The sequence below is a fragment of the Peromyscus eremicus genome, chromosome X, assembly GCF_949786415.1.
Source record: "Peromyscus eremicus chromosome X, PerEre_H2_v1, whole genome shotgun sequence".
NCBI lineage: Eukaryota > Metazoa > Chordata > Mammalia > Rodentia > Cricetidae > Peromyscus > Peromyscus eremicus.
In genome coordinates, this window is record NC_081439.1 from 79,461,371 (window position 1) to 79,533,459 (window position 72,089).

The following is a 72,089-nucleotide window of genomic DNA, read 5'->3' on the forward strand; positions in this document are numbered from 1 at the left end:
TGTGTGTTTGCTTGGGTCCAAGTGGCTGAGGGACTGGCGGGTGAGAGAGATTTGTCCTGACCATGGGCCAGGCAGGACCAGGAAAACTTCAGGTGCACATGATAGATACTATCATAAAATAAAATTTAAATGACAAAATAATGTCACACCTATTTAAAGATATTCTGTCTTAACTCTATAAATATTTGTTTACAGAAATAACAAACTTTACAGTGCTCCTTTATTGCAGCTGTTATTCTTTTTTCTTTTTTTATTCATTTTACATACCAATCAAAAATCCCCCTCTTCCCTCCTCCTGTCCCTCTACCCTCCCCGAGTAACCTACCCTCCATTTGTCCTACAAGAAGGTAAGGCCTCCCATGGGGAGTCAGCAGAGCCTGCCTCTACTAAATTATTTTTAATAATTATGTTATTATTTTTAAATATTTAAATATTTGAAACCTGCAATCTACTTTCCAATATATTCTTTCATTGGAAAACTGTGGTATTTGTTGTGTTTATGGTCCCATTTTTTTAGCTAAGAAAGCAGAGGTCTATGCAATTTAATTCTGTTACTTCAAGGAGGAGTTTAATGTAATCAGAATAGAGATGCTTATCCCTTAGGACCAAAGTCCCACTCCTCTGCTGGTGTCCACCACACCCCTTCGAATCACCTTGGAATCATTAACCTGTTCTTGGAAGTACTCTAAATGACATACCCAATCTGGACAAGGCAAATCAATTTTGATGAAACAAATTTGGAAACATGTTTCAACTTGGTGGCACAGTTTTCTATGTGAAGTTTCCTTTTGCTAATGAGTCTTCCCAGACATCAGCTAAATTCACATGTGAATTTCCATTTGTGGATGTCTTTTTCCCAGATTTTGACAGCAGAGGAGAGAAAAGTTCCTAGAACCTCTAGTTCATGACTTTAAATGAATTTGAAAAAGACCCTGGCTATGGAGAGAGTAAAGTGACACTGACAAATAGGCCCAGGTGACAATGGGAGACTTTTATGGCCTCAGGTTATCCAAAAGTTCTATGGAGCCTTTACCACTGTAGACAGACATAAAGCTGATGGTGTGTTTGTCTCTGTAATCCCGAAGTCTCAAGTTAATCTTCTGACAGAAGGCTTTCTGCCAGTTCTAAGGAAAAAATGAAAATGTAACAGAAGGAAATTAAAATGTAAGTAGTACCACATCCTGAAATCAAGACCAAAAGCTAACAGTGGATACAGGCATGAAACAGAACTGTCTGAAAACATTCACAGTGTGTGCCTTATTATAAAAAACCAGTATCATTTACTCATAATGAATCAAATGATTTAGTTAAATTATTGTTGTTGAAATGCTAATGAGTATCTAGGTAGGGGACAACTTCTCCAACCATTCATTTTAAGTTATTTTGTATCTCAAATTTATACAAATTTCTCTCTGTCATTAGCCTACTCCCATTAGTATATATTATATTACATAATATAACATATATATATATATATATATATATATATATATATATATATATTCAATTGGGACAAGGACAAGCATTAAATATTTGTAAATGTCTATTTTGTAAACTGATACATCTTTGGTGCTAAACACTTGCTTAGAACATAGTAAACACTCAGCAAATACCTGCTGAATAATTTTGAGAAATTTCCCAAAATATATTTTTCTATCATGATTTTTCATTGAAGGTCTCAAAGACTGATATGGAAGATCAATTCAGGAGACTTGTGAAGTTAACACTATCGTCATTGTAATCCTAAAATAATGTTCTTCCTTATTGTGTTTGACCTTCCAATAGGTGTGATAAAAAGCAATGAAGGGTAAAATTCTGAATCTCTGACATGATTAGTTATTGTGTTCTTCACTGCCATACACTTGTGGTTATTTTAAAAAAAGAAAATTGCATTTAAGAAAGTCCTCTATCAAGCAGTAAAAAATAATTATGTTAAAGCTTGACATCTGTATACATGTCCTATTAACAGTCTCTTTAATGAAATGGAAGAACATAAAATGCTTCTGCAGAGTGAAGTATGATGACTGTCTCAAGGAAAAGCACTTGTGCATTCAGTTGTGCTATGAGCTCAACAGGCCATTTTTTTCATGGAACATCATCTTTACTTGAAAGGATGATTGATGAATAAACTATTATTATTCGACTTGGATACTTGGCAGATACTTTCTCAAAAATTAATGAAGTGAGATTGTTACTTCAAGAATAATAACTGACAATCCTTGTTGCCATTAATAATGATATTTGAGATTTCAAGCAAGTATTAGAATTTTGGAAATCTTGTTAATTAAACTATCATGAACTTGATGGCTTCCAAATACTTGAAGAATTTTGTGATGTGATTAGTGGTAAGAATAATGAAGATGACTTTTTAATATTACAAAATTAAGTATGTCAATATTTAGGAGATCTATATAACTTAGTAAATGAGTATTTTCAAAATCATCATTATTTGATGGTAGAAAATCATGGTTGGGTAAAATTCATTGAAAGCAAAAGACACATCAATACTTTAAGTAATACAGTGCACAGTTTGCTATTTAGTTTTAAGATGTCACATCATAACCTAAGTATAAGAAATTACTACCTGTCATGTTTTGGTGGAACATGCTGTTAGACAATGGGTAGTTTTTAACCAGATTGCTAAGAAGAGAAAGCAAGATGGAGGAACTAAACAGAAGCTCAGGACTGTGGGAAATCCAAATGTAATCGAGAAATTATAGCAGCTGTGTGTTTCAGGAAGTCAAATGAACAGGAGGAGATGGAGAAGAATCAGATCAGTTAAGATCCTGTAAGAAATGATGACTTAGATATTATCCTTCAGTTAATTTCTATATTTTATAATGGAAATAGCAACAATTCTAGAAAGCAACATTGTTGGCTATGACATGAGTAAAGGGAAAAACAAATAAAAACAAAAACCCCTCCCCTTTGCATTTTACCTAAAATGAGACAATGGTATTGAATAACAAAAAGTTGAGGAATATTAAGAGAGTATTTCATTAGAGACTAAACATTGGTAATGAGAAAGAAGCAACAGTTCAGACTGATGCCCTGCTTTCACTCCTAGTGGCTAAGAGGAATTATAGAGTCATTGCCTCCCTACCCATGAGTTGCAGAAACGTTTAATCACAGTATTAGTCCTTTAAAGTTACTGAGCTATACATGTTGTGTGTTTGTTTTATTGAGTTCTCGTATGCATTTCAATGTCTGTATTTTTTATTTCATATAAATTATAGATATTCTTCTCATAAAGTTGTTCAGCTTGTTCCATTATTCTCTTAGTATTTGTAGAGACTCTGGGGTAAAGTCACTGCTCTTATTCCTGATAGTGATACCTCATGTGTTCTCTCATATTTCCCTCTCTTTCCCTCAAAAACTCTGATTACACATATTTTTTGTCACTTAAAGTAATCTCCTACCTCACTGTGTCCCTTACATCTTTCTTTCTTCATTCTTCCATTTTTCTTTCATCTCTTTTCTTATTTTCTTCCCTCCCCATTTCCAAGTAATAATAGACATAATTTATTGAATCAGTACAGTGTAATAGGGATTGTTTTAAGTCCAATAATATACAATAACTCATTTAGTGCTTGATCTAGCTTCATTTCTGTTATGATAAAATGTTCTTAGAGAAATAAAGTGAAGAAAGAATAGGTTTAATTTGCTAACAAATATTTTGATACAGTCTATCATTGCAAGAAGTTACAGAGGCAAGAATTTGAAAGAGCTGGTAATAACACATTCACAGTGAAGAGTAAAGAGAATGTATACATCCTTGCTTGTTTCCTCTAAGCTGTTTTCTTCTGTTTTCTAATATTAAGTACCCTCTGCCTAGGGAACGGTACTGTCTACACTGTACTGAGTCTTCCTATATCAATTAACAACAAGACAACCCCACATAGGTATGTCCAAAGAATACAGCTTGATCTAGAATCTAGATAAATCTTGATCTAGGTCTAGACTCGAGATGATTCTTCATTTAGACACTCTTCCCAGGTGATTGTAGGCTGTATCAAATTACAGTCAAATCTAAAGAGCACAGTATTCAAACAGGAGTTTAATTATTGCTATTATTCCTATTTTACAGAGATGAACATTAAGGTAATTTGCTCAACATCATCAAGCTAGAAACATATGAATTGAAATCCAGCTAATGTACCTCCACAGTGCTCTGCTGGCGGATGTCTTTCTGTATAGTGTGAATGTGTTGCTCTGATTAATAAATAAAATGCTGATTGTCCAGTAGCCAGGCAGGAAGTATAGTATAGGTAGGACAAGCAGAGAGGAGAATTTTGGGAAGTGGGAGGTTGAGTCAGGAGACCCTGCCAGCCACTGCCGCCATTAGAAGCAAGATGTAAGGATACCAGTAAGCCACGAGCCACGTGGCAAGGTATAGATATATAGAAATGGGTTAATTTAAGATATAAGAACAGTTAGCAAGAAGCCTGCCATGGCCATACAGTTTGTAAGCAATATAAGTCTCTGTGTGTTTACTTGGGTCTGAGCAGCTGCAGGTCCTAGCGGCATTGGAGAAAACTCCAACTACAGTGCTTTTTTATAGATGGTTGCTATTTTGTGCATTGTTTCAGAATTTCTTTTGCAATATAGCTATTTTGTAAATTATGTATAAATGTTTGCGATCTTTGTCCTATGTGGAATGTAGGTTTTACTTGCCATTAATATGGCCTTTTTTTGGGAAAGATTATAACACCTAAGTTATTCTTACATATTTTATTCTAAGACTTCTAGTATTATTTATTTTTTAAATTTTGTGGAGCCATGTAGCTTTGTCAAAAAATCATGTTGAAACATACTCATAAATGGACATTTCCCCATATTAATATATTTTATCAGTAGTTCACAGCTTCTGATAGTGTCACAGATCTCACTCCTGAAATATTTTTAATAATACTTTCTAAATGTCTTCCTATGGACATCTGCTACAGTTATCTTTTTAATTTATTAATTGTACCTCTCCACTCCTTCCTCACGGGGAAACATTTGCTCCAAGTATTTGAAAAGCAGGTCTTTAAATTGCTTGTCCTTACCTGTTAATTCATACACTCCAAAACCATATACTGAGCCATTTAGTTTGTACCACTCTTCTAAGTACTTTGCAAAATATGAATGTCACAGTCCCTTGCTTTAAAAAGGAGCTCACAGAATCTGGACTGACAGCCAGGGATCCTGGAAGGGACCGACCTAGGCACTCTACATATGTGTGACAATTGTATAGCTTGTTCTACTTGTGTGACTCCTAACAGTGGAAGCAGGGGCTGTCCCTAACACTTTGGATGGTTCTTGGGAACCTATTCCTCATATTGGGTTACATTGTCCAGCCTTAATGCAAGGGGAGGTGCTTAGTCCCACCTCAATTTGATAAGCCATGCTTTGTTGATATGCATCAGAGGCCTGCCCCTTTCTGAACAGAAACAGAGGAAGAGTGGATTCAGGGGCAGGGCATGGGAAGGGAGGTGAGAGGAGAGAATGGAAGGAGAAGTGGGAGGGAAACCAGTCTGGATGTAAAATAAATGAATAAATTTAAGTAAGAAAGGAAAAGAAAAAATATTATTTGCATGCCTATAAATAAATTATCTCTCCAGTCTTAAAAAATAAAGAGTGTACTTTAGTGAGGAAGAAGGTCAATGAGCAAATAATATATAATTATTACTTCAAAATATATACAAGGTAGAGGAATAACCAAAATGTTATAAATAATATATCTTAAGCTGATGGTTGCCATTTTTGTATTTTGTTCATGTTTTATTTTGTAGTATAGATATTTTGTAAATTATGTAATCAGGTTTATGATCCTTGTCCTATGTAGGTTGTTGGTTTTACTTGCCGGTACTATGAACATTTTTTTTGCAGAAAGATTCTAACACCTAAGTTACTCTTATGTATTTTATTCTAATATTCTTAGTTTTATTTATTTTCTAAATTTTATTATCTGCTTAAATATTTGCTATTTTGAATTTTAGTTGACATATAGTATTTGTGCATATTTTTAGTTTAAAATATGTATGCAGAATTCATTGATCAGATTAGAGTAATTAACATTTCCATCTCTGCATATACTTAGACTATGTATAGAATTACCTTTTCTTCTACTTTTCAAATTGTGTTGAAATATAATGTAAGTTATTATAGACTATAGTAATCATATTTTGCTATAAAGTACTACATCTTGGATCAAGAGGAAACAAAATCTAAACAATTTAACATTGAACAACCAAGCCAGAATTAGTAATTAAGACATCTATCAAAGAAAACACAGGACCTGACGCCATTACTATTGAATTCTATAAAAGATTTAAAGAAGAATTAAGTTCAATTCTCAAAGTCTTCCAAAAACTTGGAAAGGACAAACTGCCAAAGTTATTCTGAGATCTCATCACAGTACTAATACCAAAATCACACACACACACACACACACACACACACACACACACACACACACGATGTGTGTGTGGTAGCTGTAAACAAATATGCTTAATGAATATAAATTCAAATATTTTCAACAAACTATAGCAAATCCAATTGCACAAGCAAAAGATTGCACAGCATAAACAAGTGGGATTTGCACTCTGCATATAAGAAATATTGAACATACAAAAAATCATAATATATTTTCAAGAGAGAAGTAAATTTTATGTATTTACAGTGCACAACCTGATGTTTTGCATGTATTTAACTTAAAGACCTCTTGAAAAATCGCCGAAATTTGTGTCACATGTTATCTTTTACCCTCAGAGCAGAAAAGAAACTACTGCAGGTGGATGAGTACCAGGGAGAGACTAGGGGTTGGGGAAAGAGTGGGAGGCATTATGAAGAGTTTGCTTGAAAAATACCATGATGACATCTACATCTAATTCTTTGTAAGAAAACAATATTTTAAGAAAGAATTGAAGAGATGAAAAAATTCCTTCAATTCAATTAAGATAGTGGTTCAATTTTTGAAGTAAATCTACATGATAATCTAGAGAAAATTACATTTTAAAAGTAATACTTTATTTCCCTGAAGAGCATGTTTCTATACATTTATGCAGACATTTTTCATGTTTGTCAGCAATCTTTTATTATTTATTATCTTTTTATAGGTTCTGTATCTTTTTTTTTTTTTTTTTTTTTTTTTTTTTTTTTTTTTTTTTTTTTGGTTTTTCGAGACAGGGTTTCTCTGTGTAGCTTTGCGCCTTTCCTGGGACTCACTTGGTAGCCCAGGCTGGCCTCGAACTCACAGAGATCCACCTGGCTCTGCCTCCCGAGTGCTGGGATTAAAGGCGTGCGCCACCACCGCCCGGCAGGTTCTGTATCTTATGTTTATTCTTACTTTCTATTTCTATGGGACATGACATTTTTTACTGTTTGTGAAAACATTGCCTATGTTTCTTATATAAAAACTCCAGTGATTCGTGTATATTGATCTTTCTATAGAGGTACTTTGTTAAACTCAAATTAGTTCTAATGATTTTTATTCTTATTCTATTATATATTATAGCTAGACTAAAAGACATGAATTGTAATAATTGTCTTCCCAATATTTATATATATATTTACTTATTTGTGCTGTATAATTACATTTGCCAGGAATTCTGGATCATTGTTGACAAATAGATCTAATAGCTGGAATTTTTCTACTTTTCCTGACTTGACTTGGGCAGTCTTCAGTGTTTCATTTGAAAATATACTCTTCTCTTTATTTTGGGTAGTTGACAACTAAATTAAGAACATCTATTTTACAATACCACTTCTTTCTTTTTCTTCCCCCAAGATCCTCATGGTTTTCCAGATGTGTGACATTGGGAAAGTTACACAGCTTCTATGGCTTCCAACTCTTCTAATTGTTTTCTCTCTGAAGTCTGTAGTAAATTTCAGTGTATTGGTGAATATGGAATTAACTGCTTTTAAAATCCCCCCACACACATTATTGAACTATTAGTATTTATTTTCCTCTATTGAATGATTGTTTTAATTTATAATTTTATAGAACATGGATATTATCACTAAAATTTATTAACATATTGATAAACTTAACAAGTGCCTTAGAAATAATTTCTCTTTGCTATAATTCTTCTTAAGTATCTTTATTTCTTTATTATCTTCAAATGTGTATACATTTTATAATGATTTCTAAACGTGAGGCTAAGTGTTTAGTGTTTTGATTTTTCTTATGTTTATAATTTATCAATTATATCTTATATCTCTGTCATATCAATGTATTTGATTTTTATTTTTTTCTTGTATAAAATGAATTTGAAATGAACATAATTCAATTTCTTTTTTTAAATTGATATAGTTAAGATTATACATATTCCTGTAACATCTATTTTATTTCTGTAACTAAGACATTAAGATATAATAGTTTAATTGTCTAATACCTAAATTTTATCTATGACAATTTTGGTTTATCCTAAAAACAGTACATTAAGCTGTAGGCATATTTTGTATTCAAATTGTAATAAAATCTATCTTAAACTTTACGTGTAGAGTATTGTTTAGAATTTATGTATTGGCATCGGATGTATACAAGTTTGCAGATGTCTTCTTTATCAATTTATCCCTTGATATTTTATTGATCTTTAACTATAACCTTTTTTCTTAAAATGTATCTATTCCCCCTTTGAAATATAATTTCCCATTCTATCTGTGTGTGTCTTTTTATATGGGTTTCTTACAGGCAGCATATTGTTTGGTTTTGTTCACGCTGTTTTTTAACTAGATAAATTTGTACATCAAAAGTTATTGAAATGTAGAGATTTGCACATAAATTTTTGTTGATTTTTCTTCTAATTGTTTTGGATTTTCTCTTTGTTTCTTTCTGTAATATTCATTTTCATATTTTGATAATTTACTATATTGGTATTGCTCAATTCTTCTCTACTATTTTGTATATCTACTTGTGGTTTGAATGTGAAATGTCCCATATAGTCTCATGTGCTGGAATACTTTTAGCTCTGTTTGGAAATATTATAGAATCTTTAGGAGGTGGAGCCTTGCTACACAAAGAATATCATCAATTTTGAAGTTTTTTTAAGTTTCATATTGATTAATTGATTGATTGCTCATGTGTACGTGTGTACGTGTGTGCGTGTGTGTGTGTGTGTGTGTGTGTGTGTGTGTGTGTGTATACCATGAAGAATTTAGGAAGGTCAGAGGAGAAACTTGAAATCTGTCCTCTCCTTACACCACCTGGGTCCTCGGGACTGACTGCATATTGAAAGTCTAGGTGGCGGGTGCCTTCACTCACTGAAACATCTTGCCAGTCTGCTTGGAGGATTTTTAAAGTGGCCCTGTCTTTTGTTCTCTCTTTGCTCTCTGAATGTGTATGCACCATTACAGGCCAGTTTCATGCTCCTGCAGCTATACTTTTCCTGTCATAATTAATTGCACTTTTTTTCTTGACTCTGAAAGTCAAAATAAACCTTTCTCCCCTTATCTTGATTTTGTTATGGTATCTTTTCACATCAACAGAAACAAAAGCATGATTTTATTGTTCTAATAGAATTTATACTCTGACATGCTGTCATCGTGGTAGTCACTTTTTACAGTCTGTTCTTCATTTATGACTGTGAACTCCACTATGCAAATAATTGATTTGGTGGTCATGAATGTTATTGGCTTTTGTTTATCATGAAATGATTTTATTTCTCCTTTTCCCCTTAACTATACCCTTGCTGAGTACAATAATCTTGTTTGGCAGTTATTTTCTTTCAGGACCTGAAATTTTTTGGTCAATACTCTACTAGCTATAGATTTTCTTTTGAGAAATCTGCTGTTAATCTAATATGATTTTCTTCAAACAAATTTTGTGCTTTCCTTTTGAATATTTTATAATTCCTTCTTTATCTTGTACTTGTAACAGTTTGATTATAATATGCTGTGAAGAAGGTTTTTTTTTTCTGGCCATGTTTATTTCATTGATGCTCATATGTTTCCCAAGATTAGGTTACTTATCTGCTATAATTTTAGTGAATTGGTCCTCTATGTTTTAAATCTCATTTAGTTACTTACCAATGGGCCAACTATATAGATATTTGATCACTTTATGCTTTCTAGAAGATCTAAGACTGGGGACATTGAGAGTATGGTAAAAATAGAGACTAGAAAAGCATAGTTTAAATGAAGCAACAGGCTACCAGAAAGTCCTTCCTGATTTGTTATTCTTTGGTTAGCCCTTTCACCACTTTATTTAGACCTTCATTATTACTAAGCCAACATGCCCACGGGCCATCATTTGTAAAGGATAGCTATATTGAAAACAGAAGTTTGGTTGATAGTTTTACATTTTTACACATAATTTTTCCAGTCGTTGTTGATTTCTGCTGAGAATTCTTGAATATATTCAAATCAAATTGTATTCATGGACCTTGAATGTATTGTTGGTTTCATCTTTAAATACATGTTTTATTTTATTTTACAAGTATTAAGCATTTTGTCTGAATGTATGTCTATGCACCTTGTGTGTACCTGGTGATCTTGGAGGTTGGAAGAGGGCATTGGATCCTCTGGAACTGGAGTTACAGATGGTTGTGAGCCATCATGTTTGTGCTGGGAATCATGCCACTGTCCTGGTTACTTTTTGCTGATCTATGCATATCTGTCTGCAAGACCTGAGATATGAGGACCTGAAAAAATGGGCAGAGTACATTCTAGTGTTGTAGACAACCTTACTTCAGTTTCATTGTACTTTTATACATAAACATAACAAAGAAACCAATGATCCAAGGAAGATTGTTTGAGTTCAGAAAAACATGATCAGAAAATAAATAAAGGCCAGTAAGCACATACTAAATATTAACCGAGCAGCCCTTTCCAGAACTTTCTCAGGACCAACCGATTTAAACACAGTTTCCTGGCATGTCCTACAGATCATATCTGGGAAACCACAAAATGCAGAAGGCCATATCCAGATTCCGGGAAGAGAGCACTCAGCATATCCTTTCACCAGATTGGATTCTATAGCTAAGTTCTGACATCCAACAAGAATCAACAAGTCTTATAAATTCAATGTAAGTGTTTGTCACAGGAGGCACAAAATCACATCCAGGAACAATCCAGTGAACAAAATGTACCCGAGGTGAAAGGTCCTTTTGTCTTTGAGCCTCTCTCACAGTTCCCCAAGGTGTTGTTCACCATGAATCATTCTTTTGACCATGGTCCAGCACTGTCCTCTGGAAGAGCATCCAGTACTGTTAGCTGTTGAGCCATCTCTCTAGCCCCTCTACTATCAGTTTCTAAAGCTGTCTTATCGTATTTCATTTTATTCACTTTCTAAAATATGGCATTCCAATCAAAGCCTTGGTAATATAATCTTCACTTTCCATTGCGTCCCTATTACAAAGAGAATATATTTTCAACAACATGATGTAAATAACTAAATTTCCATAAAAATAATACTCCTGGATAGTTTCTATGCCACAGATATAACATATCTGGCTTCTTTATAGACACTGGTAAGCTTATTCTCCAGTTCACATGCAGGTAAAGTAGTGAAAGAATAATGTAATATTTAAAGTAATATATAGTGTGACACTTGTCTCAGAATAACTATATAGGTTAATGTAATAGAACTGAAAGTCCAGAAGTCAGCTGATATAGTCCTGGTCAATTGATTTTCAACAAAAGAAGTCAGCTGTTTGTCTTATTGAGATTCCTTTGTAAGTACTAAGCCAATTTTCTCTTTATTGTTTTAAAGAATCCTCTCTTTGTCTTTCTGTTTTGCTCTGATGTATCTGCTTGTAGATCTATATTTATTTGTCCTTCTTGCCATTTGTTTAGAGCTTTGGATATTATGAAGGTTAATCATTACTGTCAGTACAGCAGGATTTAGAATAATCTAGAAACTCTATGTATGATATGTATGATACATATAATTGTGTTGTGTAGTTACTGATTGTTATTTTAGTTACTCAGTCATTCTCATCCTCTCTCATTATTCAGCTACAGGATAAACTGTTGTACAAACTAGACCAATCAAAATTTTAGCTCCTTTGAATAGATAGGTTCTGAGGGCAGTGCTTGAGGATTTTGCTATTGTTATTCATCTGATCCCAAGAGACATCTCTTCACTGTCTTTTCCTCTCCTGCCAACTAGGTGGACCTACATACTAGCTTTCATGTCGAATCTCATTTTGATTACCCAATAGCTTATATATTTAATGAGCATAAATTGAGGTAGATAAAAATTGTGGTTCTTCTCACACTCCCTTTACTACCTGGAAACCACAACTCCAAGAAATAAAATTTATGATCGAGACTCCAGCACTCTCAGTGTGCTTTGCTCAAAGTCCAGCCTATGTGCCATGAGTGAAGGCTGCTTGAAAGATGAGAGTCTCACAACTGTTCTTTGTAGCTAGAGTTTTCCTGCCTGGCCCACAGTCAGGACAAATCTCTATCACCTGCCAGTCCCACAGCCTCAGACCCAACCAAGTAAACAAACAGACTTATATTGGTTACAAACTGTATGGCCGTGGCAGGCTTCTTGCTAACTGTTCTTACAGTTTAAATTAATTCATTCCCATAAATCTATCCCTTGCCACATGGCTCGTGGCTTACCAGGATCTTCACATGCAGCTTGTCATGGTGGCGGCTGGCAGTGTCTCTCTGACTCAGCCTTCCACTTCCCAGCTTTATTCTCCTCCTTGCCCTGCCTACACTTCCTGCCTAGCCAATGGCCAATCAGTGTTTTATTGATTAATCAGCAACACATTTGCCATACATCCCACAGCAGTTCTTGCTTAGAGATGAGCTTTACTGATGAGGAATTGAGAGTGTGGTAAAATGTGGTGGTGCTGTTATCCTCTCCAGAAGATATGATGCCAGATGGAAACTGGTGAGAGAATAGCTTTAGTTCTTGCATAAAGCATTTTGACAATCAATTCCCTGTCATGTTGAGTTGGAACACAGAAGAGAGAACAGTGAGATAGATGAGAAATAGTCTCCTCTTCATTTTCACTTCAGGTCATTTCAGCTACTTATGACTAATAGCAATCTAAAAACAATAACTAGGAAGCTCCATAAGTAAATTATTTATGATTTAAGTTGCACACTGCTTGAAGCGGTATGACATCTCATGCCATCCCACTCTATGATTGAATATGAATCATCTCTTGGTCCAAAATATTGACACTGTATACACTACCCAATTGCTAGCTACTTAGTAGTCATTTAAGCTGTCATATCAACTGTCTCATATTATCATGGACTTGTGTTGAACTGACATCTATGTTATTTAACAGTGACCCACAAAGCACAAGAGTAATGATACAGAGGAAGCTCTATATATATGATCTGAAATGACAGTTTAACCATGTGATGATATTACAAACCATAAAGATTACACATGGAAGACTCAGTACTAACTGAAGTTTCAGGAATCTACTGGGAGTCTTGGAACATATGCCCTGCAAATAAAGGGCCTACTCTAGTGGTCTAGGTTCAAATTGACTTTTTTCATTTTCTGTACACTAAAGCAGCATTTCCAGAAGCTTACAATAGTTTGCTCTCACTCTTGAATGGTTTTCAATAGTTTTAGTGAAGTTAATCTCTTCTTTGTGTTATCAATGAGGAATATTTCATAGCTGAGTATTAGGTCCTCTTCACAAAAAGAATTGTCTAATATTTCTGAAGCTCAGTCCAAAACCGTAAAATGAGAAGATTCATATAAATTAAGTCTTTATTTCACTTAAAATTTATGTAGCATTCCATTTGAATACTGCAGTGTACAAGGTGAAACATCTGAGCTTAAGTCACAAATTCAATGAAGGAAAAATTGCAGAAATAATTTTGGTTGATGTCAACACAATACAGAATGACTAGCAATTTTGAATTGCCTATTGATTCTTCCAACCAACTTCTTTTATCACAGGAGGTATATTCAGATACATATAGTCCCATGGTTGCTCAAGTGAAGAAAGAAAGCACAAGCTCTTTGGGGGCATTTCATGGTGAACTTCATTTGTAGTAAGTGAATAGTGCAGCATTTCACATTCTATAACATATTGATTCTTTTCTCGAGCTTTAGCAATCAGCAATATTGTTTTCCTTAAATCTAGTTTAAATTAATTTTATTCTCTAAGTTTTTTGCTTAAAATATCCTCTTCCTGTTGTTATCAAAAGGATGGGAAGCATGTTTAGCAAGAGAGGTTAATGAGGGCAAAATTTACCCTACTGATTAAAACATGTGCCTAAGATTGGATAGCAGTGTTCCCTAAAATAATTCACTGTGTAAAATTGAGTCACATGATAGCACTGTAAAGAAAAAATATGTTTAAATATTATTATATTTGGAATATAAGAGCATTAGCTATCTATAATTGGCATTAGTTCCACAACAATGATAACCTTGAAAATAGATAATTTTACTTATCATGAAACAATAAAATTATGAAATGCTATAAAATATTTTATCTGGTATTGTTAGATACTAATAACAGTGTATCTCATTGAATATGTTTCTATTGGAGCTAGACTTATTTGTAGGCTATTTGAATATGTTTTGTAATTTACATTTATTAAAAAATAAGTAATTTGAAAATTTTTTCCTAAGGAGGACTTTCAGCTTTTTCTCTTACATATGAAGAACTTGAAAGTCATTACTTTTCTCCATATAATAAGGAAAGCAAGAGAGACACTATTCTATTGTTCACACTGTAGGGCTTAAATATCAAAATTTGAAGAGAGAGCTGATACTAGTGTCAGAGCCAAGATCTGTTCACGTCAAAAGTTTTCTACAACCATATGAAACACTCCATCCATTAATACAATACATACTGTTCCCAAACTGCCGTATAATGTTCTCCAAGATAAATCCATTTGAGATCATAGAATATATATTAACAAACATAAAAAGATGAAGGGAAATTATTTTATATCCAACTACAATGGAATCAAACTAGAAAGCAGAAATATAGCTAACAGAAATATAGCTGAAAATATTCAAATATTTGGAAGCCAAACAACATACTTCTGTACTACACATAAATCAAAAAGGAAGTCTCAAGACATATTACTAAAAATTTAAGTAAAAACAGTGATGTAATATAATTTGAAGGCTTCAGAAAAGTCAGTATTATCAGGAGAACATTGCATAAAATATGTATGTCTTAGAAAAACTATCGAAAATAAATTATCTTAACTTTTACCTTAGAAATGTAAAGAAATTGTATCTAAATTAATTTAAATTTAAACCTAATTCAATAATAATAATAATAATAATAATACAATAGTAACAGTAATAGAAACAAAAATCAAAGATCTTGTAGATTGGAAATGTATAGAGACAATCATTGAACCACTCAATTCTTTAAAGATCAATAAAATTAATGAACCTCTAGCCAGGCTAACCAAGAGAAAAAAATACAGAAGACTTGATTATCAGTAACATAATCACAATCTTAAAGACATGATATATATATGTATATATATGTATATATATATACACATATATATACTGGGTAATATCATAAATGTGACATATATTCATACATAGATTACTTAAATAAAATAAATCACTTACTCAAAGACATAAACTAAAATTCATGTAAAAATGTTGAAAAAGGTCTTCATCTATTTTTTAAATAAATTAAATTAATCATTATCTAAAAATTAATAACCAAGTTTGTATTTCTACAGTGATGAATTTTATAAAATAGGTAATGCAGAAATTACAGCTCAAATTTAGTTCACAATATAGAAGCAAAAGGAATATTTTTGAACTCAAACTATAAAATTATCATTATCCTTACATCAAACACAAATAAACACATTACAGGAAGTGGAGAATGCAGAGCAATGCTTTCCATCCATGGAGAAAAAATAATCCTCAAAAAATATGAGCAAATGTAATTTAACTATGTATGAAAATAACTTTATACTCTGATGATATGGGGTTTACACATGTAGCAGAGTTGAATTTCATGTTTGATATTTACCTGGTGAAATCATTTAGCCCCATCCCTTCAGAAGCATGTGAGTCTTCATCTTCATGACAAAACCAAGTTCCTTTTGTTCTATTCTTCAAAAAAAGGGGAACCTGGAGTATTTGATGTTAACTCACAAGTTACTTTTCTAGTGCTCTCTTATCCTGTCTCTACCTTACGTGAAAATGATTTTGAAATTATCAGTGACCTTTTTCACTTCATTTCTGCTTATTTTTGATCATTGTCTATGAAATCAACTTCTTCTGCTCAGATTATGTTTTAAATAAAAATTTATACTCTATTTTATGGAATAGTTTATTGACTCTAGAGTTGCAAGATAAATTCAAATATTTCAAAAAGATAGTTTCCTTTTCATTTTCCGTGTAACTTACATATGGATAGACTAATCAAAAAAGTAAAGTGTTTCTTTCTTTGGGGCCAGTAGAAAGGTCAAACCATGCCTTTCTGTCTCCATTCATTGCTGGCTTAAAACATGTTAACATGAATCTTTTAATTTTGTTCTTCAGTGATGTATTGGCCATTCTTTTTCTGTACACATTATTATCAGTTTGTCAATAGCCATGAAATAGCTTCCTGAGATGCCTATTAAGATAGGACTGAATCTATAAAATTTTGAGCAATGATATATACAAATATTGAATCATTAAGATATGAACACAGAATACTTTCCTTTTTCTGTAAGCCATGATTCATGATCCTTTCTATAAATGCCTCATGATGCTCTCTACAGATATCTTTCTTGTTTAATTAAAAATATAATTTTCATAATCTGGTATGTGTATGGAATACGAGTTGTAGTCACAATGTCTGAAGTAACTTTGGTCTATAGTCTATTATTACCTGCAAGATAATCACAAAACACAAACCAGTCTCAACTTTCAGACATCAATCAGTCAATGCAATCTGCCTTATGGACAGACTAAAGAAAAATTTATTTCATAATAACAACTTATACAGAAATTTATTTTGGAAAATTTAACATCCAATTATGATTAAAATCTCTTAGCAAACTAGAAAATGAATGAGGAACATCTATAAAAATAAACACAAAACATTATAAGGGTGAGAAACTGCATATTTTATTGTAGGCATGGAAACATGGCAAAAGTATTTCTCTAACTAGTGTTAATTAAGAACAAAATTATGTTTAATATTTACCTGGTGAAATCATTTAGCCCCATCCCTTCAGAAGCATGTGAGTCTTCATCTTCATGACAAAACCAAGTTCCTTTTGTTCTATTCTTCAAAAAAAGAGGAACCTGGAGAATTTGAAAATGGAAGTCTTAGTTAGCAAAGTATGATATGAAAAGAAGAAAAAATGTATAAGGACTTGGAATTAAGAAATACAGCTAGTCATAGATGATGTGTATAAACAATCATCTACAACAGTTACTTGAGCTTAAGAGGCATGAGTAAAATTTTAAGGTTAATTCCAAGATTCATTTTCATTCTACATTCTAGTAATAAAGAATTGGAATCTAACTTTAAGAAAATATGTTTATAATTGTAGTCCATGTCACAATAAAATACAAAGAAATTAAACACTATGTCTATAGGATTTATACTGAAAATGATAAGACATTTCTGCATTCTTTCAAAATCTAACTATGTAGGAAGGTATTCTGTGTTTATATCTTAATGATTCAATATTTGTATATATCAATTGCTCCAAATTTTATAGATTCAGTCCTATCTTAATAGGCATCCCGGGAAGCTATTTTATGCCTATTGACAAACTGATAATAATGTGTTCAGAAAAAGAATGGCCAATACATCACTGAAGAACAAAGTTAAAGGATTCATGTTAACATGTTTTAAGACTTATTAGAAGACTACATTAAGCAAGGTGTAATGATATTGGTAAGGGAATAATCACATAGATCAATGTAACAGGATAGATAGCCCATGAAAGGAGCATACATAAAGACAGCTAATCTGACAAAAAAACAAAAGTAACTATATGAAAAGATGACAGCCTTTTCAAGACATTTTGCTAAAACAAGTTGGCATCTATATGCAAACAAATGTGCATAGACAAATACCTCATAAATTTCCCCCAAATTAGTTTAGAATTTATCATAAAGTTAGCTATAAAAAAACTACATAATTTTTGAGGGAAACATAGGTTAAAATCTACAGTTGTTCCTACATTTTAAAAGTCAACACAAATATCACAATCCAGGAACAAAAGGTTGAATGTTATTACAGTTAAGATCTGCTGTTAAAGGCAGTGCCAGTGAAGGAAATATTAATCTAACATTGATCTGATAAAGGATTTATATACAAAATATGCAAAAAAATTCATAGCGGTAAGAAATCAACCGACTCAATTAGAAATTGGGCAAGAGTGGAGCCTTACATGGTTCCGAGGTGGGACAGAAAGACAAAGAAAATTACAGGGACATAGGAAGCAAGAAGAGCCTCTGACTCAGTCATCTGATTGAAGCCAGCTGAGAGGCAAGAATTCCAGCACAATTAACCTTTGTTATGAAGGCTGTAGATGCAGAGACGATATTCCTTTAGCTACTAATAGAAATTGTCAGTCATATACATTAAACTTACATACATTTTCTTTTAAGATATTAATGACCTAGGCTTAAGGACTGCTTATATATGACCTCAAGTACAATGTCCATTCCTCCTGTAGACAGTCTCCTGTATCATGTGATCTGCACATTTGCTTCATCAGCTGAAATACTGTTAGGTATTCCTTAAGAACCACCCTGTGATATCATTGGATTTCTCAGACACCATTTGAACATAATAGTTCAAACTCACCAAAATCCTATATATTGCTGTCATAAAGAAAGTGAAACATCCTTCTGTTTTAGCCCTCATGCTTAAGTGTATATTAATATACTTTCGTTAAATCCCAATTCTGCTTCATACTGGATAGTCCTGAAATTCATTCTATGTCAAAGGCATGGATTCCATTTGGAGCTGAGTTGATGTCACTAAAAGATTAGAGAAAGTCCGCAGGCCGTTATGGACAACAGAGTTGAATTGTGTGTCCTGTCTCTGTCTTCTCTACTGTAGAGAGATCCACATGCTGATAACCCCAGCACTCTGAAGGCTGAGGCAGGGGCATCTTGTGCTTCAGAGAGCCTGTAGTACATGGGATAACCTGTCTAGAAACAAACCAAAACAAAACTGAAATGAGAGAGATAAAAATATTAAAAAGATACTCAATATTGTTAATCATTAAGGAATTGGAGATTAAAACATTAACAAGCTATTACATAGTTGTCAGAATTATAAAAATCCAAAACACAACAAAATCAACTAATGGCAAGGTTTGGTGACAACAGGAATTATTCTTTACTGGTAGTGAGCAGGTACAGCTAATTGAGAAAGCAGTATGATGGTCGTTTCCAGAACTATGTATAAAGCTTACTACTTACCCAGGAGTCAGGTTCCTTGGTATTTATCAAGTTTGTTTCAGAATTTAAGTTCATAAAAATATGCATACCAATGTGTCCAGTAATTTTGCCTGCAATCATCCAAACTTATACCCAAGAAAGCTTTCAACGGCTAAGTGAACAGCAAACTGCTTCATCAATACACTTTTTTTTTTCAACAATACAAAGCAATGATTTACCAAGCCCCAATTAAATACAGGTGAATCTTATATGTATTTTGCTAAGAGAAAGAAACTAGTCTAAAAAGGCTACATACTGTTTGATGGCAATTTTACGACCTTCTAGAAAAGACAAAACTATAGGATGGTAAACAAATCTCTGGTTACTCATGATTTGGAGGTGAAAATTGATTAGGTGACTCACAAGGGGATTTCTAAGGCAGGGAAACTATTTTGTTTAGTACTTCAAGAGTGAATACAAGATTTTAAGTATCTATCAAAACCAATAGAACTTTACAGCACACAGCATAATGTTAATGTATTCATTCAAGGATTGAATGATGAATGTGCATCACAAACTTATTTAAAATTCCACTTAAGGGAGTTTAAGAAACAAACTGCTGAACTAAGTAAATTTGGAAGTGTATAGAATCTGTAAGACTAAGAGCAAAGAAACTCTACATAAGAAAGCCTAGTTAATAAGCCAGTTTCCCACCACAGTATGGATAATCAATTCTGATACTACAATGCACATGTAGTAGAATTGAATAATTAAATAAATAGGTGACGGTGAACAGGATTCAGGTTTTCAGTGTTAGAGTAGAAATTTGCAGAAAAGCAAGAGATAGCTCTAAAATATTCCAAGTGGCAGTGAAGTATAGTTAAAGAATGCACTTTATTAACATGGGTGGATATATCTACAAATATTTAAAGATACATATATGATTTGTAATTTAGTTAATATATACACACTTGAGTTTCCTTTTTTTGAAAGACCTATAAATAACAACACTACAATATGAATAGATATATACAAATTTTTATTTTTTGTTTTGTAAATGGGGAGAAAGAAGGGGAAAAGAAAGAGGAGAGAGAACAGAAGATGATGAAAGATGAGGAAGAGAGGAAGGGAAGGAGAGAAAAAGAAAAAAAGAAATAAGAGAATGAAAAAGATGGCAATTATGTCAAAAGGTTATATAAAATAACTGAAATAATTCATAATAAGTTGAGGTCAAAGATTCTGCAACAAAATGAAATAAATACTTTTTTATTCTGCATCATCATATAAAGTAAAAGTCCATATGAATGAAAATACACTATATTAATAAATCATTAAAGAAATAAATACATAATGAGAAGAAGCAAATCTACAGTGAAGAATTTCAAATGGTTTTTTAACTATTCTGTCTTTAAGGACTAAAATATGGCTTATGACAGTGACTGACTTACACAATACACCATGGAAGAGGACAAAAAACCAGGTAACCTTCCAGTGGCAAAATCTGAGAAGATGTAACATCAGGTGATGAACTGGGCATCATCAGTGATAGGACACTATGGTTCTTTGTTTGTTTGTTTATTCTTTGTGTCTTTCACATCATGAATCTCCATCTTCTTCATTTCCCCATCCCTTTGTATCCACCTTCTGCCCTTGCAACCTTCCCGCAAAATAAAATTTAAGAGAAGAAAGAGAAGAGAATGAAAAAAATCAATCTCACCATGGAAGCTGTAGTGTGACATAGTGAGTCATGCAGTAAACCCTTTTAACCATGCATCTTTACTTACAAGTGTTCATTGCAGAGAGTCGTTCGTCTAGTTCGAAGCCTCTGGTTTCTGCTACACTATCAATGCTGGGCCCTCACTGGAGTTCCTCTTGGTTATCTTGCTGTTACCCTGTATTGTGAAAATTCTAGAGCTTTGGATCTGCAGCATGGGTCCCTTCACATGTTCCAGCACATCACAGATGGGGTAGACGTTGGGGCGGGCCAACACAACTCTGGTTCTGGGCCTGGGTGGTTGCAGGGTTGGTCAGCCTGCCAGCTCTCCCTTGTCCTCACCACCAGGGTGAGCTCTCCTGAATTGTCCTGGAGAGTTGACCCCTTGCAGCAATGAGCAAGAGGCTGGACCAGTTCTCCTGTTTTTGTGTCCTCAGTGTCAGACCTCCTTCACCCACACCTTACAGGTCAGCTCTACTGTGTTGTTCAGGTGCGGTGTAGGGGCTACTGTCCAGAGTGTTGTAGCTGATGAGGTCACAGGCCCACTTCTCCTGTGCTTATGACCTCAGGGCCAGCTCTCTCACTTGCCCTAGGTGTGGACGGATGTGGGAAACACATCTCTCCCCTGCTAATGTCACCACATGACAGATGAGTAATGGTGACAGCTCTCTCATGCTCACAACTTATGGGCTGGGTCATCCACACCTCAGACAACAGGATGGGCTCTATTGTGCTGCCCAGGTGAGGTACAGGGTCTGCCCTCCCAAATGTTTATGCTGGCTAGTTTTATGTCAACTTGATACAAGCTAAGGTCATTAGAGAGGAGGGAGACTCAATTTAGAAAATGCTTGTGTAAAATTTGCTTTCAGGCAAGCCTGTAGGGCACTTTCTTAATTAGTGATTGATGTGAGAGAGCCCAGCCCATTGTGGATGAGGCCATCCCTGGGCTGGTGGTCCTGGGTTCTATAAGAAAGCAGACTGAGCAAGCCATGAGGAGCAAACCAGTAAGCAGCAATCCTCCATGGTCTCTGCATCAGCTATTATCTCTAGGTTCCTTCCCTGTTTGAATTTCTGCCACAGTTTCCCTCAATGGACTATGATATGTAAGCAAAATAAACCCTTTCCTCCCCAAGTTGCTTTGCTCATGGTGTTTTATCACAGTAGTAAAAATCCTAAATAAGGCAGACACATTTCTAACATGTGCAATATGGCAATCATGATCATGGTACTTCCTAACAAAACATGTATTATGTTTAATCATGTTTTTAATTATTTTTATTTTTATTTTTTATTTATGCATATGTGTAGACAAGGAGGCATTGTGAATGTGAGTGTGTGTGTGTGCCCACAGAAGGCCAGAAGAGGGCTCCAGATGCCCTGGAGATAAAGTTATAAGTGGTTGTAAGCAAAATGACATGGGTGCTGTGAATCAAATGTCAGTTCTGTGGAAGAGCAGCAAATGCTCTTAACCACTGAGAAACCTCTCCAATATCTTAACCATGCTTCTGTGGCTTTCCGAATCCCATCAACTATGGTGGGACACCTTGCACAGCCTTGATGCAGGAGGGAGGGGCTTGGTGATTTTTTTTTTTAGCGGTGCTCTTGCCTCCAAAGAAAAGTCACGAAACACGGCAGAATCCACTAACAAGAGTTTTATCAAGACAAAGAGAAAGGGATAGATGTGATCAGGCCTGTGGAAGGATACATGCAAGAAAGAGAGGGGGGGGACGGGACATGGGGCCCGTCTTATAAAGGCCAGGATGCACCTGCGCACACAGACCCACGTGCCTATTCCACGCATGTGCACAGATCATGTGGTCACGTCCGTGTGATTACGTGACCACGTAGCCATGGGGCATGGGTTATATAGTAGGACATATGACCTGGAAATGACTAGGCAGATATGACTAAGTGTCCCTCTGGGCATACACGACCATGGGGGCATGGTTGGAATTCCTATCACTTGGTCCTGCCTCAACTGAATGTGCCAGGCTTATCCGACCCCCATGGAAGAACTTACTCTGTTGGAGGAGAAGATGAGGCGTGGGGATGGGGGAAAGGTGGGGGGGAGTGGGAGGGGGGATGAGAGGGGAATCTGTGGTTGGTATGCACAGTGAATAAAAAAAGAAGTATTAAAATAATCACAATTTTAAAAATTTTGAGAACATTGGTTTATTGTAAATGAATCTCAAAGAGTAACATGCCAGAAATCTATAAATACTGAGAACCTTACTGTTTGTCACTCAATGTGACAGTTCTAAAATGTATCATTCCTGATGAATAAATATATTTTGTTCTAAAATTTACAAAAAAGAATGACATGATATTAACAGGAAAATGGATGTAATAGTTGATTTTTGTGTTAAAGGTAATAAGCCATAGCCAGAAAGGCAATAATAAATAAGTAAACAAACAAATGAACAAATAAATAAATGTAAGAAACAAATCAGATAAATTCTAATGGATCAAGATGCTACAAACTATGTGACAAGTACATCTCCAAACTCCGTTATAAAAATTAAGAAATATCTCAGACATTGTCGCAGCCAAGAGAAGACAAAGGGTACTTGAGAACTAAATGAAATGGAATGTTCTGAAGGAGATTCTTGAACAACAAAAAAAAGATTACTAGATGAGAACTAAGGAAACCTGATTTATGGTGAATTTCAGTTAACAAAAACGCTCAGTATCAGTTCATTAATGATGACCAATGTATTGTAAGATGTGAAAAATAGGAAATCACAAGTGTGAGGCATATGGGAACTTCATACTATCTTTGTCATGATTCTAAGATTATTCTACAATAGCTTATTAAAAAAATATTCCTAGGAGTTGAACATGGAATCTTGGAATCTCTAAGGATAGAGCAATAGCAGAATTCACAAACTCAAAATGACAACAATCAAGTGACTAACTGAATTTTATACTGGGTTACCATGGCATTAGGAAGTTCAGACTACATGCCTTAGGACAGGAAGTATCAATCACAGATGTTCATAAAGGTGTCAATATTTCTCCAACTCACTAACAACTATTGGCAGGTGCTGAAATAATCTGGCAGCTGCCAACACCAGAAGGTACCATCTCCCATGAGTAAAAGTAATGAGGCCCTTATTCCCTAACAAATAAAACTAGATCATCCTCATTAAACGACTTGGTAATTCACTTTACATTGGGAGCAGTACATAATATTACACGTAAAGTGATTGTTTTGTTTCTTCTTTTCTTGGTCTGGAATCCCCACTAAATAATGCAAATCTTCCTGAATCGGGAATAAGAGTAGGCATTTAGTTATAGCATTATCTTTATAACTATTTTCTTGTTTTATACAGTGTTCTTTGGGACATTTCTGTCAGGTATCTGTGGCTAAAAGGCTAAGGAATCTGCTTCTGCCTGATGTGTATTCTTTGCTATATAAAGAGGTTGCAGATAAAAACTCAAGGCCAAAAAAAGATCTGAGAAAAATTTTGAAAGTCAACCTTAATTTTTCTACCCTTTTAAATCAAAATTAATAATTATTTATGAGGAGTCAGGCTGATAATATTTGATGGTATTGCAATCGTCCAGGTTCACTACTCCTGAAACAGTCTCAAACAGTGGCTTGTCTACTTAGGATGGGTTGACACCTCAGGGAATCCACTATAAGTTGAAAATACAGTGAAACAAAAATACATTTAATGTGCCTAACATACACATAGCTTAGCCTAGCCTGAGTTAAATGCATGCATAACACTTGCATTATGTGCTAGTTAGGGAAGTAATCTAACACAACAATGACTTTATGAGGAAGTATTGAATATTTCATGTCATTTGTGGAACACAGTACACTAAAATTGATCAGTTGTTTCCAGTAGTGATTACTTAGCTAACTAGGAGCTATAACTAGCTGCTGCAGTCCAGCATATTGCAGGAATATCATATGGCTAGCTCAAATTAAGATCAAAATTTCAGATTCAGTTTCTGCCAAATACTGTCACTTTTTTAAAACAATCATACAGTAAAAAAAAAAAAAATTAAGTTGAACCATAATTGGGTAAAGATGGTGGCTTTCAGTGTTATACAGACATTGTCTTCTACAAAGCATTGGACTTTCCTCTTGTATTTAGAGTTTAAGTGTACGATTGTTAGGTCTATGACAACCTGTTACTAAATATTATTGTATATTGAAAGCCAATGTAGCCTTGCCATTTTACATATATTTCAAAAACATTAATGTGGTTGATATATTATGCACCCCAATAAACTTATCTGGGGGTCAGAGAACAGAACAGCCATAATATTAAACATAGAGGTTAGGCAGTGGTAGCACACATCTTTAATCCTAGCATTTCAGAGGCAGAGATCTGTCGGGATCTCTGTGAGTTCGAAGCCACACTGGAAACAGCCAGGCATGGTGACTCACGCCTTTAATACCAGGAAGTAATGGCAGAAAGCAGAAAGGTATATAAGGCGTGAGTACCAGGAACTAGAGTTGGTTAAGCTTTTAGACTTTTGAGTAGCAGTTCAGCTGAGATTCATTCTGGATGGGGACTCAGAGGCTTCTGAGACAGAGTCTGAGGAGACACAATCAGCTGAGGAATTGGTGAGGTGAGGCTGTGGCTTGTTCTGCTTCTCTGATCTTCCAGCTTTAACCCAATACCTGGCCCCGGGTTTGATTTTATTAATAAGACCTTCTAACAGTTTGTGCTACAAATAAATTCTCAGCGTATTTTCCTTAAAAAATTCGGCACTTTTCACAAATAAGCTTTCTAACAGGGCATTTTATTTATGTTTTTATTTTTGTGAGACAGGGTCTCATTCTGCATCCTAGGCTGTCCTTTATTTACTATATGGAATCCCTCCTGTCTCAGTCCCCTAAATCTGGGATTATAGGTGTGAGCCACTGTGTCTGGCTTCCATATTTTAAAATTCATAATTAAACAATGTTTTGAAAAATTCATACTGTAAACAAATATTAATGCTTCATTATCAGTCATGTGTTATGTTTTCATTATGAAGAACTAGAAAAACATACAGTGGTAATAAGGGCAAGGTGAGTTTTCAGCTGATATCTCACTAAATGGAAATTTGCTTATTGCCTATTGTCTCTACTTGCTTCAATTACAATGATTATGGTTAATACTTGACATTAATTTTTAAAATGTTAAAATAGAACAAAATACTCAAAATACTTGGAACAAAGTTTTAAATAAAATTTTTATCAACTGAACTAAAGCAAATGGTTGACATTATGATAGTTTTAAACATTTACAGTAGTAGTACTTTGATCATGTTCATGGCCACATTATACTGTCTTATACTTCCCTCCCTACAATGACTCCTCTGTCTCCTTTCATGTCTCTTAAAAAAACTGAACATCTAGATTTTGTATGGGAGAGAAAAATGGGATTATTATCTTTATAAGCCTGGCTTGTTTCACTTAACATGAAGAGAGGCTTATAGCCAAGCAGAGAAATCTCAGCTATAGACTTCAGCTACTGGTAGCATCCTTAACCCTTTGATTGTTAGAGAATGGGGGTTTGTTATGTTAATACAGCCCAAAAAGTTTTTATCTGTTAGTCGTAGGACATTGGACTTCTTTTTTCTATTAGTCACAGGATGTTTGCTTGAGGTGAAGGTGAGCAAAGAATGGCTATTTAGGAGACGAAAGACGGCCCAGGATAAATTGTAATTAGTTTGTGGACCTGATATATTCCAACCTATCCACAGCACTGAAGTTCTATTTAGTCAATCAGCCTTTGAAGGCACAATGTCTTTTCAGAATTCTTGTTCACATGTGTGTATATTTGGATGGATGCAATTTATCTAGGTAAAGGGAGTTGGAACCTTTCTGAGTGGCCATCGAAGGAAACAACAGTGCTTACCACAAGTCATAAAAATATTACCATTACTTTTGTTTCATATACAAGCATTTCTAACACAATTTTTAAATGAGTTTGAATGAAAATTTTCAGGGAAATTCTATCACCCACTTTGGGAGTCACACTTCTGAAAGGAGTGGAGGTATGAAAGATGCCCAAAGCATGAATTTGTGGTGTGAGTATGTACAAAGTATACATTGCTGAATTGTTTCATGGCTGGGAAACTAATATTGATGCGACTTTCTCCCATATAATCAGAAACTATAATTTCCTTCCCAGCTCCTCAGCATATCCTCATTTACAAAAAAAAAAAAAATGTGTTCTAGTATCCTATGAGAACTCAATGTAAGTCCACTTCTTCTTGTCAGACAAGTGTGAATATTTTCATACTTTTATCATAATGTACAATTTCCAGAGGTTATCATTGCAATTTTCAAATAGGTCCAATCTGTGTAAAATGCAAATATAAAAATTCCTTCACTTGCATGAATCTATATGCTATTTATAAAATTCTTGGTTCCTGCTTGGCTTTGGAATGTGTTTTTCTCTCATCAATGAGGAATTCATCTAATCTCTAATATTTTTGTATTAGAATTTAGATTCTTTTCAAATTCTGATAGTGCAATGCAGTCACTTCTCCAAGGGAAGTAAGTGGAGAAATGTTGACTTCATTATTTGTAATTATGCAGAAAAAAACAAATACCTAGTTAGCTGATGTCCTTATTTTCAACACATGGTTTTAGTATCATACAAAAATGAATTAACATGTGGAAGTGTTTCCTTTGTCATACATATCATTGGGATTGCTGTTGTCATTACACTCCTTCCTAATTTGCCTATAACACTGTTGTCAGTGTGTTCTTCTCTGAGCCATAGTATAGACTTTCAGAAAATATTGAATGGCTGTTCTGCGTTATGTAGATCTATTTTCTCTTAAGATGTTAAGTTAGCAGAGAATGCTGACATATGCCCGTTATTTCAGTACTTGGAAGGCTGAAGAGGGAGGATCATGAGTTTGAAAACAGTGGGTATTCCGTAGGGAAACCAAAATGAAAATCAAAATGTCCAGGTTAACACAGGAAAGTATAAATAATAGTAAGGTTCAGAATACTTAGGTTAAAAACATTAAATTAATGGGAGTGTACTAGGCAGTCTGGCCTAGAGTTTGAAGTGAAAAAACGATACCATCATTTTATTATGGAGAGGAACTAATGGGCACCTGTGGGGAATATATGTTATCAAGTAGCTTTACCTTAGAGTAACAAAAGACCAATTGGTTTAATGTATGTGACCTGAGGACATATAAGTGACATATGAAAGACAGTGGCGAGTTAGATGTCAAGTATGTAAGGTCTGGCAATTCTTTTCAATCACCTTTCAAATTAGTTATTTTTCTCTTTCATGGATGAGACCCTAACTAATTACCCACTATTTCACCCAACTATCTTGCTTTAACATTGTCTATTAATATTAAAAACATCTTCTAACATTATCTATTAATTAACAGCTATCTTCCACCTAGCATTAGTATTAGGGTTTAGCAATGGAAGAGTACCTTGTTGGAGTGGGGTCAAGGAATGCTGCAAAAATTACACCATGCAACAGATCTCACGCAAGGGTTGTATTGTGGGGGATCAAAAAGCTGCCTGTGAGTGGGGACAAGAGAGACAGAGAGACCAAAAGACAGAGACAGAGAGAAGAAGAGAGACAGAGGCTGTGAGGGTGAGGACTTTATAAAGAGTGCATGCTGCATTTGGTGGCTAGTGATGATGTGGCTCCTGGCTCTGAGTCACTGAAGGCTGGCTTGGGGAGCACCTGGTTCCTAACAATTACTAAATTGCTATGAACAGTTTCTTTCTTTCTTTCTTTCTTTCTTTCTTTCTTTCTTTCTTTCTTTCTTTCTTTCTATCTTTCTTTCTTTTCTTTCTTTCTTTTTTTTACCAGAGAGATGTTATATTATTATAAGACAGGAACATGATTCAGTGTCTGGGCCATCTCCCTTCTCCTTGTGTGCAGAGTTCATTTAATATGGTATGTGATATAACAAAGTATAATAAAAGCAATGTGTACTCACATAAAAATAAATTTTGTTTTATTTGAAAGTGAGGTTAATGGATTTCAAGAAACACATAGTCTGAAATATTTAGTCATTCTGGTCCAGTGAGGTTTGGATTATTTTTATCAGATTGACTAATGATTGTTGGTACTTGCCCTTTTCTTATCATAATAATTTATAGTAAATGGAAACACAGGAGACATTTCCCATTAGCTGAGAAATAGCAGGTTGACCAGTGGCTTGTATGTGCTTGACCTGTTCTTCCACAACTTATTTTAAAACAAAATTAAGGGGCTCTGAAAGATAGTTCTGATCTGAAAAAGCCAAGTTTGATTAGGAAGTAATCAAACTTGATTTGACAAGTAACTGTGTACAAAGTCTATTCTAAATTAGCTTTGGGTATATGAAATTGTTTTATAAATTATGAGAATACTGAAAAGCAGTTTTTTTCATATTTTTTTCATTTATTCTTCTCTCATACATTACATCCTGACCTCAGCTTCCCCTTCCTCCACTCCAAACTCCTCCACTTCCTCTCTTTCCCAGATCCACTGTTCTCTGTTTGCCTTCAAAAAAGAGCAAGCCTTCCAAGAATATCAACCAAATGTGACATAACACGATGCAATATGACTAGGCACATACCCTCATATTAAGACTGGACAAGGCAACCCAGTAAGAGGGAAAGAGGCCCAAGAGCAGGTAGACAATCCAAGACAACCTCCATCCCTACTGTTAGGAGTCCCACAGGAACACTGAGCTACACAACCATAACATATATACAGAGGTTTTAGCTCAGACCTATATAGGTTCCCTGATTGTCACTTCAGTTTCAGTCTCTATGAGCCCCTATGAGCCCTAGTTAGTAAATTCTGTGGTGTAGCTGAATTTATAAATGGTCTTATTAAATAAAAAAAAAACATGAAGCCAAATACAGGGGTGAAAGCCTTAGAGATCAGGGAAGTAGGAAAAAGGCACCAGCCAACCTTACCTCACCAACTCTGTAGCTTTCAAATGCAAGCTACTTCTTGTCTACCCATACCTTTATACGCCTTGCTTTCCTGCCCTCTCGTTGGCTCTTAGCCCAGCTACCTCACTTCCTTGTTACTGTCTGTCTGTACAGACATCCAGGCACCTATGGTTGGTACTGGGATTAAAGGTGTGTGTCACTATGCTTGGCTGTGTTCCCTAGTATGGCCTTGAACACACAGAGACCCTGCCTGCTAAATGATTGGGTTAAGCGCATGTGCTGCCTGACTTTGTTTACTTAAAATTGATATCCAGGAAAGCTTTATTTATCAAAGCACAAATAAAATATCACCACACTATGGGCCATGTTTTTGTGGTGTTTTTGATCCCTCTGGCCCTTATAACCCTCCCTCCCCATCTTCCACAGGATTCCCTGAGCTCTGCCCAATGTTTGGCTGTGGGTATCTGCATCTGCTTCTATCAGTTCTATACGAAGCCTCTCTGATGTCCCTTATGCTACGCTCCAGTCAACCTGTATAGCAGAATATCACTAGTAATCACTAGAGTGATTTTTTTTGCTAGTTGTGTTTGGTTCTATTCTAGGTCTCTGGGCTATTCAGGCTCTGGTTCTTGGTCATTCAGGCAATGTCAGGTATGGGCTGCCTCTCGTGGTATGGGCCTCAATATGCACCAGTCATTGGTTGGCCATTACCACAAGTTCTGTGCCACCATTACTCCTGCACACCTTGCAGACAGGAAAAATAGTAGGTTAAAGGTTTTGTGACTGGGTTAATGTCCCAATCCCTTCACAGTTCAGGCTCCATATCCCCCATTACTAGGAGTCTTCAATGGGGTTATGTTTGCAGATTTCAGTTAGTTTCCATTGCACTGGATTTCCACATTACCCCTGAAATTCCCTTCCCTGATTCCAGTTATTTCTTTCAGTACTCTCTCCCTCCGTTCTTCCATCCCTCCCCACACCTGATACATCCTGTTCCCACTCCCACCTGCCCCCAGTCACCCAAAAAATCCATTATATTTTTCTGTCCCAGGGAGATCCATGTGTCCCTCCTAAAGCCCTCCTTGCTACTTAACATCTCTGGGTCTGTGAATTGTAGCATTATTGGCTTTTACTTTAGAGCTAATATCCACATATAAGTTAGTACATACCATGTCTTTCTGGGTCTGGGATACCTCACTTGGGATGATTTTTTTCTGCCTCTATTCATTTGACTGCAAATTTCATGATGTCATTGTTTTTAATAGCTGAGTAATACTCCATTGTGTAAATGTACCACATTTTCTTTATCCATTCTTCTGTTGAGGGACATATAGGTTGCTTCTAGTTTCTGGATATTATGAATAAAGCTGCTATAAACATAATTGAGTGTCCTTGTGGTAGGATGGAGTATCCTTTGGGTACATGCCCAGGAGTGGTATAGCTGGGTCTTGAGATATATTGATTCCCAATTTTCTGAGGGAATACCATATTGATTCCCAAAGTGGCTGTATAAGTTTTCATGCCCACCAGCAATGGAGGAGTGTTCCTCCTGCTTCACATTCTCACTAGCAGGAGCTGTCACATCTGATTTTGATCTTAGCCATTCTGACAGGTGTAATATGGAATCTCAAAATCTTTTGATTTGCATTTACCTAATGACTAAGTATGCTGAACATTTCTTCAAGTGTTTTCAGCCATTTGAGATTCCTCTGTTGAGAATTCTCTGTTTAGTTATGTACTCATTTTTAATTGGATTATTTGTTTGCTTGTTTTTTTCATGTCTAGTTTCTTGTGTTCTTTATGTATTTTGGACATAGGCCCTCTGTCAGATATGGAGTTGGTGAAAATCTTTTCCCATTCTATAGGCTGCGATTTTGTCCTTTTGATGGTGTCCTTTGTTTCACAGAAGCTTTTCAGTTTCAAGGGGTCCCATTTATTGTCAGTCTTAGTGCCTGTGCTATTGGTGTTCTTTTCAGGTACTTGTCTCCTGTGCCAATGCTTTCAAGGGTATTCCTCACTTTCTCTTCTATCAGCTTCAGTGCATCTGGTTTTATGTTGAGGTCTTTGATCCACTTGGACTTGAGTTTTGTGAAGGGTGATAGATGTGGAGTTATTTGCATTCTTCTACATGCAGACATTCAATTAGACCAGCACCATTTGTTGAAGATGCTTTCTTTTTTCCATTGTATATTTCTGGCTTCTTTATAAAAAATAAGACGACCATCAGTGTGTAGGTTTATATCTGGATCTTTCATTGAATCGCATTGATCAACATGTCTGTTTTTTGAAAGCCCTGGGGAAGATAATCTTAAGAAATTTTAACGTGTCAATACCTGGCATTACCATATTGTACAATGAAATTTGCAGTCTCAGATAAGCAAAGCATTATTTAAAAAGGTAACAAGTAAAATTTTAAACAAATATATCCCCCAAAGAGGTTAAGGATGAAACTCCAAGCTATACTACCAGCAGATTTTAAAAGGATCTTTCTTAAATAAACAACCCCCGCTTGGAATTATAGGCTACATAGTTCCCAGCTTCACCTCTTTTCTATGATTTAGTATCTCTCTTTCGTTTGAGGTCACACAACACTTGTTTATGTCTACTAAGTCTTTCTATTCTCTCATCTTCCTCCACCAACATAGAAGCTGTTTTAGGGAACTTACTAGTTCACATTTGTATCCTCAACAGGTCCTTGTATGTAGGAAGGGTTGCACAGATGAGGACTGAACAGATGATGATGCATTCATAAAATCTCAGAATCACAAGAGGTAGCCTCTGAAATAATGGAACGTTTTTTAAGAGAAACTAAAGTAAACACTACTGTAAAGTTAGCAATGTCAATTGTAATATTTTAATAAATTATTAAAACATAAAAAATAAAACTATGTTTTACATTTTCCGTTCAGCACATTCTTAGTTGAGTCTTTGCAATAGACCTCTGTGTTGTTTCATTTCTGTTGCTGTGATCAAATACTCTGATAAAAGCACCTTAAGAAAGAACAGGTTTATTTTGGCTTACAGTTCCAGAGGAATAGAATCTGCCATGGTTGGAAGACATGGCGGCAGGAGTGAGAGGTCCTCTCCTTACATTGCATCAGTTGTCAAAAGGGTTCCATATTCTTCAGAAACAGCACCACCAACTGGGGACCAAGTGTCAAAAGACATGACCTTCTGACAGACACTTCCTATTTAAACAACAATCACTCTGCTACTTGCACATATTATAGAGATGTGTAAGAGCACTGAGAATGCTGAGACAAGAGTTTCAGGCTAGCATGGAGTACATGGTGAGGCCCTGTCATGAAAGGAAAACCTAGAATTAGTTATGGTCTCTTTCCTAAAGGAGCATGAATATACTAATTCTATGAAAAATTGATTCATTTGTTTATTATTTATTTGTTATTTTTGATTGATTGAGACAGAGTCTCACTTTGGAGCCCTGGCTGGTCATGAATCCATGATGATTCTACTGTCTCTGTCTTACAAATTCTGAGATTGCAGTCATAAACTGCCATGCTTATCTTGAAACTACACTTTTAAAATGAGTTTGAAATCCACAAAAGTCTAGTAAGAAAAAAAAAAGGCTACTTCTGATTATAGTGTTAGGGTGAAAAAGAATAGTCCCTTCTTCAGTTCTGCCTACAGTCTAGAGATTTTATATAAGAAGACTAATATGAATTAAGGCTTTTATTAATGAACAAGGGAGCTGGAGACATGGTTCTCTTAGCAAAGTGTATGCCACATAATCAGCACCCATATAAACACAGGGTTTGGAAGCATGTATCTGTGACTCTAGCACTGGTAAGTGGCCAAGACAGGTGGATCTCTGGAGATCATTGGCCAGCCAGCCTAGTCGGTCAGTGAGTTTCAGGTTTAGTGAGAAGTGCTATCTCAAAAATAATGAGCAAAGTGAAAGAGGAAGACATCTGAAGTCAACCTCTGGCTTCCACACATGTGCACCCTCACAATGAACACATATAGACAACATACACACAGCATGTACTTCTACAGAATGAGCCATAGAGGGGGAACTCTAGCTATCCCAAGCATATCCCTACAGTGCTGTCTCAAATGATTACATTCAGACCTGGCCATTTTCCAAGTGCCTACTCTGTCTGAAGGTTTGATTTACATACTGTGAGAATTCAACTTAGGAGTGACACTATTTTCATTACTATATAACTTGCTTGTTAGGAATTATCTCAGCTTCAGCAAGTATCAAAAAGCTAACAGGATCAATAAAATTTCAACATACAAAAAGAATCACAAAAAATTCATATTGTGCCTATAGCATGAACATACATAAATCTGAATATCCAAAAGCTGAAATGCTCCCCAGTCTGAAACTTTCTGAACACCAATATGTTGCCACAAATACAATATTTAATGGGCTTGTGTCATAATAATAAAAATATTGTATATGACTCATCTTCAGGCTATGTATTTAAGGAATATTTGAAACCTAGACAAATTTTCTATTTATACTTGAGTCCCATGCCCATAATACCTCATTATTTATATGCAACTATGTCAATACAGTAAAAAAAAACATGGAATCATAAATACTTTGGATTCAAAGCATTTCAGTTAAGGAATATTTAAATTTTATATGTAAGCATATAATATTTTTATAAACTCCTTAATTTCTGGAGTGTGCATGTGGTTGTTAGGTACTACGAAGATGCGTTAGTGTTTAAGAGCATTCTCTGCCCTTTAGAAGGACCTAGCGTTAGATTCCCAGCACCCAAATGGCAGTTCACAGCTGCCTATAACTCCTGTTCCAGGGAATCTGACACCCTCTTCAAACATGGACATGATAAAATACATAGATGCTAGCAAAAAACACATACACAAAATATAAAATAATCTTAAAAGTTGAGTAATAAAACAGTAACTATGTGTGATGTGTGCCTTAAAAATTTGGTCTCTCAATAAATGCCACATTTTACATTTGAATTCTTGGAGAGATGAAATTTATGCAGAATATTCAACAGCAGACATCTGGTGAGTTTATTTTCCTGAGTGAAGAAACATGGGAGTTCATAAGAAGAATCCCCACATTACCTTTTCCTTTCATCACTTGTGAATATTTTATCAACTAGACTCCTGGAGATTTTGGAAAGTCTTTCTAATGTTCTTCAAAACAGGCGTTAGGTGACTTTTTGTCTTCCTCTTGTCCCCTCACATTTGATGAAACCTCAAATCAAGATGAGTTTAAAAGTCTTTTCACCTAACATATATGTATTCAGTAACACCTTGGGAAATACTAAGAAATGAGAAGGATTTTTAGCGGGAATTCTTCCCTAAGTTGCCAGAGATTTTATCTTCCAACACTAGAGTCTCCAAATGACTCGTGCTATGACACTGTGAAGAGAGTTGTCACTGATAACAATAACAAGCTATAACAATATCATTTATACAGCTTCTTCATCTCGAATATTCTGAAAATATCCTATAAAGGTATCATTTCTGATGTGTAACCGACTCAGGGGAAAACTTGGAAGCTATTTAACAGCTGGCCATCACTTAGAGACAGGAAGTGAGGAACATGTTTCTCAGCAGAAACTGCAGAGTATACAATGTAATTAACTAATTTAAAATTAGTTTAGGACATTGGAGCTAATTAATGTCCACATCCTTGACGAAGTGGCATAGGATAATTAGTGAGTACAAACTAGTGAGGACTTCAATTGCACATTTTATCTAAAAGACAAAACTAGGGATCACAGTGACTCCTCGAATGCTGATTCAGTGCTGTCTAAACATTAAGTCACAGCGAGAAGCAATCAAGAGATGTGATAATTTCTCATCTCAGCATACAAAGGCCACAAACAAACACAGACAAAGGACTATAAAAATCCATAGAATTATTGGGCAGATTTGCAAATTCAGTGATGTGTCCTTGCACCAAATACTGACCATGAATTTTATTCTGTATCTTTCCAGCTTCAGGATTCAACAACACAGGTGTGCTCTATTACACAGGGATTCAGCAACCAGAAATCCACCATCACCAAAAAGTAGGGAACCAATTCAATATGTGCTTCCAGAATCTGCACATGAACAGAAATGTGCCAGGAGACACACTGTTTCCAAGAGCACATACAAAATGAGTTCTCCAGTTGTCTGTACCTTGCCACAGAAACAGCAGGATGTGACCAGCTGCTACTCATATCTCCCACAGCCTGATCTTGGATGTGCCATTAAATCTAGGCTGTGGCAGTGGGGGATGAGAAGCTGCCTGCGTGATGCAAACATTTGAAACTAAAGCAAGGTGGAAAGAGCAGGGCTTCCTGCATCCCATGACTGAATTGAGCCATGGCTTCAGGCAGGTGGCAGATGTTCTGAGTAAAGGGAGTAACTGTACCTCTCTTGTGCTATAATCACCTTGAGGCAGGGATAGAAAAAAAGTAAAACAAAAATCTCACTCATATCACCTACATTATCATAAAGATCAATGAAAAAATAAATTTGTCATATACAAATTTGCTTTCTAAACTAGTTTTTCTCAGTGAAATCAAGAAATGCCTAATTTGGTGATATCTGCTGTTAATCAAGTAGTGAAAAGGATACAATAATAAAGATAAGCACTTAGTAAAATATACATTTGGTACATAGTCCTCATGCCCTTAGTGTTGGGGGTATTCTTAGGAAAATATCAGAGCAGGAGTGTATTTCTATCACAGCCTCTACTCAGTCATAATACTTCTAATAATTGTGAAGCCTTTCTTCAGGAAGTTTAGTTAAACTAATTTCATAGAATCAACTAATATTGCTAATTTTACCTAGCCAGGTAAAATAATAGCTAAGAGTATATGTAATATTGGGTCAAGAAAAGGAAAACTTATCTTCATGGAGAAACTTTACATATGATTCCTCATGTAACTTGTGGCACTATTGTTGTCATTTTACAATTGAATTATGTTTGAATTTTTCTTCTACTATGAATAAAAGATTCTCCTTAAAGAGTTATTTTCATGACCTACGCACACACATACAGGCATATACACACTGTAGAAGAGAGAAAACATGCATTAATTGTTCTGAGTCTCATTTATTTCACCAAACATTATGTCCAATTCCATCCGTTTCCAACCAACATGCAAATATCATGGTGCAATTTTTCTTTTAAATAGTTAATTATAACAGTATTGTGTTGGGGGAATTGTGAATACCACAGCTTATGTGGGGTCTCAGAGGACAACATTTTGAACTTGGTTCTCTCCTTCCATCTTTATATGGATCCCGGGGATCAAACTCTGGGTGCCAGCCTTATATAGTGTATTGCTTTATCTAACCAGACAAAGTGGCAAACACTTTTAATCCCAGCATCCAGGAGGCAGAGGCAGGTAGATCTGTATGAGTTCAAGGCCAGCCTGGTCTTTATAGAGAGTTGCAGGCCAGCCAGGATGACATAGTGAAACTGTTTCAAAGCAACAGTAGCAACAGCAAAAAAAATGCAAATATCAAAGTGCTTTACCCACTGAGCTATCTCTCTTGCCAATTTAATTTTTTCTTTACAACTGAGCAAAATTATATTGTATACATGTACCACATTTCTTTATCCATTAACTTTCAAATGACAATCTAGGCTAGTTTCATTTCTTAGCTGTTGTGAGTATTGCAATAATAAACATCTATGTGCCTCTGTAGTAGGATTTAAAATTCTTTGGATGTGTAGCCTGAAGTGGTATAATGGGGTCATGTGGTAGTTCTAGCTTTAGGGCTTTGATAAACTTCTGTGGTGATTTGAATGAGAAGTATCTCAACAGGCTCACGTATCTGAATTCTTGGTACTGGTTGGTGGCATTGCATGGGGAAGTTATGGAACCTTTAGGAGGTGGGACCTTGCTGGAAGAAATGTGTCACTGCAGAAAGGCTTTGAGAGCTCACCCCACTTCCAGGTTGCTCTCTGTTTCCTGTTTGTAGATAATCTCCCAGGGAGGTTCCTGCTCTTGCCTACTGTGCCCATGCCTCCCATACCATCATGGCTCCTCCCTCTGGAACTATAAGCCAAAATAAACTCTTCCATGAGCTGTTTTTGGATATGCAGTTTTATCAAAACAACAAACAGTGTGCTATACAAACTCCATACCAATTGAAATAGTGATTGTACTAATTTATATGCCCTCAAGTGATTAAGGTTTGCTCCAAATCCTTGGTAGCAATTATTATCATGTTTCCTTGACTTTAGCCATTTTGACTGGGTAAGACAGAATCTCAAAGTAGCCTTAATTTGCATTTCAAAACACATTTTTTCAAATATTTGTTGGTATTGTTTTATTTTTTTCTTTTGAAAGGTATCTATTTACTGATCAGGAGATAACTATTTTATTTGTTTAAGATTTGGAATTCTTTAGTTTTTATTTTATATTTTTTGTTTAATTTAATTTCTTTATTGATTCTTTGAGAACTTCACATCATGCACTCTAATTCCACTTACCTGCCAGGCCCCCCTTATGCTCCCCTCACACATTCATTGATTCCCAAAAGAAAATTAATAAAATGTATCAAAACAAAACAAAGCAAGAAAACACACAAACAAAAACAAGAACAAAACCTCTTAGAGTCTCCTTCTTTCCTGCCTCTCCAACACCTCTTCATTAGTCCTCGTGGCATTGTGAGTGGTGTGTCAGATAGTATACTCTTGTCCAATCAGCTTTACCAGCAAATGTTCCTTGTAATTAGTCACTGGTCTGGTTCAAGGCCTCTTGTCTCTGATACACCATCATCATCACTAGATCCTCACTGAAACTCCTCTGGGGTATCCTGCAGCTGCCATGAGTCGTGGAGATCCTGTGGGTACCATTCCACAGGACCAATCTCTTCATGAGCTCCAGTAGGTCCTAGATTGGGTAGATATTGTGGGGAATAACCCAAGGCCAAGCTGAGCAGGTCAGTCTGGGCCACTGGGGTCACCTGCTTCAGTCAAGGGGATGGAGCCAGCTCCCTTATGCCCATGCCATCAGTCAATTCTCCCTCACCTGTGGTGACAGGTAGGGCCATCTGTCCAGATTCTGGGGTGGGGGGCAGCTCTCCCATGAGGGTCAGGGCCAGCTCTCTTGCTGCAGTGTCCAGTGAGAGGTAGGGCCAGGTTTCTCAGTGCCAGCGAAGGGTGGGACAGGCTCAGCATGGCCCTCTGATTTTCATCACACTTGGTTGCTATGGCCCCTGAAGTGACACGGGCCACAGGCATCAACACAGACTCCAGCATAGCTGGGCAACAGACCTAGCCATGGCCCTTGGCAGCAGCTTGGGCTTGGACAACATCCTGGCTCTGGATGGAAGCATGGGCCACTCAGATCAGGATGGCTCTGGTGGCAGCATGGCCTCTGGACACCAACAAAGCCTTAGGTTACGGCTCCAACCCTGGGCTTCAGTGTGACTTTGGTGGCAACCTGGGCCTTAGACTTCAACACAGACCCCAGCTGCAGTGTTACCATGGCCCCAGACATGGTCCTCAGCTACAGCTCTGGTCCAGATGTCACCATGGCATTGGGTAGCAGCAGAAGCCACTCAGATCTGTATAGCCCTGGATGCAGCGTGATGCTTGGACACCAACATGAACTCAGGTGGCTGACGTGACACTGGGCATCCACGCCGTCTTCAGTGGTAACAGGAGCCATACACATCAACCCCTACCTTGGCCACTATAGGGCCAAGGATCCAGACATGGCCTTTGGCAGTAGCCCAGGCCCAGATGACAGAATGGCTCCAGGTACCAGCTCAGGCCACCCAGAACTGTATGGCCCAAGTTGCAGCACACCCCTCAGACTCCAACAAGGCCACAGATTGCAGCCCAGATTTCAGGCCTCCATGTGAGCCATGGACTTCAACACAGACCCCAGCTGCAGTAGGACCACAGACCTAGACGTGGTCCTTAGCAGCAGTCCAGGTCTGGATGTCACCATGGCCCCAGTAGGTGAGTGAAGACCACCCAGATCAGCCTGGCCCCAGTGGAGTTCTTGATAAATATTAGTTCTATGATAAATGTTGGCTTTCTGAGCCAGGTCGTGGTGGTGCATGCCTTTAATCCCAACACTCAGGAGGGAAAGTTAGAGGGATCTGTGTGAGTTCAAGGCCAGCCTGATCTATGGAGTTAGTTTCAGGTAGGCTCCAAAGCTACACAGATAAATCCTGTCTCAAAAAATAAAATAAAATAGACAAAATAGATTAACTTTCTGTTTGAAGCATAGTTGGGAAAATTTTTCTCCCATTATGTAGATTACCACTTCAGTGTGTTTTTTCCCCCTTTGGCTATATATAAGCGTTTTAAGTTTATGCAATCTCATTTATCAATATTTAGAATTATTTTGTTGCTATTGAATGTTCTTGCATATAGGTTGTCTTGAAGTTCTTTGCCTATGTTTTGTTCTAACATTTTCAGAAAGTATTTGATCCACTCTGATAGTCATGCAGTGAGAGCCATGTATCCAATTTAAATCTTCTACACATGGTTCTGTATTTTTTCAAGCACCATTTGTTGAAAAGGCTGTCATTTTATCCAATATATACTTTGACACCTTTGTCAAACATTAGGTAGCTGTATATTGGTAAGTTTATTTCTGAGTCCTCTATTTTATCCCATAGATGTATGCATCTAATATTACACAAGTACCATAAAGTGTTTGTTACTAAGTTTTAATAACATAATTTGAGATCAGGTTTTGTGCTACCTCTGAATTGTTCTTTCTGCTTGCAATGGTTTCGGCTATTCTGAGTATTTTATGTTTCCATATGAATTTTAGGATTATATATATGAGTTGTGAGAAGAATGTCATTGAAATGTTGAGGGGAATGCGTGGGATCTATAGATGACATGTTTCCTTGCTCTATATTTTGTAGAATCATTTGATAAATAATGGTATTAACACTTCCTTAAAAGTTTGTTCAAGTTCACAATGAATTAATCTGGTCCTTGGCTATTCTATGTTGGGACAGTTTTAATAACTATTTTCATTTCATTGATTGGTATGGGTCAGTTTATTTTATTTGTCTTCTTTGATTTTCATAGGATATATATATATATATATATATATATATATATGAATTCATCCATATCTTCTAGATGTGCCAAGATTTTTAGCATAAGATATTAATATATACCTTAATGATTCTGTGGATTTAGCTAGCGTTTATTGTAGCAGCTCTCATTTAATCTCTCTAATATGATTAATTTTTATTTATTATCTATTTGATTAGTTTGGTTAATGGTTTGTCAGTCTTGTTTATTTTTCTAAAACCCAACTCTGATTGATTCCATATCATATTTTTGTCACCTTTTCATTAGTTTCCATCCCAATCTGTACTATTTAATTCTACCTATTATTTGAGGAGTTGGTTTGTTCTTGTTTCCACAGACTTTTAGTACACATCCAAATATTTACTGGTGATTTCTCTGAATTTATATTGTGAATTAGTATGTATAACTATGATTTTTTTCATGGAATTTTGTTAGCAGTATTCCAGAGTTTCAATAATGTTGTGCTATCACTTTCATTTGATTCTAGAAATTTCTAAATTTCTTCTCCAATTTCTTTGTTGACTCACATTCAATCAAAAGCGCAACATTATGGCCAGGCAGTGGTGGCACACGCCTTTAATTCCAGCACTTGGGAGGCAGAGCCAGGTGGATCTCTGTGAGTTGGAGGCCAGCCTGGTCTACAGAGTGAGATCCAGGACAGGCACCAAAACCACACAGAGAAACCCGGTCTCAAAAAAAAAAAAAGTTCAATATTAATCCTTGAAAATATTTGTGTATTTTCTTTTTTTGCCATTGATGTATCATTTTGTTTTATCACTACCTGATATGATTGCTGGGGGATGTCTTTCTGTACACTGTGAATATGTTGTTCCCATTGGTTAATAAATAAGACTGCATTGGCCTATGGCAAGGCAGCTTAGAGGCAGGCAGAAATCGAAGCAGATAGACACGAAGATAAAGGAGCAGCAGGAGAGATGCAAGCTAGCTGCCCAAGGAGCAACATGTAATGGGACTCAGGTGAAGCCACAGAACATGTGGCAATACATAGATTAACAGTTATGGGTTGAATTAAGTTATAGGAGCTAGCTAGTAAGAATCCTGAGTCATAGGCCATATAATTTACAAATAACATTAAACTTCTGACTGATTATTTTATAAGCAGGTGTGGGACTGTGGAGCCAGGTGGGACTGGAGAAAACTTACAACTACATATGACACATGAAATTATCAAATTATGAAATTTGATCCCTTTGTGTTTACTTTTTAGAATAATTATATCCATTCTTTGACAATTTCATATATTTATATTATATATCTTGATGAAATCTACCTTCAAATCCCTTCACTCTACCTTTATTACTCCAAACATGTCCCAATCCAAATGACATATTATCTTCAATATTTATATAACTCAGTGAGTTCAATTCATTGTTGTCTGTATGCACACGGTTATGGTACCATTCACTCAAACATGAGCTACCTATCAATAGTCATATCCTGAAGAAAACAAAACAAAACACTGCTCCAGCAAGCTTTAAAAGCTAATAGCTCCCCAAGTACACATGGGTCTCTTCACCCCATCCTTTGTCAATGATATTGAATGACTTGACTTTATACAAGTAACCATAGTTGCTGTGAGTTCATGAGTGCAATAGCCGTACCACGACCATAATACTGCAGTTCAAAGCATCATTTCCTATCCTTTTATTTTTACATTCTTTCTGCCCTGTCCTCCATAGTATTCCTTGAGCCTTAGGAAAATTGATATAGATATCTCCTCTACAGTTTGGCACTCAACCATCATAAATTTTCAGCATTTTGGCTTCCATTAATTGCTTGTCTCCTTTAAAAAAAAAATAGTTCTTTGGTCAAGGTTGAGGAGCAACACAAATTTATGGGTATAAATAATTTAGAGGATTATATTGTAAAAAAAAATCATTTTGCAAAGGAACAGTAGTACATTCCTTTTAAGGCATATGGTCTGTCTAGCCATGGGCTTTTGACCAGGTTTAAAGCATCAAGCATTGATGAAATCTATGATGATATATTGTAGGCTTCCAATCCAATCAGAAAGCAGTTGGTTACCCCTGTTACTTTTATATCCATATTGTACTATGCAGTGAGCACACTTTCCCTGGTAGGTTAGTATGAAGGATACATTACTGGGTAAGATTATTGATGACTATAATTAGGGAAAGTCTCAGAAATTAAAAAAAAATGACTATGTCCTTTCTGCCCACAAGAGTTTCTATTTGGGAATCTGCTTTTGCCATAATTACCCAGACTAAGACACTCCATCCCTCAAATGCAAATTACAAACTAATTTCTGGTGTTTTCAGGATCATTCTTTCCAAATAGCATTTTATCTTTCTGTGGCTCTGAGGGCTAGAGCAAGGCATGCATGTTTATGTTTACATTGCTTATTTAGTACACTCTTCCCAACTATAGCGCACTCTGTGGCACACTGCTTAAATTCCTCTTTCTGTGTTGATTCACATCTGGGCAGGTGCAGCAATATTTCCTTCTCAAACTATTCACTTGAGCATGACAGTGCTCCTGAAAATTTTAGCTTCGGGCTCTGTGTTGGTTATTTTTTAGGTCAACTTGATATACATTAGAGTCATCTGAGAAGAAGGAACCTTAATTTATGGAGTGCCTCCATCAGATTGCCTGTAGGCTAGTCTTTAGGATATTCACTCCTTTAAGGATTAGTGTAGGAAGTACCAGCCCACCATGAACAGAGCCAGCTTTTGGCAGGTAGTCCTGGGTGGTATAAGAACACAAGATGAGCAAGCCATGGGGAATCAGGCACTAAACATTGTTCTCCAATGACCTCTGCTTCAGTTCCTGCTTCCAGGTTCCTGTTGAGAGTTCCTTCCATGAATTCTCTTGGAAATGGTTTGTAACCTGGAAGCTGTAAGACAAAATAAACACCTTCTTTCCCAATTTGGTTTTTGTCAGTGTTTTATCACAGCAACAGAAAGTCAAACTAGAACATACTCCAATTTCCACCAAAATTATCCATTAAGATTTTCTTATAGCACACTGAGGCTTCTATAGCCAGTGACTTTTCTTCAACACTTCTCTTGAAAACTCATTCTAAAAGCCTATGGACAACATGCTTGTGTTGATAGTAGAAGTGGTACCACTCCTCAGCACCAAGTTTTGGTATTAGTTAATTTTCTCATTGCTGTAACAAAATAACAGATAAAGGAAAGCAATGAATGAAAGGCTTCTTTTGGAACAAAGTTTCATGGCACCCTCCATCACACCAGGGAAGTCATAGTGACAGGAGCTACTCACATTGTTTCTGCAATCAAGAAACATAGAGATCAATATGTGTGTGAAATTTACTTTCTGCTTTTTATTTATTCTGGGCTCTCAGCCCATGGGATGCTTCCCACATCCAGAGTGCATCTTCATCTCTCAGTTTAAGCAAATATCCTTATAAGTACACTTAGAGGTGTGCTTCCATGGTGATTCTAAATCAAGTTGACAATGAAGATTGATTATCACATATGCGATGTTTAACATGATTCTTCTTTATCCTCCATGCAAATCATTTGAAATTACTTCACCTCTCCATAAAATAATATGAATTCAAGTTATTCAATCATTCTTGTGTCTTCTCTGTCAGATGTTGGATTTCCTCAATGATCATTTATAATTGAGCACAATGTTCCAGCTGTTAGCTTGTCAATGTAGACTAAGATAGTGTGTTATTTTGTCTAAACTGCACTGTCATTGGAGTGCTTTTGCATTCAAAGCATGTTGTATTTTCTTTTATCTTATTTTTAGAACTTCAGAGATCTTATGTCTACTACATAAAAGTATATTTCTGACACAACCATATATTTTTAAATAGTACCTTTCAAGTGTGTTGTGTATCATGGATGTGGAAAGTATATATTTCCTAATGGGTAACCTTTCTTCTCTATTTACTTCAGAAGTGTTTTGCTTATTTGTCTAAAGTCCCTCACTTCAATTTCAATATAATTATAATTTTATTTTTGGGTTTTCTGAATGGATGCCAAACATGCAAATGGAAGTTCTGTCTTAGGTGAACTGAAATGGGATGATTGGATCATTAATAAAAATGATTTTAGCCAACAAGGATGTTCTGCTAGAAACTCAGAGTTCAGTTCTCCAGCTCAAGTTCCAATTCTTCTTTTGGTGCATAACCTAAGATTACATTATTTTAATTGGCAGCGATATTATACTCTTACAATATTTTAAGTTGTCTTTATAGTAGAATTTCCTCAACATGTGTTTAATACAGTCTCTTGCTAAACAAAACTTTAACTCTATTATTTTTAAAGATATATGATTTATCTGGAGCCAGCTTCTCATTAGATCTGGTTCATTGTCAACCAGCAAAAATGCATTCAGATTGTTTTTATTTACTTATTTTTCTAGTTCTTCATCCTCTAGATTTGATCAGCATAGTGTTAAATATGCTCATCTTGAACACTGATTCTTAAATAAATACTTATTGACTACTCAATTTATGCCAAGTATTGAAGCTATGAATATAAAATATTCGACGCTATTGCATCCAAAGGCTATTCAGGACATCCATGCATATTCAAAACAGAAAGGGAAATATATTACAACAGTATTCTACCAAATTTTTATAAGTTGACATTTCACTCATTAAGAATTCTTGTTAAGTTAGCTATGAACCAGCCTCACTGTCCTAAAATTAGTGGTATATTTGTGTTAATTTTATTTATAAAGACAATTTTAAAACTGTATGTGTTCTTTTGGAAAATATGCACACCTTTAGAATTCCTTATGACTTATTAAGTGTTGAGGGTATTGGGGTATGGAAAGAATGAGAAGAGGGGTTCAACTGAAGCATTATCCATTTTACCATTGAGTACTAGAAAGGAATAGAATTACAAAATGGATGGCTTGGGAAAGATGAACATAATGCAAGACAGAGATAATACAGTGTGGAGGAATTAAAGAAAGAATGACTCATATGAGAGCAGTATAGTCTTTGGCTCTGAACATTTTGGCCTCTGGTTAAATGCTGCCAAATTCAAAACATTTTCCATGTGCCTAACCAGAAGTTCCAGCTACATGGTGCATTTCATTTTAGATGTATTTAAAAAAAAACCTATAGATTATGGTTCGCCTTTCAGAAAACTTGTCTTTTTACATTTTCTGCATGATGGAGTGAATTGCAGCGTCATGTCAAATGCCATTAATCTGAGAAGGAAAGGGTCTAGTCAGCTTCATAAAATAGAATGATTTTCTTCTGTGCATGTTTTCTTTTCTATTCACTGGGACAAGAAACTTTTCATCTCTGAAAGAGGAGTTGAGCAGTTTGATTAAAGTCTGTATTTAAAACAATACGAAATCAATGACATTTATGAAAAATAAACTTGTCCCTGTGTGTTCTTACCCAAGATTTACCCAAAGGATATACAAATAAATTATTTACATTTATGATGTATTAATGACTCTCAGAGCATTTAAACCTGTATTGTGATGGAAAGAGCAATGGTTAGGAAGAAGATGTTTTAATTGCAGCTGTGATTTATCTATGAGTTTTCTATATAGCACAAGCTACTCACATTAGTGCTTGATGCAAAGTCTTAGTTCTGAAAACTAAGAGAATTATGTTAGACACCATTTTAGAGATATTTTAGCACTTGATTCTATTCCGTGCAAGGTAAGAAAAACACATGAAAGCACACAGTAATGTTATTCTCTGTACTATAGCAATAGGATAATATAAGTATGCACCTATTTGAAATATGTTTAGAATAAACAGTTAGCTAAACCTCCTCAGATTCCATTCAAGAACTGTGTTCCATAGTATTTCAAACATACTGAGTCTCTGCATTTCCAAATCTGATTCATGCCCCATTGCTCTGAAGGCAAAATCAAAGTCTATTCTGATATTAGATAATGAAGAAAGCCAGAGGCAAACACTGTTAAGCTTGAGTTAAAAGTATAAAAATGTTAAAACCATTCTGATTTTTGAGTTCTTCACTTTTGGATAGAAACATAGTTTCTAGAAACAATGTTGAAAATAAGCTCTTTGGGCATGTTTAAAAACAAGAAGGGACAAGAAAATATCAGGGTGTCATGAGGGAAGCAGTGTGCTGGAAGTCAGCTGAGCTTCAATCTGATCTCTATGAACATTGAAGAACAATCCTTTGCTTTAGATTCCTCACCTTCAGCTGGGGAGGTTACAGGAGATGAGTCTCCTAATCAGATCATTTCATGAGGAAATGACAACAAAGAATAGAAGATACCTCAGGGAATTAAAATTACACATTCTTCCCCAAAGCATTCTAAATAAAAATTATTTTAGAACTCTGCTGACCAAAGAAACAAACAAGACTTTCCTCACCCAGGTTTTTCCACAGAAATAATATTGGGATATTTCTTTCCTTCTATATAAAAACAAGCTCCTCTAGGCTTAGTTTGGGGTAAGCAAGCTATGACCTTTGGAGAAGAATTGTCTTGATCCCATGGACAGATCACAGGGTGGAAACTCAGGCAGGAATTTCATGTTATATGCCCAAGGCAGATTGCCTTCTTTATGAAACCTCAATTTATTTTCTCATGGTCCTAAACTGACTGATGGATCTTCACATACTCCCACATAGAATCCTAAAGGAAACTATTCATAAGAAGGGTCTGAGATATGATCTTTATTATATAGTGAAGCATTCACCCTTGTTGTTGGTTGTTTCTTACTCTTATTATTCTTTGGAGGGCCCGCCTCTTTGAAGAGCCCACTACCAAGATCCCAAATAAATCACACACAGAGGGCTTATTCTTAATTATAAATGTCCAGCCTTAACTTGCCTAGTTTCTAGCCAGCTTTTCTTAACTTTAAAATATCCCATCTACCTTTTGCCTCTGGGCTTTTTCCTTTTCTTACTTCTCTATATCTTACTTTCATTTTTACTCTGTGGCTGGCTGTGTGGCTGGGGGTTGGGGGGGCTGGCCCCTTGTGTCCTTCTCTCCTTGCTCTCTTACTCCTTTTCCCCCCAGATTTCTCTTTCTATATACTCTCTCTGCCTGCCAGCCCTACCTATCCTTTCTCCCACCTTGCTACTGACTGTTCAGTTCTTTATTAGACTATCTGGTGTCTTAGATAGGCAAAGTATCACAGTTTCACAGTTAGAAAACGCAACATAATCAAAAGTAACACACATTAAAATAATATTTTCCAACACACCCTTCCAGATCATCCACAGCCTTGAGCCAATTATGCATCAAATATATTAAGGAAAAATGTATCTGCTTTGAATATGTACTGACCTTTTATTTCACACCATTGTTTCATAAACAAAGCAGAATAACAACTGTTCAGCTCTAATTTACATTGTATTAGTTATCCTAGGTAGTCTAGTAATGATTTGAAGTATAACAGACACTATATCATTTTATATAAAGGATTCATACATGTGTACACTTTGAAATCTAAAAGAAGGTTTAGAGTGAAATCTCCAGTGATACTGACGAAAGATTATACCTTTGAATTTTTCCCACTTAATATACAATAAAATCATTTCTAGAGAGAAATTTTGTTTGTAGATAAAATTAATGGATACAAAAACTGCGCACTTGGTCCTAACACTCATAATACTTTGCTTGGACCATTTTTCCAATGTAAAAAAAAAAACAAAACCCTGTCATGTTTCATTCTTTCTAAGGCAATGTTAATCCCCACCTCCACCCCTCTCATCAGTCAGCTAGAAGGTGCAATTGTTTGGTATGGATTGTTGACCACGCCAGTTTAACTTCTTAAGTGATAAAATGTAATTTTAAATAGACTCGGGATATGAAGAAAGTCATGGAAACACTGATGTTTAGAACTTGACATCTTAACCTGTCTGTTTAAAAAAAAAAGTCTATGTATTTTGGACAAGATGAGTCATTCCCAGTGTTTCACAAATTAACAGACTATTTCATTTCTCTGAAATTCTGTGTGATTCTTTGAGTTTGTCATCTAAAAATAAGCCCATTGAAGGATAATAGAACAAAATTAGTCATGCACCCACCATTTTGTGTGTCTGTGCTTGGTTCTTCACTTCCACAAAAGCTCCGCGTGAGTCTTGAATTATGGCCTTCTAGCTTCAGCTAGATCACCCATTTTCCTTATAAATACTGTCACTGAAATTTGTAAGCCCCATTCACACATTTCTTCTGAACCAAGAAACAAACATAAAACAAGAAGAGGATTATGATGAGATTTGGGGATAACCCTAATAATTTGACACATTTCAGAAATGGATGTGCACTGGCTGGTTTTGTGTGTCAACTGGACATAAGCTAGAGTCATCAGAGGAATGAGCCTCAGTTGAGAAAATGCCACCATGAGACCTACCTATAAGGAATTTTCTCATTTAGTCATCAATGGGGGAGGGCTTAGCCCATGGTGGGTGGTGCTATCCCGGGGCTACTGGTCCTGGGTTCTATAAGAATGTTGGCAGAGCAAGCCATGGGAAGCAAATCAGTTAACAGCTTCTGCCTCAGGGATCTTCCCTGCTTGAGTTCCTGTCCTGACTTCCTTTGATGGTGAACAGCAATGTTGAAATGTAAGAAAACTAAACACTTTCCTCCCCAACTTGCCTTTTGGTCATGGTGTTTCATCCGAGCAATAGAAACCCTAACTAAGATAGGATGCAAATATGAATGTGGAAAGAGAATCTGTAAGAGATGTATCAAGTATTTTATTTAAAAGTTAAGTGGAGACACTTTTTAAAAAAAAATCTTACTGATGTGTGAACTGCTTTTGAGGCTATCTTCAATATAGAGTAGCCTCTGTTGCATGGAAGTGAACTGACATAAATAATTCACCTACATCAATGAAGCTATCTAAGTTGTGTAAGCAATTGGTCTGTCAAACAAACGGGAATTTTTAAAACTTTCTGGGAACAACATGTATCATGCCTTATAAAGTGATTTTAGCAGCTTTTAAAGTGTTTTTTACAGAGATTTTGGGTTATTTTATTTAAATTTATTTTCATTTTACATACCAACCCGAGTTCCCCTCCCTCCCCTTCTCCCGCCCCCTCCATCCTTTCCCCCATTGCACCCTTGAACCCTCATCCACTCCTCAAAGGGGGTAAGGCCTCCCTTGGGGAGTCAACAAAGTCTGGAATAACAAGTTGAGGCAGGACAAAGTCCCTGCTGTTGCTACATGACTGCACATGTGCTGTTCAGTAGCCAAGCAAGAGGCCTTATATCCTATGTAATCCATGTGCTGCGTGATCATGCAATCTGTGCATATGTGTGTCCTAGCTCTGTAAGCCCATATGTGTGTGTGCAGGGGAATCCATAAAAAGTGCATCACAGACTCCTCCCCCCTTCTTTCTCCTTTGCCTTCTTCCTCTCTCTCTGCATGTCTCTCAAACAGGCCTGAGCACACCCTCTCCTGTGCCCCCTCCTCCTAATAAACTCTCATAGTGGATTTTGTTGTGCCTCCTGGCTTTTCTTGCATAGTAACAGTGCCGCTTAGTGAATAATACTTCACCATCATGTAAAACTAACACCTCTCCCCTAATCAAGCCTGAGCAATGCATCCCTCCATAGCTAATAGGCTCCAAAAAGCCAGTTCATACACCTGGGATAAGTCCTGGTCCCACTACTAGGGGCTCCACAAACAGATTAAGCCACACCACTGTCACCCACATTTAGAGGACCAAGTTTGTATAAGTGGATATTAGACATAAAACAAAGGATAACCAGGCTACAATCCACAACCCCTGAGAAGCTAGGTAAAAAGGAGGACCCTAAGAGGACAGGCATGGACGGCCCCAGGAAGAAGAAACAGTTAAGATCTCCTGGATAAACTGGGTGAGGAGGGTAGAAGGAAAGGGATGAGGGGTGGGAACATGAGGGATCAAGATGGCTGAGTTGGGGGAGGGCTGGAGAGGGAGAACAATGAAAGAGAGATCTTGACAAAGGGAGCCATTATGGGCTTAAGGAGAAACCTGGTGGGGAAATCCCCAGGAATCCACAAGGATCACTCCAGCTAAGACTCCTAGCAATGGAGGAGAGGTTAGCTGAGTTCCTAGAGTTCAGTTAATGAGGGATCATATGAGTGGGGGTTGGGGGTGGTGGTGGTGGTGGTGTCAAGATTCAAGATTATGATTGGGGAAAACCACAGAGACAGCTGACCCAAGCTAGTGGCAGCTCAAAGACACTGGACTGACAGCTGGGGAACCAGCCTGGGATTTTAATGTTTCTAAGCACATCAGGAAAAAAGACAGTCTGATACTACCTGATATGAGTCTGTGGTAGATTTTGGGGGTTATGTTTCATTAAGTAGCCTTGAGGTAAGCCTGCCATGGTCACACTGGAGGACCAGAATAAAACAACTTACAAAACCTTCTGCAGAATTGATTAAGCTAGCCTGGCCCTTACACCCTGTTTCTCAAACCTTTTAATATCTGCAGTGTCAGATGCCCTGTTCTCTCATATTAAGGGACCACCTAAGGAGCTACTCAGTCTCCTGCCCACATGCTGGTCACACTGAAGCTGCATGTGTCTCTCACCTAGTTTCCTACTAGAAATACTTAACACTAAATCAACACAATTTTGGTTTCTACCAGGCCTCAAACCCTATGTGATGCTAGACAGGGCATTATTATGACAGACATAAAGCACAGCTTTTTCTTAGATTACATAGTATCTATGCCGTTCACATGTCATTAACATTTTTTTTACACTTTCTTCAGTATTTTTTTTTCCTTATCAAAGTAACATGATTGACACAAATGCTAGGATTAATTTATGTCTAAGTGGAAAAGTTTCCCTTCAGTAAATACTATATTGAAGTCTTTCCAGGTAGCTTGTTTCTCCTTGAGATGGTCAATAAATGGACAACCACTTAGAGCCTACTCTCATATTGGTCATGATGCTTCTTCAGTGAACATCACATATGTCAAGATAAAAGCCTGGAAAAAATATTTAAGCATGTTAATCTGATTTCACTTTAATTAATACCAAGCGAGACAGAAAAGAAGGGTAATAGCTGACAACCAGATACTTCGATTACTACTAGGACCTTAAAATACCTAGAGACGGAAGATAAATTAGACACCATAGATAACTTCACGTTAGTCAAGGCTATTCAAATCTCTTTTATTCTTACAGCGAGCATACAATTCATCGTCCAAACTAAGAAACTTTTGAGAGGTATAAGGACAATATTAAAAATCACTATATGAGTTACTCAGAAACTCCTCAACAAACAAGGAGAAAGACGCCCTTGGGAACAGATTTTGCTTGTATTTCCATATACCCAAACCAGAAAATGACAAGATTTAGATAATGAACATCAAATTCAAGGAGTAAAAGAATCTTAAGGGCTAGGGTCTAGATGTTCCTGAGCACTGTTTTTCTTCTTCTTTTTTTAATTACGAAATTTTTTTATTCATTGTACATACCAACCACAGGTCCCAATCTCATCCCTCCTCCTGCTCCCCACCAGCCTCTTCCCCATCCCACATCCAACCCCTCCTCCAAAAAGATAAGGCCTCCCTTGGGGAGTCAACAAAGCCTGGTACATTCAGTTGAGGCAGGTTCAAGGACCTCCCCATTCATCAAGGCTGTGCAAGGTGTCCCACTACAGGTAATGGGCTCCAAAAAGCCAGTTCATGCTCCAGGAATAGATCCTGATCCCACTACCAGGGGCCCCTTAAGCAGTCCAAGCTACACAACTGTCTCTCTTATGCAGATGGCCTAGTCTAGTCCCATGAAGGCTCCACAGCTATCGGTCTAAAGTTCATGAGTTCCCACTAGCTTGGTTTAGTTGTCTCTGTAGATTGGGTGACGAATTAAGATAATGATTTGATTACAAGTCTATTGGTGGCATGCACCTCTAAAGGCCTGGGAGAAAGTTTTGGCATTGAAAACAGTACATGGCTAGGAACCTACATATATTTATAACTTGTAATCGTAATATATGCAGTGATAAAAAGAGTATGCAGTTCTAGGAATAGTATTTCTCTGTATCTGGAAATAATGTAAAGATAAGCATTAATCATTTTTTCTTCTGTGATTCAGTTTACTTGACTTTTTCCCCCAAGAGCTGTTTAATCTGATGATAAGAGAGTCTGTTCTTTTTTTCTAAATTGCTTTTCTTAACTTCTCTTTGTAAGAATTTAAGAATGAGTAACTCTCCCAGGGTAGTTGGCATGTAGCTGTTTTGCTATGAATTGGAATGATTTTATGCTGTACTTATGGCAAAACATTTTGCTGATATTTTAGGTCAAGGAGAAATTAAGATTTAGTGGAGAAACTTGTAGGAAAAGCAGAGCTACAAGAGAAATCTGTGCCCTCTAAAATACTTTGAAACACTCTGCTTCACTATAAAAGACATTTAACTCTATAATGAAAATTGCAAAGGAAGAGAACATCTGATTTAATCAGAATTGTTGCAACTAAAATAGATACTGAGACACTAAGCCAGAAAATCTAGAGTATGTCTGTTGACTCAAGATCCTAATTTACATTCAAATTGACTTCCTTAGTTTCGAGTTTGCCTTATCACTGTGCTTCGCTGAAATGTCTCTTAGACCCATTGTGCAGATGGCTGGACCTAAAGCATTGGCAGAATTAACAGTAGATAGATCATTGTGAATACAAATCACTAGGAGGGCATTAAATGAATGTTTTACATTACAACAAAATATAAAATTATCCCCTCAGCCAAGAGATGGGTGGTGATGGAGACCTCCAACTAGGGAATAGAATCTGGAGACACCAGATGCTGTGGCGGCAAGGAATACAATCTCAAATCTGTGGTCTAAAATACGTACTTGGGTTTTGTGACTAAGAATTGGTCAATATCTTTAGAGTGCAGAAGAAGGTATTCACAGGCTATGACAGAACAGGAGGCCTGTCATAATAAACAAGAACATGGGGTCAGAATAATGAAACAAGAGGCTTGTAACTGCTTTGACTAGAGCAGGTTCTACACAGCAACTGAAACAGTACTGTCTCACTGACAACTCATGCATTAGTTGACATATATGAGACTCTAATATGTGTTCACAAAATGCACCAATGAAATGGTGCCTTCAAGTGTTTACTGGTCTGAACTAATAAATAATTCTTTCTCACACCTCAAGACATAATGGAAATTAACTAGAAATATAATAAAAAAATAGGTGCATACACCCAGGACCTTAAAGGAAATCAAATATGTTTGTGATTTTGTTTTAGCACATATTATGTGGTTGCTGACTGGACTAGGGCAGGGATGTTCATATGTGAGCTGCATATTACTTGTTCCTTGGATTACAGCAGAATAAAAAAAAAACCAGGCTGTTAATATTCCTAAAATTAACTAATACAGTAATAAGGAAGTCTGGTCTCTTCTTAGGACTCTGAGTGATGAAAAAAATCTGTGTTATGAATTGAATTACAGCCCATCCAGTTTATATTTTAACAATTCCTCTAGCATCTCAGAAGGGGACCCTATTTAGAGATGTGGCCATTAAAGAGATAATCAAGTTAAAATGAGGTCATTAGCATGGACCTTAATCCAGTATGAATAGTGTTCTCATTAAAGAGTAATCTGAGCAAGATACATACACACATTGAGCAAGGGCAAGATGAAGATATGTTAAGCAATAGGCAGACCATATGTAGTCTAAACAAAGATTTTTCCATTACAGTCACCACTAGATTAGCCAGACAAACAAACAGAAAAAAAGATGACATCTTGATTTTGTACTACTAGTCATGATAAAATTTTAAGATAACAAGTTTCTCCTGCATAAAGTACCCATTCTTTGGCACTTCACTACAATTACACTAGCAACCAATCTATTCTGGTACAAACATTAAAGCTAGAGCCACTGACACTATAAGATATGGATACTGAAGTTACACTAATACCACCTGTGTGACATAGAACAAGAAGACTGTCAAAACCCAAGCTTTTGCAAAAATCAATGAAAAAATCACTTTATAGTAGCATAAAACCACTTGCAATTGTGATCTTCAGCACAATAATCACCAAGAAAGTTGAGATCAGTATAAGAAATTAAATACTTGAAGGTGTTGTGACCCATCATAAGGAGAACCAAAAGATGCAACAAACACAAGTGCTAGCAATCACCAAAGTTTATAAAATACAATTACTCACAACAGAATAGCAAATTAAAGCTGGATTTAGATACTGGCTTTCCTATTGAATCAGAATGAGGCTCTCATTAGAAGAAAAATTCATAGGAAAAAACTGAACTCAGGAAGAAATGCAAGGCAAAAGTCATCCAATAATGAATAGTGAAATAGAATAGATAATAATCATTTACTGAATAAAACAACAAAATTCATAGTCTGAGGCTTAAAATAAGTTGGAAATAAAATACAAGGCAAGAAAGATGTGGGGAGACTAGTAGTAGATAAAATAAAAACATTTGGAAGCACACGAATTTAATAATGTTGACTACTAGTAGAAATAAATATACATATGAAACATACAGGTAATCCACTTGAGGAGCTTGTAATCTGCACAACAGTACAATACAAAAGGAGTCACAAAATGACAAATACAATTCAAAGAATATGAGCACACATAGAAAATACTTTGGAAAAGAAAAAAAAATATTCTAAATCATTAACACATCTAAATATACTAACAGGAAAATTTAAAATGTTTAACTTACTTGGTAAAGAAATCTTCTGGCTGAAATAAAAGTCATTTTACTCATCTGTAATATATATAATACAGAAATGATGAGTATTAAACTGTAGAAAATGAAGTGATGCTAATATTGCTACACCAATGTTCTCTGGGTATTATTTCAGTACCAAATATCACTTACAGATAATTTTGAATAATTTTCTATCAAAAACTTAGTTCAAAGTGTCTCTGCTACAAACTTAGAGAAGATTTTAAAAACAGTTTCCTAAAACTTGATAGATTTGTGGGAATTGTCAATAAGGACATACAGTTCTGAGCACTAACCTAAACAAGCTTGCTTTAATTGGTAGGTCTATAACACCATTGAACAAGTTTTTACCATCTTTAATTAAAGTTAAACATTTATGAAAATTGAACACCTGCTAGACTGTAATGAAATTTTGTAACAAATACTAAAGAATTAAGATGCAAACCACTTTTATGTTTTCTCTAACCAATATATCAAAAAGTAAACCAATAACAGAATTATGGCAAACCCTCACATATTTAGATTTTATGTAACCTATCCATTAGTCAAGAAGCAAATTAAAATGAAAATATAAAACATACAGAGAAAAATGTGTGGTGTTAGTTAAAGCAATACATGCATATCTCTAAATGTAATTGTTTAAAAAGAAGAAAAGTTAAAACTTAAATTTTTATGTTTCTGATGAAAATGTAATCAAAATTTAAGAACAACTTAAAAAATAAATGATACAACATACTAGTGTAATATAAAAAAAGAGAAGATCAACATTGCCAAAGACTGAATCTTTGCAAAGATCAGTAGTCATGATGGTCACATAAAAGTGTGAAGTAACAGTTAGAAAATAATAGGAATGGAAATAAAATACCACTGTGTTATAGATATGATCAACTTGTAGAGGACAATTATAAATAAATGTGTACCAATAAATATAGAAGCTATTTCTACCAAGCACAAGTTAACAGAGCAGAAAATTTAAATAAGCCTTTTAATCTTGAGTAGATCAATTTCGTTGTCACACAACAATAATGTAAGAAAAACTATCTTTAAAAGTAACTGAGAATATAACCACCAGAACAGGGTTGTATAGAAAAAAATCTATAAAATATTAAAACAACAGATTAGCCTGCATTTAAACAAAAACCTTTGAAGTACAAATAATAAAGAATTCCTCAACTGATTTTTGATTGCAATGACCTCAAAACTGAACATTACAGTTCTATACATGGTAATGTGAAATAATAATAATCTCATAAAGACTGAAAAAATTTAATAATAAAATGCCTCAAAAAAAATTAAGTAAAGTGCTAAAAATTGATCAAATTTGGCTCACATGGGGAATGATAAGAATAGCTTAATATTTGAGAACTTACCATCATGAAAAAGTAAAGAAAAACAATGCAGCAAAATCTCACTATGATTAAAAAAAATTTAATTAATATTTGACATGCTTTCATTATATATATATATATATATATATATATATATATATATATTCATTCCTAAATATAACTTGTTCAGTCAATATAATGCTTCCTGTATGTATGTTTTCAGAGTTAAGCATTGGTATTAGACAACAAATTGGTGTGCTTCTCCATAGGACTATTGTAACATAGAAGTTTGACAGTGTGTACATTGATACTAGCCAAAAAAAACTCATATAAATATTATTCCTAGTATTCTGAAAGGAAGAAAACACTGCAGCTATTTGTCACTCATGTGCTTTTAGAGCATTTTTAATAACTCCAGAGAAGCTAAAATGTATTGTAGCTACTAAGGAAATAAAGACTATTAACAAGATATTAGATCAATACAGAAAAGGGTGAAATACAAAATGCACATAAAATAAGACTTAAAAAGATTCAGTTCATAAGTGATATTAGAAGATACTCCTTTTCTTTTTTGATTTATTTTTATTGTATTTTTTTATTTTATAATTTAATTTAATTTTACATATCAGCCACGGATTGCCCTGTCCTTCCTCATCCTGCCCCCCCCACCCTTTCCCCAGCCCATCCCCCATTCCCATCTCATCCAGGGCAAGGACTCTCCTGAGGATTCAGCTCAACCTGGTAGATTCAGTCCAGGCAGGTCCAGTCCCCTCCTCCCAGGCTGAGCAAAGTGTCCCTGTAAAGGCCCCAGGCTCCAAAAAGCCAGCTCATGCACTAAGGACAGGTCCTGGTCCCACTGCCTGGGTGTCTCCCAAACAGTTCAAGCTAATCAACTGTCTCACTCATTCAGAGGGCCTGATCCAGTTGGGGACTCCTCAGCTATTGGTTCATAGCTCATGTGTTTCCACTAGTTTGGCTATTTGTCCCTGTGCTTTTTCCAATCATGGTCTCAATAATTCTCAGTCATACAATCCCTCCTCTTTCTCACCGATTGGACTCCTGGAGCTCCAAATAAACTCAATAAAATTCTTGAAAAAATCCTCCAGGTATTTTTGTGACTTTTTGAGTGCTTGTGGAGGCCAGGAGAGAGCATAGAATCACCTGGAACTGGGGTTACAGACAGTTATGATCTGCTGTATGGATGTCAGGAATCAAGTCTTCTCTTAACCACTGAGCTATCTTTCCAGCACCTACTTGAAATTTTTTTGCATGGCTAAATAGTCAAGACACAGTCAAGTAAAACTTCAAAGAAAAAACAATAGATAGATTCTCCTCAACCAATGATAAGGACTTAAAATGCAGTCATGCATTTCAGAATCAGTGAGAATCCTTTCTAAGAAATCCATAGAACCATGATTCTGTCATTACATGGTCATCATAGAATCAGTTATACATACCTTTATGGTATGGCCTGATATATATTTAGGGTGCATCTTTATCGGGTGCCTTATTTGAGCATAGGAGTCCTGTCAATCTTCATATTCACTCTTCTTTGTATCTATGTAATATATATATATATATATATATATATATATATATATATATATATATATAATGCAGAATAGCTGTCAGCCACCAGAAGCTAGGAAAAAAGTACAGAATGGTCCATCCACTGGAGCCTGCTAAAGGATTCAACCCCACCAGTACCTTGACTCCAGGCATCTGACCCCAAGAAATTGAGAGAATAGATTTATATTCTCATATTGTAGTAATTTTTATGGCATTCTTAGGAACCTTTATAGTACTCGTCTGCATTCCATGTATGTTCTGAGTTGTTAAACAGCTGACCTAAGCCTGTCATTCTCTTTTTGTCAAGGCAGTAAGAATATAAGCTTGTAACATAAAAGGAGGGAGAAGGATCATGTACAGGGAGAAAAGAACCAGACAGAAGGAGGGCAGGGATAAGGTGAAGGAATTACAACAAAAGAGAATGACACACATCTATGGAGACTCCACAATGAAAGTCATGATTTTCTGTATTAACCTAAAAGTATAATCAAACACAAATTAGAAAATTCTATAAGGGAAAACCAGTCAACTTCATAATCCTAATGTTTACTTTTGATTTCATATAGTTCAAATGATACATGTGAATCCCAAACTTTCTTTATCTTGTTCATAGATGGCTCAGTTTAGTCTGTTGGGTCAAGTAAAAATTGTTGATCTGCTACAGCCATGTAGGATCGTAGTGAACGAAATCTCTCTAATGGTCATATCTTCCTAACTTTTCCACTTTTACTGTCAATGGAGGAAGACTTGGGCATAGAATGATGATTAACAAGTTATAGATTTTATTGGTTATAGTAGTGAATAATGCAAATTTAAAACAGAAAAAAGGGTGTTCTAGGTATTTTCTAATGGACCTTTAAGTATGGCTGTGCATTTTGTGTTCATTAGAAAGTGTGCACAAAAGACAGGCACTGAATGATGGGTTAGATGGGCTGGTCATCTAGGAAAGATGTAGTATCAATATGTGGCCACTTCATTGGCAGACTCTCAGACACATGAACAGAACAATTATGATGACAAGGATCATGGTTGTGTATTATTACAGCAGCAATACTTCTCATTCTCTGCTCAAGGTCTATTCTCACTGAAAGCTAGCAGAGATTAATATTTAACTTACAAATTGGTCTCTTACAGAGACTAGGCATTGTAGCTAGAGTTATTTGTAGCTAGCATTATCTCCAGTCCTGCCTGGGCCAGCAGCTACTCAGACTCAAATAAACACACAGACGCTTGTATTATTTAAGCTGTATGGCCTAATGGCTCAGGCTTCTTGCTATCTAGTTCTTATATCTTAAATTAACCCATTTCTATTAATCTATAAGTTGCCACATGGTTCATGGCTTACTGGTATCTTAACATCTGCTTCTCATCATGGCAGCTGGCAGTGTCTCCTCCTTAGCCTTCCTGATCCCAGCATTCTCCTCTCTCTTTGTCCCGCCTATACCTCCTGCCTGGCTACTGGCCAATCAGCACTTTATTTTTTACCCAATCATAGCAAAACATTCACAGCACAGAGAACATCCCACAGTACTTCCCCTTTTCTTTTTTTTCAAAAAGGAAGGTTTTAACTTTCACATAGTAAAATTACATAAAACAAAACAGTTATCAAGCAAGATTTACAGTTATAATATCTAGTCTATTTGTATTTGGCAAAATTAAAGAAGATACCCTATCTATCCTATATTTGTGAGTCTAACGTTTCATATCTAACTTATCTGTTATCATGACTAAGGAAATTATAACTATCTAGTCTTCAGCTACATCAAAGACCTCAGAAGGATATAATACTACCTGAGAAACGGGAGTTTGCATTTTTATTTTAGCAACATGCTTGAGTTGAAAGAAGGAGAGAGTCATTCTCCAACTCTAAAGCCAGCTTTAATTTTTAATTGAACTGGGACTATCTAATCTTCAACTCCCTCAGAAACCCAAGAAGGAAATAATATTACCTAATAAAACAGGAAGTGCAAACAAGCAACTTCCAAAAAAATGTGAGTTGACGGAAACAGCTAGCTTCCTGGACAGTCACCTGTCTCCACAATGTTGGGGCATCATCTTCAGCCAATAATCTTGGCATATCTGACAGACTCATTTGTTAAGTAGGATGTAAAAAAGGCCTACAGTTTGACCTCACATTCAGTGAGAGTAGTCCATGTACCAGAAACACCTAAATTCTACTAGTGTCCTGTCATGATTGGCTGAGGCAGAGAGACGCTGCCAGCCACGGCTATGAGAAGCATTATGTAAGATACTGGTAAGCCACAAGCCACATGGCAAGGTATAGATTTATAGAAATGGGTTAATTTAAGTTATAAAAACTAGATAGCAAGAAGCCTGCAATGGCCATACATTTTATAAGCAATATAAGTGTCTGTGTGTTTGCTTGGGTCCGAGTGACTGGTGGGTGAGAGAGACTTCTCCTGACCATGGACCAGTCAAGAACAGGATAACCCCAGCTACAAGGCATTCAATTAATGGCAAACTGATTACATCTCATCATTGGACAGAATAGTAATTTTTCTTTATCCAAGTAAGCCCAGTTAGGGTTATTACTGCTGTGATGAAAATCCTGAACCAAAAGCAACTTGAAGGGAGTTATTTGGCTTACATATCGTAAATCACTGTCCACTGGGGAAAACCATGGTGGGAACTCAAACTGGGTAGAAACCTAGAGGCAGGAGCTGATGGAGAGGCCATTGAGGAGTGCTGTTTGTTGGCTTTTGCTCCCTATGGTTTGCTCATCCTATTTTCTTATGGAACTCAGGACCATCAATGTAGAATTATTCCCATCCACAATGAGTCCAACCCTCTCCCATCAATCGCTAATTAAATAAATTACCTACAAGCTTACCTGCCTGCAGCCTCATTTTATGGGATTATTTTTCTATTTATGGGGTTCTCCTCTCAGATGACTCCAGAATATGTCCAGTTGACATAAAACAAGCCAGCACAAACCCTAAATATGAATTTACTCTTCCTACTTACATATAAGTAAATAAAAACTCATAGATTCTCCTGAAGCCTAAGGCAAGTGAAATGGCTGAATTCCAGTATCAAGTCTTTTTAATTCATCTGTACTTCACCTAAGAAAATGTGGGTAAGAGACATGAATCTACTGCAGCTGATCTTTGCCACTCTGTCTTCTTACATTAAGTGTACTTGTATTTTTATCATTGTGTGTCCTGTGAGTGATTCCATCTCTAGAAGTAGACACTAGTTTCTAAACCATTTCTACTAGCATCTATTTTAGTTTAAATTTCCTCACTATCTGGCATACCTATTTTTGTCTACTATTCTCTTAGTTTAGCTTTACCCAATATCTGATAAATCTACTTTGACTATCATAATGAGACAAGTTATGAGTGTGTATCCAGCTTTTTTTTTACAAAGAATATTAAAATTAACTTTTTTTTTTGAGGAGTATATGTTAATTTTTCTTTTCTTTTTCTTTTTTTGAATTTGGTTTTTCAAGAGAGTGTTTCTCTGCATAACCTCTCTGGTTGTCCTGGAACTCACTTTGTCGACCAGATTGGCATCAAATTCACAGAGATCTGCCTGCCTCTGCCTCTCAAGTGCTGGGATTAGAGTGGTGGAATTGATTTTTAAATAACTTCATTATAAATCAATCTCTTGTGTATATTTGAACATACTTCTTAACTCAATATTCTACTTAATGGGTCTTTCTATCCAATTCATTTATCACTAGGAAACATTAGTCTTCACACATGTGATAATATACAAATTATGGATGAAATTTACTTTGGAGGCAATAAGAAAGGCATTGGCAAATAGTATAAAAACACACAGCTCTATGTTTCTGAGTCTTTAGCAGAATCTGTTAGAACAGATGGATTTGAAACACAGGAACACATTTTTCCCAGCTTGCTGGAAACTCTGAAAGCATTATCCTGTGTTTCAAGTGCTGGGGATGTCTTTCTGTATGCTGTGAAGGTGTTGCTCTGATTGATTGATAAATAAAATGCTGATTAGCCAGTAGCCAGGCAGGAAGTATATTATTGGTGGGATAAGCAGAGAGGAGAATTCTGGGAACAGGAAGGCTAAGTCAGGAGTCGCAAGCCAGAGACAGAGGAAGCATGATGTGAAAGTACTTGTAAACCACAAGCCACGTGACAACTTATAGATTGTTAGAAATTGGTTAATTTAAGATATAAAAAATGGATAGTAAGGAGCCAGCCATGGCCAGTTTATAAGTAATATAAGTCTCTGTGTATTTACTTGGGTCTTAGCAGCTGCAGGCCCAAGTGGGACTGGAGAAAACTCCAGCTACATCCAAGGATGTATCTTTAGGCTCAGGTTCTGGAGGGAGCAGGGGAGATTTCATTGACTAATTATTGTGGAAGTCTGTTCTAACATAGGTATACTGGTTCAAAAAATCTTAACTAAAATGCTTTGGGCCCATAAATGTTTTAGTTGTTGAATTTCTGTTTGGATTTTGAAAAATTTGCATGTACATCATGATATATCTTGGGCAAAAGGATGGAAACATGGTCTAATAATGCCAGATTTAAACACAAATTTACTTTGACATTATAAACACCTTACATTCATGATGTGAAGGTAATTTCCTATTGGCTGTTCAGTAAAAATGTCTTTGTACTGTAAGTCTTCAAATGAAGTCAGGTATAGAATTTTCCACAACACAGACATGATTTTCAGCATTAGAAACATTACAGATTTCAAATTTGGGGATTAGTATTGCTCCTCCTGCACTACACAGAAATGCAGAAAAAGGTGATGCACTATATATAATTTCATTAAAGATAAAGACAACAAACAGATTTTAAAAGTAATTATTATTTCTTATAAATAGATTAAATGCTCCAATTGAAAAAAATTGAGATTAAGAGAATGGACTTAGGCTGGGCATGGTGATGCTCATCTGTTCTCAACTCTTGGGAAGGCTGAAGCAGAGTTTGTAGCTAACCTTGTCTGTATGAGTTCTATGTCAGCTGGGGATCTTATCAGGACACTTTCTCAAGTAAACAAAGCAAAGAAATCCAAAACAATTATTTCCTTCACAAAATATGTTTTATCTATGTACTCTGTATGAAAAATGTACTTGAGAAACAAATTAAAAGTAAAAATCTAGAAAGAAATCCATGAAAATATCACCCAAAAGAATACTAGATAGATATATGATTATTAGAAAATACATTGATTTTAACTAAGAACATTTTTAACTCACAGAGAATGACATATATTGATAAAAGTTTAGATACATCAAGAAACATATTAAATATAAATAAATATATATGCCTATATACTTGTAAATTAAGCCTGGATATGCAAAAATTTGACTAATACAAAACATAGTGTTGTAGAATAGCTTGATACTTTAATACCTCATGTGTTTTTAAATGTACTAGGGATTGAATCCAGGACCTTGCACTTGCTAAGCACATGAATCATTAAGCTAAATTCCTAAGTATTTTTTAACTTTATTTTGACACATAGACTCACCATATAGCTCAAGCAAGACTAAAATTTGAACTCTTTTTAACTCATCCTCTCATGTATCTGGGATTATGGGTCTTTCTCACCCACATCTATCTACTTTGTGTCATATTTAAACCATAGTTGGTATTTTTTTAAACAATAAATATTTATTTATGGGTTGCAGAGATGGGTCAGCAGTTAAGAGGACTGGCCACTCTGTTTTTGTAGAGGACTTGAGTTTAATTCCAAAAAGCCATGGTGGTTTACAACCATCTCTAATGGTATCTGATGTCCTCTTCTGGTGTACATGCAAACAAAGCATTCATATACATAAAGTCTGTAAACAAAAATATCTTTAAAATTTATTTCTCATAATTTGGTGTGTGGGTAAAATCAAGATCACTCAAGATACATCCACATATTCACTGTATGCTTCTAAGAAGGTGCTTTTATTAGTGAATATTTGTAAAGGATATACTGTGATATTTCAGTTATGTATATAGTAATCAGACCAGAGTATCTAATATACTTCCATTTATTGGGACAAGTTGGAGGCCAGAGGATAACTTGAAGGAGTCAGGTCCCTCCTTCCACTATGTGGCTTCCAGAGATTAAACTCATGTTGTTACCTGCTGAGTCACTTCACTGACCTCAAAAATGACATATTTTCTATCTTGTGTACTTATTTTTTGTTGGTTTGGGGGGACATGCAAAATATGTATTAACAATTTTTAAATATTTGAATTAACTCTTGTTATCCATAGTTAATTTATTGGCCTATAATACTGTAGAAGCTATTCTTTGCATGGAATTGCCCTTTGTGTCTATTAAAAGATTGTACCTTACTTCTTGTATTCTCTAGAGGAAAATGGATGCTTAATTTTCACATGGAGAAAGAAATGGAGAAGAATGAGTGAACCCTTTCAAAGGCATTCATATACACATGAGGATGCCATCATGCTCTAATCAATATCTGAGGGATTTTTTATTACTGTTGAATTGAGGAGTAATTTTAACATGATTTTGGAGGACAAGAAAATATTCAAACTATGATACCTCCCTTAATATAATGAATAGTACACTTGGGCAGAAAATCAATAAAGAAATAGAGAACTTCAAAAATATTATAAGCCAATTTGACTTAACAGAATATTCCATCTAACAACATAAGACTATACATTTCCCTCAAGTGCACACAATGTATTCTTCAGATTAGTTTGTCTACAAAATGAGTCTTAATCAAGTTTGAAAGACTGACACATCAATTAGAATACCTCACCCAAGGATAGCAGAATAAAAATTAGAAATCCACACAGGAAAAATACCTAGGAATTTCTCAAATATAATCAAGTTAAACAATATACTCTTAAATACCCATCAAGTCAAAGAAAAAAACAAAATGTTTTCAGTTAGAAAATGTATTTTTTAAGAATTATTTCATTAGTTTATATTAATTTTACCAAAGAATTGGTTTCATTATGACAATGTCATATATTAATGTAATATAATATTATCATGCTCATTGTTGATGATGAGGACAGGAAACAGAAACAGGTCAGGAAGATTTAGGTTCAGAGACCCCAAAAGAACACAGTTCTAATTCTTATCCTTGGCTGGAAATGTTGAAAAAGTTGAAAATGTCTTGCTTCTGTCTTGGCAAGAGACCAGGAATGCCAGAGGGAGATCTTATGTCTTATCATCTTTGCTCTTAAATGAACACCTGTGCCTGGAGGCTATAAATGAGGGTGTGACCCAAACTCTAGTCATATAAATCCTTCTGGTGAATAGTTTTGAATTATATTTCTATACTTTCATTGTGAGACTAGGTTATATCTATTCCCCAATTTTAGCTCATCTCCTAAATAAATTTAGGATATCAGTTCTCCAGGAAAGAACATTACAGTTGCCTTGGAGGCATGGATAATTAGGACTCTTTTGAGACCTACTAAGGGAAAAACTACCTTCTTTTGGTTAAAAAATGGAATCTGACTTACCCTCTGATTCCGAGTAGAGACAAGGCCTTCTGATAGGTTCCAAGTACTAGAATAGCATGTACTGTTGTCTCTGACATTAAGAAGTAATCCAATTAGTTCCCTGAACTCTGCTTTCATATATGAACACTCACTACTGTTGCCATTATTTCCTGTCACCTGAGGACTGTGTGAATTCCATGCCCTGTATCTAAATATGCACCACACTCTCCTGATGGCACTCTACCACTACAGACTGAGGACTATGTGTCCTAGGCATCTCTCCCAGGTAACACCACCCATTCTCATCATGACCCCAGCCCCTGCCATGAAAGGACTAACTGTAGAACACATGAACTTTCCACAGATTTTGGGGATCACCAGTATTAATACTTTAATTCTACCGAAGGTTTGTACCTGCTCTAAAAAGCTGCACCAATTCACAGCTGGGTCCACATTTGACACTCCATTCAATGAACATCTACACTGAACCCTAAATACTGTTTAGGTGATTTATAACCTGAAAAGTTGTGATAACAGCAAACAGAGATTGAAACACTCACTCAACAAAGGTAAGTACAGATATCCATACTGAAGACTCAACACTAGTTGTCTAAGTCTTATTGAAAAATCACAAACAACATGAATAACTAAGATAATATGTTCTCATAGTAATGTCAATTAGAAAAGCAACTTAGATGAAACACAAGGCAATTATTTCAAAACAGCAATTATAAATAAGAGCAAGGAACTTAAAGACTATATGAGTAAATGCCAGAATAATGATTGTGGAAAAAAAGTAGAATAGAGTAAAGGAAACAATTCAAGGTATGAAAATTGAATTATTGAAAGACAGAAATTCTGAAGAAAAGAAAAAATGAAATAAAACTTGAAATGAAATTTCAGTCAGTTAAACAGAAAGACTAATGAAAACTCTCACTATAGAATTTTTGATGTATAAACTTTCCTCTTAGGACCACCTTCACTGTATCAACAAATTTTAGTATGTTTTGTTTTCATCTTCATTCAATTCTAGAAGATTTAGCTTTCTTTATTGATTTCTTCCTTGACCCAATTTTTATTTAGTAGTGTGTTGCTTGGTTTCCATGATTGTGAATTATTTCTGTAGTTGTTATTGATGTTGATATCCCTCTTTATTCCCTTGTGGCCAGATAGAGTGCTAGACACAGCTACTGTGTTGTGCTGTTGTTCAGGTATACCATTTAATTATTAAGAGACGAAAACTAATAAACTTAGAGATGAAAAGGGACACATTACAATAGATACTGAAGAACTTCCAAGAACCATAAGTACAAACCTTAAAATTTGTAGTACATTGAATTGGAAACTCTAAAATGTATGTAAGTACATATATACAAATATCCATAATTCACAAAAGTTAAATAAAAACAAATAATTTAAATAGATTTATAACAATAAGTTAGAATCAGTGATTAAAAATCTTCCAACTAAAAGAATCTCAGGGCCAGATGGATTCATTGCAGAACTCTGCCAAGTCTTCAAAAAACTAACACAAATCATCCTCAAATTAATCTGTAAAATAAAAAAGAAAAGAAAACTTCCAATTCTTTTTTATAAAAACAGTACTTCCCTGATTCCAAAATCAGACAAAGATTGGTTATAGGCCAATCTCTCTGATGAATATAGATAGAAAGTTTTTCAATAAAATACTTGTAAAGCAAATTAAAGAACACACAAAAAGGAATATTAAATACTATCAAGTTATTTCATCCCAAAAATATTGTTGAAATATATAAAACAATAAACATAATTGTATTAGAAACTTTTATATTGCTATATTAAAATACCATGGGAAAAGGAAACTAACTTGTAGAAGGAAGAGTTTATTTGTGTTTATAGTTCTAGAGGGTTAAATTTCATGATGGTTTAGAGGAGACAATCGGCAGTAGACACGGTGGCTAGAACAACAGCTGTGTGCTCACATCTTGAACTACAGGCATCAAACAGAGAGAACTCACTGGGCATGTTGCAATACTTTGAAAACTTATTTTGCCTCCAGGGGCACATTTACTTTAAGAAGACCACACCTTCTTATTCTCCAAAACAGTGCCCCCAACTGGGGACCAAGCATTTAATTGCCCAAGACTATTGAGAACTCTTCATTGAAATCACCACAGTAATATACCACATAATAGATTCAAGAACAGAAACCACATCATAATCTCATTAAATGCAGAAAAGGCTTTTGGCAAAATCCAAACTCCCTTCACAATAAATGTACTGGCATTCTTGTTGGCTTGTGAGGCTCTATATACCTGTAACTATTACAGGCTTTTGCCATAGATTTTGATTATCTTCCATAACTTAACAATAAGACCCTATTGCTGAAGCAAAAGTTGCAGGGAATAAAACCAATATGCAATTAACAGCTGTGTTTTATAGACTGAGGAAACATAAGGTAAACAGTGAGTGATGAGAATAATTTCATTTACAATATAATTACAGATAAGAAAAGTAATTAAAAATACCCTTTCCCCCATATATACAAGGACATAGTAAAATGTGAGTGATGCTTAACTACCATTTATAATTGTATGTGAAACATTTTCTACAGTATTGAACGGACAACAATAACTTACCCGCTTTGTAAATTTTTCACATGTACAAAAAGTTACCTGCCTACACATCTGTTGCAGTATTACAGGTAAGATTTAGCAGAGAAACAACACATTTGGTTTTGAATGCTAAAGAACCTTCTGAATTTACTTGTGCTATGTTGTAGTAATTATTCTTTTTTTTTTTTTTTTTTGGTTTGTCAAGACAGGATTTCTCTGTGTAATTTTGGTGCCTGTCCTGGATCTCGCTCTGTAGACTAGGCTGGCCTCGAACTCACAGAGATCCTCCTGGCTATGCCTCCTGAGTGCTGGGATTAAAGATGTGCACCCCCATCACCTGGCTCTGTAGTAATTATTCTTATTTTATTATTATTTCTACAGATTTTCAAGATGGAGACATTTTGAAATAGGAAATTCTATAAAGCCAACATATATTTAGTATGCAAGACTATCAATTTCACCAAAATGGCTTGATATACATTATAAATCTCTTTTATATTATTAAAATTTTATTTGTACATGCTTAGTTTCCCTATTTTGATTACAAATGTCTTGAGGACTAAAACTGCATTTTATAATACTGTAATGTAGCTGGAGTTTTCTCTTCAGGTCCGCCAAGCCCCAGCAGTCTGACAGCCCACGGCATCTTCACATGTTCCTTGTCATGGCGGCGGCTGGCAGTGTCTCCCTCCTCCTTCCTGTTCTCTCAATTCTCCTCTCTGTTAGTCCCGCCTATACTTCCTGCCTGGCCACTGGCCAATCAGTGTTTTATTTATTGACCAATCAGAGCACGTACAGACCATCCCACAGCACTTCCCCTTTTCTTTTCTTTCTTTTTTTTTTTTTTTTTAAAAAAGGAAGGTTTTAACTTTTACACATCTCCAAAGTCAGCTTGGTATATTTGGGAATTTGGGTGTAGCTTCTCTTACTACTTCCTGCTGGAGGGGGACACAAAGAAAATTTTAGGATTATGGAGTAGTCTGTGAGGGTGTATCATCTGAGCCAGTTGCCTTGAAATGGTACTGGATGTTGGATCATCTGGGCCATGGTGTCATCGGAGACCTTTCAGGTGGTCTTGGCTGGTCAAACCTGATGTATCTTAATCTGGAACAAATCCATAGCCTCTGACTTTCTGTAGAAACAAAAGCAGAGCCTCCTTTCCAAAGCAACATATCCTTACATCCAAATTTTGAAGTTAAGGTACCTTTAAAATATACGTTTTGGCATAACTCAACAGCTTTTGCAATCAAATGTTTTTCTTCAGTTACAAATATCAAAGTGAACATGATCCAAATTCTCTGTGTGGTAGCCATCTTTATGTGGCTTATTTTTTATATTACCTTGAACCTACTGCTTTAAACTGCAGCATTTTAAGACTGAACCAGCACTGTGGCTGCTGGCTCCGCCTACTTCAGCTTCCCAACATGGTGGTGGTACTTTTTCCGCCAGCTCTGGGAGCCATCAACTCTCAGAAATAGTGGGTCTATGATTCTATCAAAGCAGCGTGTAGCCCAGAAACCTCTTTTTTTTTTTGTTTTGTACCTGCAAAGGCTAAATCCACCACGCAGCTTAATGTGCCACTTGCAGAGGCCTCATTCCTGCCATACTGCAGGTAGAGCGCCATGCCAGGAACCCACCATAGTAGCTCAAAATGCAGGCTGCCACTGGCTTGAAAGAGACAACTAGGAACTGTTTTTAGCTCTGTTTTAGAATCTTTTTTCTCAGGTTTTAGGTGGAAACTCTTGCCAACACATTGGGCGCCATTCATAGCGGAGTTTTCTCTCTAGGTCTGCCAAGTCCCAGCAGTCTGACAGACCACAGCATCTTCACATGCTGCTTGTCATGGTGGCAGCTGGCAGTGTCTCCCTCCTCCTTCCTGTTCTCTCAATTCTCCTCTCTGTTAGTCCCGCCTATACTTCCTGCCTGGCCACTGGCCAATCAGTGTTTTATTTATTGACCAATCAGAGCACGTACAGACCATCCCACAGCACTGTAATCTATAATATTTACCATACATACAATATTATTGCCCAGATTAAACAACTGATATATGAACCTTAGTGGAATGTAATTCACAATAGAAAATTGGGCATCTTTGGAAAATATCAATGGAATATTAATGTGATTAGGACTGAAAACTCGATTGTCTTATCTGAGGGCTCAAACAAAAGTAGTCACATCAAAACTTCCTGTTGTTGAAAGGACAGGAACAATCAGCAACAAGAGGTAAAGAAAACAACAAAATCTTGATTGATGCGCAAGGCTATCTTTTGTTTTAATTTATGCTATATTTGGAATTCAGTGTAATATTGAATTTTTAAATGTTTTACTCTGAATTGACATAATAATAATACAAAATTGAAGAATGCAATGTGATATTTTGATATTTTGATACACACATATATCATTGGACAATGTTTGTCTTAACAAATAACCTCTTAAATATCTAAAGTGAAAGGCAAAGTAACAGTCTGGTGCTGTGTCTTCTGTTTCACAATAGACTTGGTCAGCATCTGATACATCTTAATAAATGTTATATAGAGAATGGCTTGGTGCCAAGCTCCAGCATCTCTCTGTTTGAAATGTATCATTCTTCCTAAATAAGATTATCTTTTTGTTCAATCAAATTCAGATGTTGTCTCTCCTAAGTCTACTTTATCCTTGAACAAATGGAAAACACCAAAGGGTGAGAGTAAGCAATACTCACATCTTACAGAATCTTATCATATGAAAAGCAACATCAAATATGAATTCGTACTGACTCTTCAAAGATACAGTTTTGAACTTAAATTTTATTCATGATATTCACACATACTAAGAACAAATTATTATTTCTTCAATAGCAACTAAGCTCTGTGAATTCAGGTGTTGATTATATTAAGAAAATGAAATCAAGATCCTGAATTTTATCTGTAACTGTGCAACTGACCTCTATTTCTTTGTTAAATCACATCCTCTTTAGTTGACCACTTTTGTTACCCAGACAACAAGACAGAGAGCCATAGCAGAAATAAAGTTAGGGTCTGATGTCACTCTGTATATTTCCCACACACCTTGCTATGTGACTGTTCACAGGGGCTTAATCTTCTGTGCACCTGTCTCCTCAAAAAGAAAGATACTTGCCATTATCTAACTTACAGAGCATTGGAAGAAGGAAATGAGATCATCTATGTGAAAATAATTCCTGGGAGGTCAAATTATAAAGTCAACCATTATTGCTATTATTATTGTCCTGAATTCCTGCTTTGTGGGATCTTAAAAGGATTTACTAAATGGGATAAAGTATTACTTCAATAATCAAAACCCCTGGAGCTTAACAATAATAACAACAGTAATAGTTGCTATTTCACATAACTCAACATGATCTGGCCTTGGTTACCTCTCTTTTTTCATCTCCTTTTTCTTGGGCCCCTCAAAGTTCTTTATTAGAGCACACTTCCTTCACTTGGAACATTTGTCATCTTGCTCTGTCTTCCAGAAGTAGTTTCACCTTTTTTCACCTTCCCAATTTCTTAGCAAGTGCTTTCCTAGAGAACCTTAAGCCAAATAGCATGTGTTTTCCCAACCATCTCCTATTAATCCTTTTTTTTTGCTTTAGTTTCTGCATAACACTTACAGCTGAT

At 35.8% G+C, this 72,089-nt stretch overlaps 2 long non-coding RNA genes across 2 annotated transcripts; both read right to left on the reverse strand.

The window, feature by feature from the left end:
* Window positions 1-17,097: 17,097 nt before the first annotated feature.
* LOC131899884 (uncharacterized) lies at window positions 17,098-21,489 on the reverse strand. The gene is made up of 3 exons (XR_009376140.1): window positions 21,085-21,489; window positions 18,720-19,069; window positions 17,098-17,200 (listed from the first exon to the last, which is right to left on the reverse strand). It is a non-coding gene; the product is annotated as an uncharacterized LOC131899884 (long non-coding RNA).
* Window positions 21,490-31,073: 9,584 nt separating this feature from the next.
* Window positions 31,074-38,992, reverse strand: LOC131899722 (uncharacterized). Its single transcript, XR_009376118.1, has 3 exons — window positions 38,886-38,992; window positions 32,565-32,674; window positions 31,074-32,205 (listed from the first exon to the last, which is right to left on the reverse strand). It is a non-coding gene; the product is annotated as an uncharacterized LOC131899722 (long non-coding RNA).
* Window positions 38,993-72,089: the final 33,097 nt, after the last annotated feature.